Source organism: Phasianus colchicus, chromosome 15, assembly GCF_987193195.1.
Source record: "Phasianus colchicus chromosome 15, bPhaCol1.hap1.1, whole genome shotgun sequence".
NCBI classification, from domain to species: domain Eukaryota; kingdom Metazoa; phylum Chordata; class Aves; order Galliformes; family Phasianidae; genus Phasianus; species Phasianus colchicus.
Window position 1 is genome coordinate 18034310 of NC_143450.1, and position 70877 is coordinate 18105186.

Sequence of the window (70877 nt, forward strand, 5' to 3'; positions counted from 1 at the left end):
GGTAATGCTCCTCCTTGGAAACAGTAACAGCTCTGCACCAGGGCCTGCTCAAAGAACAGAACTAGAGAGCACAGACTAAAGCATTTCACTAAGTAAATGCAACAATTTTATTTAGGATGATAACTTGTAATGTAGCAAAGCAGAAAATTATCTGGGCTCTTGAATTCAATTCCAGAAGAAAATTTAAGTCTTTTTCTCTCATGTGCACGAGTTTTAAAATTCATTACCATAGCCAGCTATAGTAGAACAGCTCAGTGCATTGGTAATTGGTTCTTAATGGTTCTACACCCATTCAGTGCATCCCACAACTCCCAGTAACAGGATAGAACAGCTCCGGCCAGTAAAAGAGGATCTTGTCAGTAACTTCTAGCAGCACTAGGAAGGCATTTTTAGGAAAACACAAAGAATTGAGTGAAGAGCAAAGAATAATGCATGCTAAAGCACACAAAGTGAGACCCTTGTCTCACTAAGATGAAGGCTCACTATGTAAGCAATGGCAGTTTTCCACCAAGCTTGCCTTTGAAGTAAGACCCATTTGCACACTGATTCAGCTCTAGGACCAACAAACAGAGCTGTGCACAGAGCTGGCAGATGAACGTGAGACAAACGCCTGCCAGAAACTCCATGAAATGAAATCCCCTGGATCAAATTGCCAACAAAATAGTAATATTTCATTGGAGAGTCTTCATTTCTCGGGGGGGGGGGGGGGGGGGGGGGGTGACAACCACATCCCATCCCTGTGAAGAGTTCAGCGTCTGACCCCTTCCTTGCTTATTTTGGGAATTAACAAGAGCTGACATGCAGACCAAGCACCTTTGCTTTCCCACTTCTCATACCTGTAATCTACTTTGTGATAACAGTTGTTTGCAAAGTCTCATGTTTCTAACGTACAATCAAATATTTCCGGCTGAAGCAAATACCAAATCCACTGACTGAACATACTTTTAAATATGATTTTGCTGCTATATGAAAGTTTATTTTAGTAACTGAAGTTCATTCAAAAATAAAGGTTGGAAGAAGCAAACACCATTTTCAAAATCTAAGGAAAATTTAATCAATGCGCCTTAAATTACTTTTACAGTAACAACAATACTGACAAGCATTTTCAAAATGGTGTTTCTCTTGGTAGTACTTCAAGAGATTACTCTGTCTACCAATTTGTGCACCATTAGGAAAAAACCTCTAGTTGAAGTCTTCAGAAATTCAAGTTAACACATAGCTACTTAGACATCCAGATGGATTCATATTTCAAGTGTGACAGAATTACAGAAACTTCTAATTTTTAAAGCTGTATTCTAATTCATGATTTCAGTTTCTGACATCCTGAAATACTATCACATCAAATGAACACATAACTGAGACTAAAGAACTTAAGAGTGTATTTGTTAAAATACAGTAAATAATTGCATACATTCCGTGCACCTGGCAAGAGGGGAGAGAAACAGGTTCTTCATTACTGCAGATTTAGTCAAAAAGAATGCCAATCCCACACTCTGTGGCTCTGTTAACTTCTGCTAAGAAAAATCTTACAGTGTGTAACCCTTCTCCCTCCCCTCTCCTTCACCCTCCCCTCAAAAACCAAATTAGCCCCTCCCATCTCACATTAACAACCAAAAGTTACTTTTCTGAAGATTCAAAAATGGGAAAAAAAATTACATTAACTTGATAAGCATGAATACTTATTAAAGCTATAGACACCTCAGGTCAATTGAGAACAGTATTCAAAGTTCTAAAAAAGTGAACACAAGACATTTGTTTCCATTTTCCAGATGGTTTAAAACTGGTCTAAGTTTGTGATATCCCCCCCATACAGGTGTTTGCAACTGCTTCTGGTCCAATGAAATATCCCAAGTTGATGTCTTCAGTTTGGCCCACTGGAGTCGAACGATTTCGACAGTCTATTCAGAACACAGAAATGAGAGCAAAGACCCCATACAATAAAGCACAGGGGTATGCTACTAGAAGTTGCTGTCCTTCCATTGCTAAGGCAGAAATAAAGATTTTGGAAGCAGAAAAGCTGCACCAGCCAATGATCCCGGCTGTGAGGATAATTCCCATCACTCCCCTGTAAAGATAAAAATAAAATCAGAACTCATTTATGACTTGTGCATATACTTACAGGAACTGCAGTTGGATCCAACACCTCTTAAAAGCTAATATCCTTCAAATTCACATCTCTCTCTTGCTTTAAGAGAAGTCACACTAATTTCCTTTTGTTTGAAAAATTCAATTTTGCATCTTAACTTACAATTAGCTTTTAGACTTGGTAGGTACTAAGATTTATCAGATGCAAAGCAGATTGAAAACAATACTGTTATTTGACTCTATGCATTTAAAAGCTGTTGACTGACTTAAAAGCTGTATTCCCATCTTTCTTTTTTTCCCCACCTGAAGAGTGTCAATACTTCTAATTTTATACTTACAAATTCCTATCATATCCAAATTACAGGCACCTTCATCACTGAACACTGAGATTTCTTTTAAAAGCTGCCTTTATCTCACAGGAGAGGGCTCTACAATCAAGTTACAGTTTATGTACTTACTGCAATGAAAATACAATGGCAAAAGTGGAGAGCAGGATCATAGGAAGAAGACAGTATCCAAGGACACTGGCGACACAGCCAAAGGAGACACCCGTCATGCTCATCAGGTTCAGGAGACAGAACATCCCTAAGCATCCAATTGCACTTATTCCATACACGTAGCCAAACTGAATTTTACCAGCCTGAAAGTCAAGCAGAGCAGTGCATGTTAATTACCAAGACAGGTAATGCCCTTCACAAGAGGGGGAAAAAAAAAAGGAAGAACGAACATTTACAGAACATCCTTATTTTCATCCCTCCAATCCCAACAGCCACATTCAAATTCAACGCGCAGTATCTTCCCACAACCCAAATTCCAGTGCACCTATGCACCCCAGGCATCCAAGAAGCATGTTTATTCTAAGATTATGTACTTCAATAAACAGACTTTAATCAAACTGCTAGTCTGATCTGGGCTGCAAAAGCCTATGAGCTTTCAGCAACCAACTTGTTAGTATGTCTCTAAAGATTTCTTGCAGTAACAACATTAGCAGAAGTAACATTTGAAGATTTGAAAAGTTTGGAACTCCTTTATAAAGCCATTAAATTATTTATCTGGGATTTGCAATAGACTCTACAGCACTGCAGTACAAAGTAAATCATAAATAAGCAGTGACCTCATCACTCTCTGAGTGATCAACTTCTTGTGGGGGGGAAAGCACAGGGAGAGATGACAGCCTCCAGCCCCTGCACAGACATGTGGGATCACCCCAAAGCTGTGCCAAATCAGGCTCAGATGTCAGGAGACAATTTCTTTCTGTGAGGGTGGTAAAACACTGGACAGGCTTCTCAGAAGAGCAAATGCTGCCTGATGCTGGTCAGTTTTCAGCAGGGGTTTGAACAACGCCCTCAGAAGTGTGCTTTAACTGCAGCTCCCTTCCAACTGAACTCTTCTACAAAAGTCCCCTAAGAGGCAGAAGCTGAGCTGCAAAGTACTGCGTATGAAGTGCAGAATTAAGTTGTGTAGATTTTTTTTTTTAAAAAAAGAGTCAAAATCAGAACTCTGCTTAACTTTCAAGATTGTTTTTTTGTAACACACATGTGCATCCTATGTCTCTATTTGTTTTTCCAACCATATGATCTTATTATCAAAAGGCCACAATTCCAGCCCTGCAGAAAGGCAGGGCCATGAGGAGTGCAGTGCTCCCCTGGTGCACAGCTCCTGTGCCTGCCTGCCTCCCATAGCACGGTGTCTATAGCTCAGCTCCCCCCTCCCTCAAGTGCTACAAAACCTGCTTTAATCCTTTCTTTTTCCCAGCCTACATTTGCTTTCTCTCACTACATTCCAACATTCTTACTCAGTATTTTTACTTAAAATTCAGATAAAAATAAGAAAAATAACACTGTCAGGGCTCAAAACACCACATAGGAAAAAGTGATAATTTCTCAATAAGAGCACATTCAAAATTACCTATTATGAACACATTCATTAATTCTGCTGTCCCAGTTGCCATAAATGAAGTTAGGTGTAAAAGTGGGCTTATGCTGCCCTTGGTGCCAAAGCACTGCACTGCAGCAAAGTGCATTTTCAGAAAAAAATGCAATGCCCAAAGACATTTAGAGAAGAGAACTGATGAAAAATACTGAGGCTTCCTAAGACAAGGAATTCTGCCTGCTGCTACTCTGTCATTTAATAGTAGACACTTTTGAGTCATTAAACCACAATCTAATTTCAGTGAAGCTCAATTAAAAAGAAGGCTTCATCAGATGCTAACCTATTAAGAAGTATAAGCTATTTGGAAGCAGATTCACTTTAGAAGTGTTTTAAGATTGGCTATTTATACCAGCAGACAAACCAAACGTATCAATTGTAACAGCACTGGTGAAATCCCACCACATGAGCCTCCTCACACCTGGAGGAACAGAGTAGAAACAAATGAACAAAGCATCAAAGACAGGGAAACAAAACAGAGAGGCCTCAAGCATTTAACATGAGTGCTAGAAAAAAAATAAAAAATAAAAATTCAAATATTGAATGAGCACATTTTCCTGAGACCTGATCAGAACCAGGTGCTTCAACAAGGCAACACCTGGTTGTGAAACTAAAACAGCTCAATCTCCCAAAAGCTACGTGTAGAATCTGAGAACATGGGTCACGCATCTGTTCTGTGACAAAAGGACCCATATTCCTCAAAACAAAGCATAAAGAGAAATATGCATTCCAGTTAAATCAGTATCATGCAGAAAGCAAGCTCTAAAACCTTCATTTGAACCCTGCAGGAGAAAAAGAATAATTACCTTATTAACTCCAACGAGCATTGTACTAAGCACCAGTTCCTCTTCCACTCAGCTAGAAACTCTCACCCAGGACGCATTTTTTGTGTCCACCAGGCTAAGGAGTCACTTCCAACAAGGCCACACGTAATTTGGCCTTATGCCCCACTGTCTCCAGGCATGAAAGCATAAATAGTAACACGAGACAATTAGGATCTTACCAGTAACAACGTGGCTCCAAAAGCTAAACAGAAGACCATTGGTCCAGCCAAGTCAGTCTCATTCATGATGCTGCCATCTGCTACTTTTAATGGGTGCAGAACTGTTAGCGTCTTCTGCCAGATGTGGTCAAAATTGATCCCCAATTCTACAAGTCACATGAAAAGAATTATGCATTACATTTCCTCCCCTTCTCCCCTTGCCCCATTTACTTTGCTGTCACTTTTCCCTGCCACTCCAAAATCATCCCCAGGAATTATCCTACAGGAACACCTCTCTTTAAGCTGCTGAGAACGCTGCTTCTACAGATTCCAGGTCTCAAATGCTCTGCAGTGACAAGCTGGCTTCTAAAGAGCCAGATAAGAGCACAAAAGCAGGGTTCTGTGTCAGACCAAAGTTCAGTTAGCCCAGTATATGCTGGGCTTGTACGTGGCCTAAAGCACATACATACAAAAAATATCAGAACAAAATATGCAGATTGCTCCAACAGTCCCCAAGTTTCCAGTGACCAGTGGCTCAAAGATTTCTAATTCAAAGTAGCTTCTCTATACTTAGCTCCCTTTCAGTGGGCTTCTCTTTCACAAACCAGCTATCCTATCAGTGAATCCACTCAAAAACAGTCATCTCTTTTAACACTGATGTCTCATGACACATATTTTACAGCTCCATGCAGCTGGAAATGATTTTGAGTCTCCATCCGCACGATTTCATCACAGTTGCACATGCAAACCTAGTTATGAATGCAGTGATCATCTGCCCACCTCAGGCCCTGAGAAGCATCTACATAAACAAAAGCACTTCATGAATAGTATACGCAAGGCCAGACGAGTGGAAGAAAAACACAACTCCAAATCAGCAACTGAAAGAGCTTCTTCAGTTATTTGGTAATTAGCAGTGATGCATCCATCTAGGCACTCACTACACATCCATTCTGGCATTTGGCAGTCTGTATTCTGGACAGGAATTTCTGCAATGTTCAGCACTCGCCTTCAGCACTGAAAGATTTCAGTTCTAACCACAGAATCAACTGAAACTAACAGCATCAATTTGTTTCCATACAAAACAGACAATTTTAAGTATTTTTTAATTTACAATAGAAAGAAAATAACATTTTATTGTGTTGTACAAAATCCATTTAATTTATCCTGGCTTCCACAGAACAGCTAGTATAAATAAAGCATAATGCTACAACTCGGTCTAGAAATTCACATAAGAATATGCTTTCTGTATACTGAAATACAGTTAGATACGAAAAGATAGTGAGCATATCAACTCAACTGCTCACTTTCAGAAACAGCACCTACACCCTACTACTCAAATCACTCAAACTGGGGACCAGGTGGAAGGAGTTCTGCATTTTGGCCATAAAGCACAAGTTATACCTTCTAATAGAGGAGGCTCATCCTCAAAATTACTTCCATAGAACGACTGTGCTGAAGTTGGAGTATACGTCTGTGTTGGCTGGTAAATCTGCCCTGTGTAAGGCTGCTGCTGCATCATCTCAGGAGGGACAAATCCACTTTGTTGAGAGTACTCGTAGCCTCCATACTGCCTATAAAGAATTACATCAGATCATGGATAGATAAAGCATTTGATATGAAACACCTCCACGCAAAAGTCAAAGCTCATACACAATAAGCAAACAGTCCTGCCCATTTTTTGTTTTAGTTACCTTCCACAATCCCTCCTCAGACCTGCTGGGCATTTAGCTGCTTTCTTCCACTGAAGCCCTCATAAACAATACTGATCAGTAAAGAAGACATGCAGCCAGCAGCTAAACAAGTAACTACTGCTGCATGTGCTCGCATTGCTTTTTGCTCTCAAGTCATAGGCCTGCACAATCAAGAATTACTACTGCAGCACATAAGAGTAGGAAAACTGTCAGAAACTAATTAATGTGTACCTTAATCACTACTGACATCTCATTCGATGCCATCATCAGCTCACACTGTCACTTCCACCCCCCTCTAAAGTTAAAGGAATTAAAGACAAAAAGTCAGATGAAATTAAAAGCCCTGCTTCCTTCCACTGCGGCATCACGAGTGTCAGCATCACAACACAGAGGAAGGAGCTACTAAATGGAAGTTAAGCACTTCATACCTACAGGATGTGATACGGGAGAAAAGCAACTTTTCAGTTTCTGTTTCACATCTTCTCAGGCATTCACTACCAAGTCAGTTTATGCTGCCTTTGGAATGCTCTCCTTGTAGATCTCAGGCACATAAAACTATATATTGCTGCGCGTTTTTTTAATTAAAGAACAGCCTCATTAGAGCCACGTCCCATCCCTAAACGAACTGCCGAGGTGCTGCAGCCACGGACTGCGTGACACAGACTTCAACGCGCATCCGCAACGCGTGTTGAGCCGCAGAAAAGAAGGAAGGCATCACGTACGAACGGATGAGCACAAAGAAGGCCCCGCTACCTGCCGTAGGGCCTCCCGCCGCCGTACTCGTAGGCCTGGGCCTGCTCGTCGATGCTGTAGCTGGTCTGGAAGAACTCCGTGTTGAAGCTGTCGAACCCGGACATCGCCGCCAGCTGCGGGGCGCTCAGCCCGCGGATCCCCACACGGGCGGCGGCGGCCCTCGGGGCGCTCCCGCAGCCTCAGGAGCCGCTCCAGGCGCCGCTCCCCGCTGCGCTCGGACGGAGCCGCTTATCCCCGCCGCGCTGCCCGGCGCCCGCCCCGCCGCGCTTCCCGCAGCCTCAGCGCGGCCCGCGCCCGCCCGGCCCTGCGACGTGTCAACGCGCCGCGCGAGCACTTCCGGGGCAGTGACCTCGCGCATGCGCACAGGAGAGGCGGCGGGGCGCCCCCCGCTGAGCACGCGCCTCTCGCGGCACCGCCCTCTGCCTGCGTGGCGCCCGCGAAGTATCGCGTTGCCTTGGGAACGAGGCGCGGGGCGGCGGGAAGATGGCGGCTGGCCACTGGTGTCGTGGAGCTCCTTCTGCTGGGTTCGGTCGGCTCCTCGAAGCTTCGCTTCTATTTCCTACCGCTTTGTCTAAAACCTGAAGGGAAGCAAATGCTCGGCTCACGAACGCGCGTGACCCCCGGCTGTGTCCGCTCCGAGCTCCTGCGCTGCTCTGCATCGCCGCTCCTGCTGCCCGTGGCTGTGGGGCAGAGCGGAGCTGATGCGAGGTGAGCTGCGGGCTCCACGCACCAAATCACTGCCACATCTCGTGTTCTCCCCTGGTGCAGCCACCAGTGAAATGTAAACTCTTCAATTTTGGTTACAAACCCTTTATCTGCGTTAACCTGTGAGAAGCTCACGGAAGCCCAGCGGGCGGTTTGTGCTGTGCTCCCGTGGGGCAGACACAGGGGTGAGCAGCACCCCAAAAAACCCCAATCTGTGCTTCAGCAAACGCAGAGCTGGACGGGGTGATGGAGGGCAGGATGGCAATGCTGCAGGCAGTGCAATGCTGCAGGCAGTGTAATGCTGCATGCAGTGCTGCACGCAATGCTGCAGGACAGTGCTGTGCGGCAGTGCTGCAGGGTGATGCTGCACGGCGATGCTGCAAGGCAATGCGATGCTGCGTAGCAATGCTGCAGGGCAGTGCTGCACAACAATGGTGCATGGCAGTGCTGCACAACAATGCTGCATGGCCCTGCTGTGTGTGTGGCTGGAGCTCAGTCTGCAGAGCTGTGCGAGCAGTGAGGAGAGGTGGTGAGAACCACTTTAATGGGTGATTGCCCAAGAACAAGGAAGCACCAGGCTGGGGCTTGGGCTCACCCTGTGGAGAGATGCAGCAGGGCTCATGTGCCATGCGCCTCAGCCCTTGTCCATTGAAGGCGGTGGTTTTTGTTTGGTTTTTTGGTTCTGCGTTTTGTTTTGTTTTGTTTTTTTTCCTCCAAGGCCAGAGCTTAATTACATGAGGTGGTTTTGTCTCCAGGTTCAGTATCTTTCCCTGGGATCTTCCTTCATCTCCCAGTTGGAATAGAACGTGCTGCTCACTGCATGAATGGGAAAGTGTGTGAAACAGACTTTGTTGGTGATGATGCTACTGAGAGAAAAGTAAGTAATTGCTGGCATTCAATCAAATAAATTGAATATTCTGCTGAGGCCAAATGAAACATATACTAGAGCCGTGGAGCTTCTTGTCTTTAGTAAAGACCAGCTGTCAATCTTTACCTTTGAATAAGCTGCAGGAGTTAGGGTTACTGTGGAATTAAGAGAAAAAAATGACTGAGACAGCCCAGGATGGAGATGAAATTGCCATGGACTGGGAGAGAGCTGAGGAAAAGGTCTGCAGGTGCTGTTACGTGACAAATGGAAGAAGAGGGACAGGGGGACTAAAGAAGAGACTAATATGAAGGAGCTCCCTTCCTTCACAGCCCAGTCTTTGCTGGTCACTCTGTTTATCCATCTAGTTCCATCATTTTGCTCCTTTTTTTCATGCTTGTCCAGGAGAAAAGGTTATATGCTGGCTGTTAATTAGAGTTTGTTTTTATTAACTACCTAAGGTACTGATGCAGAGTGCAGGAAAAAATAAAGATGTTGACCCAGATGGGCTTTGCTGTAGACAGAATAAGGGAGAAGCCCAACTGAGGTAGTTTAGATGAAACTTCTGAATGAAATGAGTCATAATTGCCACATTATTGTTGTTGCTGAATAGGTACACAGCAGTGAGGTTTAGAAATGTGTTAGTTGTGCATACATCAACAGTTGCAATCTCGTTGCTTGCCACTTGGGCACACATACTTCTGCGAATGTGAGTCCCTGCTTTGAAGTACATTTTTTCTTTTCTTTCCTTTATTTTTTTATTGCAATCATTTTATTTCTTTCTTTCTTTTAATTCATGGTGGCTTTGGACACAATTGCAGTTATTTTGTTACAAACTCTTGGATATAATCTTCTTCTAGTGAGATTACTGTATTTAAATTACAGTTCTGTTATAAGCTTCCGCAAAAATGTAACTTGTGGCGCAGTGTATGCAGTATCTCCTGAGAACAGCCTCACAGAAAACGTGCATGTTTGTAGAACTGAATGAAATAATGATGGGGGAATTATAGTCACAGATAATGCACAGATCAGTGACTGTGGTATAAGCTGCTTCCCACAGATTTATACTTTAGGTAAATTAGTGTTTGAAGTCTGAGAAGATCCAAGCTTTCATGGAAGACCTGTAGAGTGTGCAGGCTACATCTGATGTTGATGGCTTAGTGCCACTTCGCTGAACTGTGTGACTTTGTTGCAGTTCACTAGACAGTGAAATGAGACCCAAATCCCAAGCAGTGGGCTGTTTAATTGTGATTTGCTGGTGAAATGCTCTTTGGCTAGAAATCTATTTGGATTTGCTTAGATTATTAGAATTTACTCTCAGCTTAGGTTTGAGCTTTCATTAATTATCTCTCTCTGTTTGCACTGAGCTTCTCAACATATTTTTAGGGTATTAGTTGTCAGCTTCAGCTTTGCAGGACAAATTCATGCTCATCTGTATCAGAGTGTAGTCTGGTACAGGCCTGAGGGTCCAAGAGAAGGCAAGACATTGCACTTACTCAACCATTTCCTATTCACATGACTTAGAAAGTGCATCATGGTCGGCAGTGCTAATGGGAACAGGTTGAAGTTTGTCATCATCTTTTCCACCAACATATTCTTTTTGGAGCTGTGCAGATGAGAGAACCCTTCATTTTCTGGTAAAGCAAAATAGAAATGATTTCGTGAGGGACTGCATGAAAGGGAAGCTTCAAGACAGTTAAGGAGATGCATCAGTTTCATGCCTCACAGTTCACAAGTTTTTGCCTATAAGACACTCAGAGATGATCCACTGATGATGAAGTTTAACCAGCAGGTTTAAAATGCTCCACCTTTGAAAATAGCACTTTGTACAATGAGTTTACTTTGGATTTGGTGCCTTTTAAAAGCTACAAACTGTTTTCTTTACCGAAGCTGTGCCCACATTCTGTCTTACATGATAGGGGAAAAAAATATGTTGTCTCATGTTTTCTGTTTGAATTCTCTGCCTTGCTTACACTTGCTTAAGCTTGCCCGTGCTTACACACTGAGCAACCATGAAAGCTGTTCTTCCTCTGCCTTTTTTTGATGAAAATGCATTATGCACTTGAGTAATAAATAAAAGATCAAGGGCAAAGCTGTATAATGTTTTATCATGTTCTTTGTAATAAACCCTACTTTATGGCACTCATTCTTTTGCTAGCAGACCTCTTTCTGGGGAGATTCTATCATTTAGTGTTTCTTTCTGCTTATTCTGCAAAGTGAGAGATCTGTTATGACTTCACACACACTGCTGGATTTCAGCAGATGAGATCTGCACTGTACGTAATTCACATTGCTGGTTGGTGGATAACGTTATTTTATCTCACTATTATTCTTTTTCTTGCCTGGCTCAGTTCTAGGGAACTCAAGGTGCCTGAGGGATGTGAAGACTGCTCTACTCTAGAAGTACTAGAAATCTTTCATGAAAGCATCTAAGTTAAAGGTCTCTGCTTCAGCACTGTTCCTACCAGAACATGGTTAATGTCTGTAGCTATGGATTGAGATTGGATTGAAAGTGCTGCCAGCTGCCTGCAGGATCTGGTGGTGGTTTTCTCTGGAACCAGTGTCCCTTTACAGTGCTCTGACAGTAAGCCTAAAGCACCTGCTAAGGACATACATTTCTGCTTCCCTTTGTCACACCACTCTCCTCAGCAATTGTGCTCTTTTCTGTGGTTTATCTGAGCCTTGCCCTGGTGGAGTGTTGCTTTGTCTTGGTATTTAGACAGGAGGCTGCTGAGGAGCACTGGCAGTTACAAAATATGTGGCTGAAGGCTCCTTGGGTGGCACCGTGAAGTGATTTCCAAATCAGAGCATCGCTCCGGAACTTCAATATTTCTTTCTTCTCAGAATAACTCCTTCAATTTCCACTAGAAATTATTGCTGTGTCCCTGAGTGCCTCAAAGTTCATTGTGGTGCAGCTAAATGCTGATAAACAGCTCCTACATTTCTCATTATGTGTGGGTGGCTTGATTGGTATTTACAGCTTGTGCTTTTGCACTGTGAGATGGAAGGTGAGATGTGTACGTACCATTGCTACTAGAGACCAAATTGAGTGCTACCCTTCCTAACATTCATTGCTGCTTCTTTAAAGATGCCGACCCTATTTTAGCACCCACAGAATTTGATGGAGTCAGTAGTCCCATGATTAGTGAAAGCTGGAGTGCTAACATAGCACTTTGTCATACGGAAGGGCCTCAAACCTGTGAATGATGTCATATCACTGCTGCGCTGGGTTTCAGCATAGCTCTGCTGTGACCTTTGGAACATACGCTTTAAGCTTGGGCTAAATTTTTCCCCAGCTAAATCGAAGGTTACATAGGCATCTCTAAAAGTGGGACAAGCTTCATCCTCTTCCTTCTGATAGATGCCACTTTTCTTTTCCATCACAGAACTATAACTGCACTTGAGATGAGCTGCTTTAGTTTCGCAGCTGAATAGGTAAGGTCCTTAGTGTGGTGCTGACACATATTTTACATTTAGGTCACTGGTGTGTTTGGCCCAGATTTTCAAGTTTCACTTGTCTCAGACAGCATTTCGATGGATTTGGCCACTGCTTTCTATTTAGCAAGGAAGCATCACGTGATGCTTCTACAATTGAAATCACTGCATCAAAGGAAATTGTATTACAGTAAAATGATTGGAACATCCTGTGTAAAGAAATAAAGGTAGGAGTTGAATTCCTTTCATTTATTATTTGAAAAGTGCAGATGCTTTTCTGAAGCTGTTGTGATTAAAATTCTAAGGTTTTTGTTCTTTTCAAAGGACAATTCTGATTATAATTTTTCAAAAAGACTTGGAGTTTAAATACGTCTGTATTCACTAATCACACAGTATTGATGTCAGAATACTTCACAGCACCTCGTCAGGAATCACAGCTCTCTATTAGACTCATCCCCATGCTGCTGCCTGCACATCGAGCCTGCCTTGTTTCCACTGCCCAAAGGACTTCTGCCCAGGGGATCCTATCAGCCTCCCTTGGGGACTCAGATCTTAATCATGCCATGTGATCTCAAATGACTTCAGTTTGTTTGGACAGGATCGATTTTTTACTGGGCACAGTGAATTGATTCTCCAAGCCTTGCCAATAGGACAGCACTGGCTTTATGAAAATTGATTTAGATATTATTAAATCATATTAACTAACATTAATAACTAAAGTATTTGAAAAAGCTGATAGAATACTCATTACTGTCAACCAAGGCAGCACTAATGAGTTTAAATCCTAAAGGAAGCCTATCATTTCATCTATCTGGTCATGGAGATGTTAAAGCCTGTACACTTTGACTCTCCCAGACTTAAACATATGATGAAGGCATCTAAGTTAACATGTCCTCACACCAACCTTTTTAAATCCTCATTCTAAACTTTATGGCAGCACTGACAAGTTCTTCTTCAGCTGGTGTGTGGGAACAGCAAGTAAAGATGCACAGAACTTTGTCTTTTTCTGAGATACAATGTACAGCCCCTGCAGCAGTCCCATATTCTGCTGGTTTGCAAATTAAAAGTCAGGTCCAGCAGTAAGAAACAGAACCTTGGCTCACGAGCCTCACAGCTGCTTCTGAATTAATGAATTGATTAAGGTCAAAAAGCAAGGGTTTGATATACTATTTAACTATCAGGCTTGAAATTGAGAAACTGTAAGTACACAGATCAGTGCTTTCCTCCCTCAGGCTATAGAACTGTACTGTTAAGTCAGAGTCCTCCTTCCTCCCTCCCTTCCTTCGTTCCTCCTGAAGTATCTGCAACTTCAGTGCAGCCAGTAGAAACTGACAGCTCAGTAACTTCCATGCACAAAGGTTTCATTCTAAAACTTCCCCGCTGGGTTTTCTTTGAACGCAGGGCTCTTTATCATATGTTCATCATTCTGAGTATCCCCATTTCATGCCAAAATACACTGAACTTTTCTGATATCACTATGTAATTATCTGTGAAATCATCGGTGACTGCACGTTATGGTGCCGATTTTGTGAGCCAGTTGAGCAGCCCGGTCACTTCCTTTCATCTTATGCTGCATACCGTGTTTATTTAACCCGAGACAGTAGTTCACGCTGAGGAGAGCCCAGGGTGCCCGATTTGCGGCCTCAGCCCACTCTCGGCAGCAGCAGCCCGCTGCTCCGAAAGCCCATTTTCCCGGCGTTCTTCAGCTCGCCTTTCCCGCAGCTTTTGCCCTGGTAAGAGCGGCTGGGAAGAGCCGGGAGCAGGGCCAGGGCTGGACGCGAGGTGGCGGTGCCAGCACGGCCACGGCCGCGAGGAGAGCGGGGCGCGGCGGGAGCCCCTGCCCCCGTCCTGCCCCCGTCCTGCCCCCGTCCTGCCCCCTCCCCATCACAGTCCGGCACACGAAGCGAGTCCTGCAGCGCTCCTGCCAAACCGCCCCACCTCCTCCCTGCCGTCCCCGCGGTAATTGCACGGCGCCTCGTTGCTGGCTTCTGCCCTTTCTGGGTCACTGCTGGGGAGATGAGGAGTGCGAGCAGCGCGATAAAACCGCGCTCCTGCCGGAGAGCCTCGGGCGAGCGTGCCGGGAGCGCCCACCCACCGGCTGCTCCCACCCTGCCCGCCTGCGTCGCCGGGTGAAATCACCGCCTCGCCTGCGCGGAGCCGCGGACGGCACGTGTCGGCGGCGGGCAGGGGCCGGGAGCTGCCGCCTGGAGAGGAGCGGAGCGGGAGGAACTTTACCTGAACTCGGGCTCGGAGGGCTGCGGCGGCGGCGCCCCGGGGGCGGCCAACTCGCTCGGCGGAGCGCGGCCCGGCGCTGTCCGCGGTGCTGGCGCCGCCCGGGCTTCTGGCGCCGTCTCCGGTCCCGGCTCCTTTAGGATGATGCAATCGGCATCGCCCTCCGCGCTCCCGTCCCCGCGCCGCTGAGCGGAGCGGATCCGAGCAGAGCGGCGCGGTGGGGCGCGGGAGCGGCGGGCGGACGTGGGGAGCCGCGTTCCGCGCTGCCCGGGCGGCTGCGGGAGTCGCTGGAGCGTCTCAGCCCTTAGCGCGGGCTGCGGGGTTTCTGCAAGTCATCTGAGGCAGCGTCCCCCGCAGCGCGTTCCCCGCTCTCAAGGAACCCGATCGGATTTATTTGGGATTTTCGTGCTTTTTTTCCCCTTCTGCCCCTCTGTGCTGTGTGTATTGTTTTCTCATCACCTGCCACGGTTAACTTTTTTCGCGACTCGGTTTAACTCTCGAGATCTACATGAATGTTGTTAAGAGCACTTTTCTTGCCTTTGCTGTCCCTTGCTGGGATCGGATATGATACTATCTGGACTCTATGTGCCTGTATGTGTGTTCTGAGTGTCTTGAAATTTTGCTTTCCTTTACAAGAGCTATGCATTATTTGTAACCAAGGTAAGAGCTGGTGTTCTCACTGTCTCATCTGCATGTTTAAATTAGATGTTTGTTTGAAGATAAACTATGTGTATTCTTTAAACTGCAGGATCGCACCAAGTCGTTCCATTGATTAGCATTTCTGAAAAAGAAGGGGGAGAACTTGGAAAAATTAGACATATTTAGCAGGAAGGCTAACAGCTTCCTAGAATGAGTTGTTTTTCTCTATTGCAATTGCTGGCATGCTTCAGAGGTTAATTTGAATCTTATTTTGTTTTCCCTTTTAGAAGACCAGTGAATTACCGTAGGCTGGGCTTGACCTTGATTTTGATGGCTTTGTTGGAAGATCTAATGATATGATTGTGTTTCATGAAGGGATTTCTCTCCAGCCCCAATGGCTTAGGATATAAGACACTTCTATCACGCTATTACTTATGGACAATTCAAATATTTTTTTAGGCATACCTTTTGGGTTTTTTTTTTTTTCTTTCCTCGCTTCCCCTTCCCTCCCATTTCTCCTTAATACTGGGAGCCTTATTCTAGACTTTGATGTGACTGACCATCCTCCTGCTCCGTGCTGCTGTTTTCTTTTTTAAAGCACAATGGCACTAAGTGGCAACTGCAGGACTTACCTCCCTGCCCGGGAGCAGGGCTCTGGGCTGCAATCCTTCCCGGAGGTTGTGGAGCTAAATGTGGGTGGCCAGGTTTACTTCACTCGCCACTCCACCTTGGTTGGCACCCCTCACTCCTTGCTGTGGAAAATGTTCACCCCAAAAAGAGACACAGCCAATGATCTGGCCAAGGACTCCAAGGGAAGATTCTTCATTGACAGAGATGGTTTCCTTTTTCGCTATATTCTGGACTATCTCAGGGACAAGCAAGTTGTTCTGCCTGACCACTTCCCTGAAAAGGGAAGGCTCAAGAGGGAGGCTGAGTACTTCCAGCTCCCAGACTTGGTCAAACTCCTGACTCCTGATGACAGCAAGCAAAGCCCCGATGATTATTGCCACAGTGACTACGAAGAGGTCTCCCAAGGCAGTGACACGAGAATATGCCCCCCTGCATCTCTCCTACCATCAGATCGAAAGTGGGGATTCATTACCATTGGATACCGGGGGTCATGCACTATTGGCAGGGAGAGCCAAGCAGATGCCAAATTCAGGAGGGTCCCAAGGATTTTGGTTTGCGGAAGGATCGCTTTGGTCAAAGAGGTCTTTGGAGAAAGTTTGAATGAAAGCAGAGATCCAGACAGAGCTCCAGAAAGGTACACCTCCAGGTTTTATCTCAAGTTCAAGCATCTGGAGAGGGCTTTTGACATGTTATCTGAGTGTGGATTCCACATGGTGGCCTGCAACTCCTCTGTGACGGCGTCCTTTGTCAATCAGTACACTGATGACAAGGTCTGGTCCAGCTACACTGAATACGTCTTCTACCGTAAGTACGAGGCATTTCTGAGGGAAACGTAACTGCCTGTTTGAAACCTGTCTCTTCTGCTGACTGTGCAGTTTGCAAAGCACGAGAAGTGCAGATTTCTTTGTATCTGCTGCAGATTGGAGCTTTATTTTGATGTGAGGTGATATGCTTCAGTTTAAGCTTTCAAACTATAAGGCCAGGCTGAACTCTGTGGCTTGGTCTTGGCTAGGTGGCAGCACAGACTGCCAAAAGCACCCCATCCCTGTGCCTGAAGGATGCTGCTGTCTCTGGCTGTGTAAATCAGCCATCTGACAGCCTTGCACACTTCCTGAGAGCAAGCAGGATGCAATGTAAGCCATGCAAACGCGCTGCAGATTTATTTACAGAAAGCCTTCAAATTGGATTGAATTTACAAAGGTAATAGCTGCTTGATAATAGTCAAGCATAGCCAGCAAACCATCTGTCAACGCTCCTGACACACTTACATGCAGGGAAGGGAAAACAAAATCCTGTCCCCCTGGCTGCTTTTCAACAGGGAGCCTTCTCAGATCCAACTGATGTTCTCTGAAATGAGGGCTTGGAGCAGAGAGAGGCGAGCTGCTCTGCCCTGTTATGCAACATGCCTATGAAAAACAGTCCTCATAATGAGAAGTATCTGCCCTGCTTACTGCAATCACATCGGATCACATACTGTTGTGGTAATTTTAGCTGATCGTTCTAGCAGGCTCATTAACTTTCTAAGTTGATATTCAGGTAGAGGCACTGTTACCAATGGAAACATGAGGATGATTTTGATTCTATATTCCTATATCAGAAAATCATTCCTCAGCTGCTATGCATAAATGTGCAAGAAGTTCATGAGGATGTTCTTCTCCATTTTCATCTCAAGAGGGTGAAGAATGGAACATTTCACTGGTCATTTGTACAAATGGGCTTTAGCTAGCTGCTGCTTTGGGCAAAAGCATTTAAAGAGGGACAAAAATTACTTAGCCTGCAGACCTACTGCGCTGTGTGCAACACTTACATTTGGCAGGCTTGGTAATGTGGAGAGCTGACAAAAGTTTTAGATGAAAGATGATGTATCAGGAATTGAATTGCTTGTGTGTAATACTGGATTCAGTGCCATCTCCTCGTGTCTCAGCTCAACAGGCAGCCCTAATCTGCTTATGTAATGATGCTTAAGTTAGCATCCTGAGAAGCCATATGTATTTTTGACATGCATAGATTTACTTAAAATTAGTTTTCTAGATGGATTTCTCATCAGAAGGTCCAAAGGTCTTGGATCTGCTTATATGCTAACAGGGATGGATGACTGTGGTCCTTTTCAACCCAGGCCATTGTATGTTTGAAGATCGGTGCCTTGTGCAAGATAGAGAAGAATAATTCATGTAGATATATGAATTAGAATTAATTTTTTAAATATAAAATCAGAAAAGTTTTTAATAGGCCCAGTGTTTTGCTAATTGAAAAGAGGATGAAAGTAGGTTTGACACCAGTTAGGAAACATGGACTAATAACTTCCATATTACTCATATTGTTGCCTTCAAGGGTTGCTCATTGCTTCCACATCATTATGGTTAAGGTACCAAGATAAAAAGAACATCACAAATTTTGGACAGTAAAACTTCAACAAGCTTCACAAAATCTTCTCTCACTAAGGCAGAGAACTCCAAATCCAATAAAGGTGCTGTTAGAATGGGAAAGTTTAACATGCTGGAAGGGCGATGTGGGAAAGTAACAGCAAAGAGGCCCGTGCAGATAGGATGATACTTCAAAGAAAAGTAGAGGTTCTCACATGTCTCTGGAGATCTAGGCTTGCAGGAGAGACTCCACCAAACAGGGATCTCCAGAAAGAGATCCTTCCCCAGTGGCAGCCCTTAAATGGGGTCCAGGAGAGGTGCAGCCAGGCTGCAGTCCTTCCAATCACAGCTGAATTGCCTTCACCTGTGTTCCCAGGGCTGACCGGGTCCTTTCCCCAGGTGCTCCATCACTGGTCCAGGCTGGGACTCAACAGTTCCCATACAAGTTCCTGGAAAGGTTTATCCAGTTCAATAAGTTTTGTATTTGGCTCATGCCAATTTTGTGGATTTTTGATACTGACGCTTTTTCAAAGATGGGTTTTTCGAAGGATCCTTCCCTAGGCAAAGCAAGGACTGTGATTCTTTTGCATCTTGACCCAGATGTCTCTGTTACTCTTCATGGTGGTTGCTGCTCGCTCTGACAGAGCTGCTGCTGGGCTGCAGGGCTCACCAGCAGTGTGCGTGGGGCTGGGCTGCAGCAGAAGGGCAGCACAGTGCCTCCAGCATTCACCTGTGGCAGCAGAAGTCCCTTTCCAAATCTTCCAGAGCCATATCTTTTTAAACTTTGAGGTCCAATAAAATTGACATCTGGCTTTTTAGTGGAACATTACAACTTCTCTGCAGCTGTTTAGTCATAATTATTTAATTAGAAGCTGCCAACTGTGTCTGTATAAGGATGAATTCATCAAGCTGTTGTGATCAGGTTAATGGTCCTAAGCATGGGAGGTGCCTAATACAACTGGATAGACAGGTACAAAGGTGGTTTCTGCAGAGCAGCTTATGTGAAATGTGCAATTGAGGGAGTCCAGAGCTGGGGAAGGATGACTGTTTCCATAGGAGAAAGAATAGAAAGGGGCAACAGTGTTCTGATGCACCAAATACATTGTGTGCTCCAAATACTCCTCAGGAAGCAAATTTCTATGGTTGGCTTGAAGATAAAGACCATTCTTCATGTACAAATCTTTCTGAAAGCAAAGCAGATGGACCAGTGAGGATGTAAATCGTGCAGCTATTCACGTGGGCACAGTGTGTGCTATTAACCAAATTGGACAATTAATATTGTACGACATTTTCTCCACTTGTTCAAGTTCAGACACTCCTACAGCTAATGGGAGATTCATGTTCTCCATGGAGGAGATTTGCCCGAAATGCAGGGCATGCAGGGAGCATCCAGAACTGCAAACCTGCAGCTGTTTTGCTGAGTGGGTGGTGAGATGGGCTGCAAAGCCTGCACACAGGATGACAGTGCAATCCTGGGAGTGCAGCTGGGCATCACTCCAGTTTCAAATAGGCCGAGGCAAAGGAGGAATTGGAGACAGGCAGTGCGGGTCCATTAGGCCCATCATTAAGCAGTTCTTTGAAATGTGGTAGCTTTGCAGTGGGTAGGCAGGAGCCACAGCCTGTGCATCTGCTCGCAGGTGGAGTTCTGTGCACGCATTTTCTTTCCCTCCAGATTCTTTTATGTCAGGGAATTTTTAAAAAATTAACAGCTAAGGTTGGGTTTCTCAGCTGAACATTGTTATGTTTTTCTCTACTGTTATTTCAGTGATCTTGAAGTAAAGCCCCATCTCCAAACATTCCTTTTTGATGAGGATTATTGCCTGTGCTGGGATTTACATTTTAAAATGTTTTCAACCTTTACAATGGAATGAATCAAAATTGCTCACTGGCACGAGTGGTGAATGCTGGGGAGTGGTGGTGTTAAAGCATATGGGCTGGCTCAGCCAGGTCCTATCCCTGACAGCGGCAGAGGCAGGCTCTTTCTCACCTCCTCCCATAACCTACACAGCAGCCCTTTTTGCTTGGATCCCAGCACAAAGCATTGCCAGGACTGCTGGTGACAGTCCTGCACAGCACACTGTGAGTGCCAGAGTGCAAAACAACAGGTTGGGAGTGGAGGAGGCTTTGGCTTCAGGCAGCAGGTCAGCATCACAGCTGGATGCAGTGCATCGTGGCAGTGGAATGGGAGGGAGAAACTGCAGCACAGCCCCACCGTGTTTTGCTGTTTGCCCCCAGAATCCTGATGTCACATCCCTTCCTTCTCTCTGCGTTTCTCCCCATTACGGCAGGCTCTCAGAGCAGCTCATGATACAGAGGGGAGACTTTGATGCCAGCATGTCACGCCAGCCCCTGCCCCTGCTCCCAGCGGCTGCGGGGTGCACCATGAGGAGCCGGTTGCCCTCTGCTCAGCTGGAGCAATGAAGGAAGCGAGAGGAGAGCTGCGAGGCAAAAGGGAGCAAATATAGAAGTACAGATGGAGAAAAGAGATAGAAAATTCACACTCAATCTGGAGGGGAAAGAACTAGGGAAAAGATGGAGGTACTGACAGCTATACCAGGGCGTGGGGAGGGAGGATTTGTTAGGAGCGTCAAGCCGTCAGTTTATCACAAATGTTTCTCTGCAACAAGCAGGTGGAGACGGGTTGAGAAAACCTCCTTCAAGTTCACTACAGAAAAAAATGCAGAGATTTAGACAGATGGCTGTCCCTACCCTTCCTGAGGCCATTTTCCAAGTCTGAGCAAGTGTGAAAAAAAACGAACAACTGGCCTGGTTTCTTACGCCTTGCCTCGTGCTGGCCACTTCTCATCTTTCAGAGCAGCTCAAGCACCTGCAAATGATGCAAGGGAACTGTGAGGTATTCCTGGCAGTGGAGCTCTGAAAGGAAAAAATGACTTGACAAGGCTCTTGCTCCTGAAGGTCGTGCACTGCCTCCAGCACAGGGTGCATTTTGCCCTTCTCACCTTTCTCTTTCAAGAAGATGCTGGTGGTGCATGGTTGTCATTTGCATTCTAGGAGGCTGAGATATTTCTGAAGTAGGTTTTGGATTTTGCTGGGGTGGGGTGGGGCTGGGCAGGAGGAAAGGTGAATGCCAGAACGTCCGCAGCCCGCCCTGTAGTACATGTGAACAGAGCTGAGAGATCGCTGATGTACGTGTGGCTGACTCATAAATGAACTGCGTGGTAGAAACTTGACTAACAAGACTGAATCCTCTTGTACAGGGACACCCACAGCTCTGCTGTCAAATGGTTAGATGTGGAACATGAGTATCGCCTATTTTCCTACATCTTTAAACTGATACCATTTTATGTTCTAGTAATTTGTTCTGTTTTTAAACTGGTAAAGAAGAAAATGACCCAAAAGATAACAGAATAGAATCTAATCCAATGAATTATGCACTCTTCCTTTCCTCTGGACAAGAGTTGTTGGTTTCCAGGTAATTATTGACATCATCAGTGAATCTGGTCCACCTTGCTGGGCAAACTCCCTGAATTCTCACATGGACGCTCGTCTGCACATGGCGGGGGTGCAGAGCAGTGTGCTGCGCTTGTTAGAGTGTTTGTGGGTGTACAAGAACCTTGCTGTCAGCTTTTTTGGTCACATTTGAGTGTTGGTTGATGCTTTCCCACTTTGTCATGGACTGCATAGGTTGTCAGTCTGATTAGAATTATTCCATAGATGAAAAATGCTATTGGAAACCAATAACAGCAAATCTGATTCTTAGATTAGTCTGAGAATCTTCAGCTCAGTGGATAACTGAAGCACAGTGAAAAACTGAAGCTCAGTAAAAAAGATTGGTTGGGTATAGAGCTCTGAGTTCATTCTAGTGATGTACAGTAGTGATGTTCAGGAAGCAGCAAGGATGGCTTTGGGTACTGCTCTGTGTCCCTCCCCAGTGCTCATGGCATGGCTGGCTGTTTCCCATCCCTTTGGTATGATTTTCATTGATGTTTGTTATAGATGTTTGGCATGGATATATAGATCTGTTTCCTTGCTGCTCCAAGGAACATCTCAGTGGTGCACATCTTCCTCCGCTGCAATCCCTGCTTGGCAGCCTGGCAGATTTCCTGCCCAGAACACTGCTCCATCTGTCCCACAGTCCCGCAGGCCTCTGCACACAGTGGACTGCTGAGGTCATGCGAGGAAACCAGTGCCATGGCTGAGGCTTTGGCCTGGTTAAGTTGCTTGATGTTTGTGGTTTTCCTGTCTTTTCAAACTATCTGGAGGGCTGTGCAGGCTCAGTGCTGTACAAGTAGGGGAGAAAATGAGGATATTTGCAGCGGGTTGGATGGTCCCAGCAACCTGCCCTGCTGCAGCGGGCAGGGGCACCTGGAGGCTGAGCCCTGTAAGGTCTGTCCTGTGCTGCTCCGCAGGCAGAGAAGGGCTGCAGCACACAGAGAGGGAACCCAGTGGAGCGGCCATGAGGACAGCTGGCCCTGCGCTGTGCCCTGCAGCTGGGCAGCTCGAGCTGGGTGCTAAGAGTGGTATACAATCCCACTGAACCATTCCTCTAGGTGGCTGATCAGAGGGTTTTACTGTAATAAATGGAGGTGTGTGTCTGTATGTTCCGCCTGATGCTGCTGGTCTGGGGCCGTAGGGGCAGGGAGCACTGCCCACCGTGGCTCGGGGGACAGCATGGCAAATGGGTGCCTGGAGCTGCAGAGCTGGAGGGGAAAACGTCACAGCTGAGAGTGCAGGGTTCTCCCAGCAGCCACTCTGCAGCCTTACTGTGCCTGATGGGTTCAAATCTTAAAACTTGCTGTTACTTAGGGAAAACAAAATCAGAAAGAGCAAGCAGTGTAAATATGAAAACATAACACAGATATTGCCATTCAGTGAATATCAGCAACATATTGTATATACAGACAAACACTTCCTTGCAGCAGGTTGGTTTTTTGGTTTTCTTTTCAAGTCATCCTGGATTTGTTTAAATTTGTAACCACAACATTTTCTCAGTTTCTTCTCCTTTTTTTTTTCAGCTTTTCAAGTTCAAGGCTTACATACAGTAAATATAGAGACAAGAAGCAAAATCTAAATTACATCTTTGAAAAGAGTAAGAGTAATCTCTTATGAATCTTACTCAAAATGATATTTTTTTTTAAAGGAAGAAAATAGACCTAGAGGAGTTAGACTTGGTGGAACTGCTTCAGTTGCTTCTGGGGTGTAATGGTGACTGAGTCGGTTGAGTGATTTTGCCCAGCTGTTTTCAGAAGGCATGCTCAAGCTAATATCGGAATAAAATACAACACTTGTGCCATTATCATACAAGCTGATGTTAAACCAATTGCTTCAATTCACACGTTTCAGACGTGCTGCGTTAGGGTGAGTCTTCAGGAGTAATGGATGCCGAGCTTTAACCTGGTGGTGTAATCGAGCTGATTATTTGGTGAGGTGAGGAGTGCTGAACACCTGCAATGCTTTGCAAGTCCATACTGATTCAAATCTGATGACTCAAATGTTGTATCCGAGATTGGTACAAAAGATACCATCTCATTTTACCGGTCCAGTGTAGGAGACTGGATTTATTTCAGAGCTAATAGCCCTCACTGAGGCCTTTGCAAGAACTTTGAACTTCTCTTTTGGAGTCAGAGGCCCTTGGTTTTATCTCTGCTGGTAGGAGCTGGATGGATAAAGTCGGGGATAACGACAGCACAGTACCACGTAGGCTGTTTTCTAAATTAGTTTCTTGTATTAGTTTTCTAATGATACGTCTTTTGAAGTGAGAAGCCTGGGGCTGTGATGATACTTCTTACATTTCAATAGCTGGTTATGAATGTTGTTGAAATACCCATAAATACAAATTGTTTGATTGGAACATGTTCCTGTTGACCACTTTGTATTGACTGCCTGTCGTGTAAAATACCCTTCTGCCCTTACATGAGTGCTGGTGTGAGCACTGTGCAGCTCTAAGAACTGCATGGGCTTTGGAAGCTGGTTCGTAAATTACTGCTGCTAAGAAATTGTTAGCACTTCTTCTGAGTCTACTAACAAAGTGATCAGCAATTTGTAGGAGCTCATTGATTAGCTGCTAAGGCAGCTAAAATATTCCCTTACCCAAAATAGAGTGGAGAAATCGGTGTCTGTCTTGCTTTGTAAATCCACCTGGAAACATGGTGAGCACCAACTGCTGCCGTGCTCGGTCACTGGGGGTGGCTCAGTCTGGCATCTTGCTGGCCTGGGGAGAACTGGGACAAATCCAACAGCCCCAGATGTTTAATTTCATGATCACATGATAATGAGTTGGAGCTTTGGGTTGTGTTTGTAGAATGGGATCACTCGGGAGGAGAGCAGCAGGGCAGGCACAGTGCCTGGCGGAGCACAGCCAGCTGTGGGTGCAGGGCGGCAGTGCTCTGCTCTGTGCAACCTTTGGCCAGGGCTGGGAGCCTGGCTTGGAGAAAAGTTCCTTCTCTTTTCGGAGGAGTCTTATTTTAAGAACTTCAGATTGCATTTCTATCAAAATGAATCAGAATATATTTTTGCACCAGAATTAAATCAGGCTGAAATAGAACCCAGAGGAACGTGCTGATTTTGACTGAATATTGCACTTTAAATATTCTGAAGGCCAAAAACTCAGAGCAAAACTTTACCGAGCAAAAACATGCCATCAGAGAGCCTGAAAATGTGTTTATTTGTGCTCCTACAAAGAGAATTTTACTGATCTTTTCTCGGCTCAGGGTTTGCACCATTGGTGTGGGGAAGTTCAGCATTTTGTTCCATATAGGAGCAGAAGGATTGCAGAGGCTGAGCACAAGCCTGGAAGGCGAAGGCAGCTTTTACAAATGCACTCTTAGCATACTCACGTGAAAATGTGGAAACGGGTCATCAGCTAAACTAAATGTAACACCTGGGTGGATAACTGGTGCTTTTGTATGAAGTTGGACAGTTCTAGCCCTGTGGAGACTCACAGATCTGCAGCAGGCTGTTCGTGGGGAGCGTCAGGCCCCGCTCTCACCTTCCTCCATCAGGCTTTGCACAGTGCTGCTCTGGCTGCTGTGCCCATATAGATTCCCTGCAATACACTGAGCTGTGCTCATGTTTGCTATCGGCAAACAGACCCAGGATCAAACTGAGCCTGGATGCAAACAGGAGCCATGGCTCCCACAGCACCCGTGTCTGCTGGCAGAGCTGGATGTTGTTCTTTCATTCATTTCTCTTCCAAACTGCACCCCGTGCTGCTGAGCTATTTCTTGGTTTGGGCTGGGGATGAGATGAGCTGAACTGATGCAGCGCTACAGATCTGCATCCTACAAAGAGATGAGGTTGTTGAAACCCAATCCAAGCTGACAGTTCAAACCCCCTGTGGGGCCTGAAACCAAATTCTGGATCTAAACATCATCTCCTTTGGGAAAAACTGCTGCATGAAAACATGGCAGTTCAAAAACAGAAAGATAACAAGAAAAGGAAATAAAAAGTCATCGGCTTTGCGGAGCGGCTGCTCCACTGTGTGCCACTCCGAGCTGCACTGGGCTGGGGGCACTTTGTGCCGCACGGGGCAGGGCGCAGGGCTGGAGGTGTCTGCAGAGAGAACTTTTGCTGAGGGCTTCAGCACAAACTGCACCTGCCTGAAGCGTGCCTGAACCCAGCGACAGATTGCTGTGTGTGTGCAGGCGGGAGCCTCCCCCAGGTGTGTGGGACGCTGCCTCCTCACCGCCGCCCGCTGATGGGCACGTGGGAAACCAGTCATTTTCTGGATGAAAGCTAAAAGCTACATGGCAGACAGTAAATAAATAATTGCAGGGAGCTATCGCACATAGATTTCTTTGAGGCACAGAACTTAATTAAATTTCATGCTCATGCTCACGTAGTTCCATTGATCAGGAAACAAACATGTGCTATGTCTTGGAGATTTACTCGCCCGGCAGTGTTCTGCCATCCTCCCCTCTCCTGTGCCAGTTTCATTCATTCTACATTCCAATGCCGAAGGAATGCGTTTCTGTTTTTCTTTCTTGAAGAAATTGATCCTAAGACATAAAGAACATGATATGTGCTTTGTAACTATACAGGATTGCTAAGCAAAAATCCCCCCAAAACAGAAGAAGGCTTGATGGGTACTACATTCATTTCCATTTTGCAATGGATTTTTTTCCCACTAGAACCAATAAAATTCATGTGAAAGCTTTCAACAGCCTCTCTAGTACTAATTAGTTAAAAGATGGCGTAGATCTCGCTGGGCTCATTTATCAAGGTAGGGTTTTTTTTAGACACTTCACAAAACTTATTTTGCCACCAAATTCAAACTCAACCTGAATTCCCAGTGCTGACCATTGGCCCTGCAATGGGATCTCAGCACTTGCTCCTTGCCCCAGCACAGTGCTTGAGGTGCTGCCTTCCCAGCAGCCCCACCGCACGCTGCAGTGAGCAGCCCTGGCGCAGCTCCGGCTGGCCAGAGCCATGCATGGTGGTGATGGACCTCTCCTTGGGGAGGGCTTTGTTGGAGTAGCAAGCTTTGGAGGATGACAGTGTGCTTCTGGCACTGAGAATGTGGGCATGCATCACAAAGAGCATGGCAACTGGGTGAAGGAGGGTCTTCTTCCCTCTGCTCTACCCTGGGAAGGGCACATCTGGAGCACATAGCACAGCGTGGGGCTCCCCAGCTGCAGGCAGATAGGGACTGCTGGAGAGAGCCCAGAGGAGGGTGCAGATGTGGGGGGCCTGGAGAACGTCCTGATGTGGACAGGTTGAGAGCCCCAGGTCTGCTCCCTTCCAGAAGATGTCCCTTCCAACCTCCAAGGTTCTGGGATTCTGTGACTCTTGGACATGCTGTGAGAATCCAGGGAATGTGTTCTCCATGCCCACCAGACCCAGACATCCCACCTGCACCTGCTGAAGGCCCTCCCACCAGCTCTGCACATTCCCCTTTGCTGGGCTACTGAGTTCTGCTCCCAGGGGCTGCTTTTAGCTCCCTGCCTCATGTAGGCATGGCAGGGAGCTGTGGGTGAGTGAGGAGACTGCCATCCTCGCTCACATAACTGTGATTTGGCATATTGGTACAGTATTAAAATTCCAGTTGAACAGATGGTGTCAGGATTTTAACTTATGCTTATGAGATGCAGATGGTCCACGTAGTGAACTTGTACACCAGCTATTTTTATTTTGAACAGGTTAAGAACAAATTACTTCTTGACTGTTATTATTGCTCTCCTCATCACTTCTTCTTTTGCTGTGTGTGCATGCACACGTGACCATGTTCTCAAAATCTCTTTTCCTCGTAAATTGAAAGCACCCTGCACTGCCCACAGCCCCTCTCTGTGTAGCTGCCTCCCCCCAGCTGCCCCTCACGTCCCCTCAGACACACACGGAGCAGAGCTGCAGGAAAGGGCAGCTCAGCACTCCACTGTACCGCACCGCACCGTGTTCCCAGCAGTGTTCTGCAGAACCACCCACGTGCGTTTCCCACACTGCTCTCTGGCTCATGTCTGATGCTCAGAGAAGGACTCATGCATGTGCCAGCCTTTGTCCTGCCAGGGCCCGTGGTTCACTGTGGCTGCTCAGTGGAATCTGTTTGGTGCTGCTGTTGACTGTCCCTGCCCCACAATCCACTCACACGTGCCATTGTGCTTCCATCTGGCTCCACTAACACAGGATGGTAATAAGAAGCAGGGAAGAGACTCTGCTGCTCTGGGTCTTCTTGTTCCCCCGATATCTTCAGGTGATGTGGGCTCCAGAGCCACCTGACATCCTTTTTTCCCCATCTCCTTATCTTCTTTCCTTCTGGAGATCATCAGTATAGTGCTCCCATCCCTGGACTGAGAAGGCATTATTACCCAGCTCACTGCTAACCTGGGAGTGCATGAGCTCTGCCTGTGGTCAAGTGATGGGACAAGCAAAAATAAATCTTCATCTATTGCCTGTCCTTGATGCATTTCACATTTACATCCTGGCAATAACGGCTGAGAGGTTTCCACGAAAGATGATGAAAACATATGGCAGGAGGGCAAAGCCGACAGCTGCAGGTGGAAGCATGATCAGGTTCATTTATTCTTCCCTCATACCTGCTGTCATTACTCAGTGCATTGCATGCAAACAGCAAGCATCGCAGCGCCTGTCAGACCTGCAGCCTTCAGATGCTGCTCCCACCCCAAAAGGCTGCGGCTGGAGCAGGCAGTGATGCTCAGGGGGTGGTGAGGGCCTCCCCAGGACCCATCCCGTCCCACCCCATAGGGCAGCCATGATGCACTTGGGCTCTCAGGATCTCCTGGAGTGCAGAAATTGTAGCCTCCAACCTATTACTGATAATTAGTATTTTTCAAAGTTATCCTGGCCGGGATAATGCTGAGCAGCCCAGTGGTGCCAGGGTTGTTTTAACACCTGAAGAAGTGGCTGCCTGGCCCCGCTGGGTCAGAGAAGGCCACACGGAACTGCTCCTATTCTGCAGCTTTGTGAGACTCACGTCCTGGTGGGGGTGGGATGAATAATGAATATTTCATGAAAAGCCATTGCAAGACTGTATGTGAAGCAGCTGACATCACTGCACATGCACTGATGCTTCTTCACTGCACCAGTATGTTTTCCTGTGCTGTTTTTACCAGAATGGGGAGAACCAGTTGGACCACCACACATCCCCCAGCTGCCTGCCCTCCCCCCAGGTGCAGAAATATTATAGCTGTGTTGCTGCTTCTGAGGGAGGGGATGAAAGAGCTCTGTGCTGACGATGCCTTGCACCCACCGCCCCCCTGCACGTCTGGCCCAGCACAGAGCAGGTTCAGGCTCCCCTGTGCTCCCAGAGCTTCTCCTGCAGGGCAGAGCTGTATGGAGCAGCCTGGGAGAGCCAGCGACTGCAAAGCTGTGGCTTTGAATAGATTTGAAAGAAGCAAAATATGTGAAATATTAGCTGGAATGCATTTACTCAGCTGTGATGACAACTTCAGTTACATGCTGTAATTTTTGTTCGCAGCTTTACAGAGCCATGGCTATAGAACAGATTAAGTGTTGTTTAAAAAAATGATCAGAGGTTTTGTTTGCAATCATGCTGTAACTCTTCCCTAAATACGGGAAGCGTTCTAAATTGGTTTGTATTGATAATGGCATTGTAATGCCTTTTCTTGCTTGTACAGATCGTCGCTGTTATAATGTGCTTATTCCCAAGAGACAAAGTAACTGAGGAGAACAGATTAAGTTAAACCTTAAAGAATGTTTTCCTTGGGAAAAATCACATTTCTTTTAAAACTGCTTTGCCTAAGGTTACTGGTATCTGATGGTTTGCATTTCCCATTATGCATGTCAACTGTGCTCATTGCCAGAGCACGGCGATCAGCCTCTTGGCCATGAATCCTGCAGCTCTACGTTCACAGACACGTGACTTCAACCAGGATGGTGCAGGCAGGACAGGTGCATGCAGGGCAATGCAGGCAGGGCTGGTGCCTGAATCTTGCTCCCTTCCCCTCCATTCCCTCCTACCTCTTTCCCTCCCCTGATGGGTTCTGTGGATGCAGCTGTGCTACCCCCAGGGCTGTGAGGAGGCAGCCTGCAGGCTACAGACCTTTACAGACACCGCATTTCTAATCCAAAGCATTTTCCTTTACTCCTATTTGAAAATGCAAACTTGGAGACACTTGTGTACTCGTCAAAGAGCTCCTCCATAGTTCTGCCCGTCACCACAGCTCCATCACATCCTGTGCTGTGTGCAGTGACATGGCCACTTTGAAAAACCCACCTAGACATAGCTTGCCAGGAGCTGTTTGGCTGTACATGGTTCACAGCCACGCTGAGCAGCTCTGTGCACATCCACCTGCATACGGCTCACACAGAACCACTCCCCTCCATGGGACAGGGACATACCCACGTGTCCACAGGCAGTCACTTGTTCTTAAAAACACCCCCAATCCTCCAAACCCCCACGGCTGTGTCTCCAGACAGGTGGATGAGGATACACGTCAGCTGTCATGAAGCACTCAGACAAACGATGAGTTGGCAATGCCCATGCATAGGCAGTACTCTGTTTATGTTCTGTGCAATAAAGAATATGACAAATTCCTACAGAATCAAAGCTTTCTATGATCAAAAACTGCCTTAATTGCTCATTTTTATTGATGCTCTGATCTCTGGTGAACAAATAGTTGGCTGGAAAACAGAAGCCTGCTGCATTTAGAGTCACTGACAGCTTTCTTCCCTGGAAACAATGGGTGACCCCACAGAAAGCAAATAAATATTCTTACTTACCTACAGATTATGTGTTAGATCATTTAAACTCCAAAATATTTGGTTGCTTTTCACAAATTGTGCTGCCTCCTTATATTTATCCCCACCTTGCTGATGTAAGGCTTTTTAACTTCTGATTGCACTGTAAAGTATCTGCAGGTATGCAATGCTGCGGGCTGCAAGCTGGGAAAGCATGCTTGTTTGTAAGTGGTTACCAATGGGTGTGTGCACAGATCAGGAGCACTCCGCTTTTTAGCGCAACTCAAGTAGTGAGAACATTGCAGTGATGCTGGTCCTGAGCAATTCTGTTCACCCCTGAGCCCAAAGGAAGCAAAAGCAGCAGCAACAGAATGGGGTGGTGGCTGCAGTGAGCAGCCGGTGTGTGTGTGCATGTGTGTGTATGTGTGTGTTTGTGTGTGTGCGCACCCACATCCCCTGGGGAGGGTCACAGCTGTACAAGTCTGTGTGAAGTGATGCAAACTGATGGCAGTGCTGTCAGGCAGCACTGTGCCTTCTAAAAATAGCATCCTGCTTTCCTGAAGTCATTTATTTTTGATAAATGCCTCAGCCTTGCATTTGTTTGGCAGCAGTACGGTGTTCCTGCGTCCCGTGGGCATTGTTTCAGCTGCAGGTATCTCACAAGGGCTGCTTTGAATAGTGCAGCGGTCCTTAAGGTCCTCCACCTATTAGTCATATGAGTTCACTTTCAGCTATTTATTGAACACAGCTGCAGCTGCTGTGGTGGCTCAGTTTCTGTTTGTAGCTATGGTTTATGAGGTCTGAGCCACCTTTTGGAGTGGGGTTGGCGTTGGGGATGAATTGGAGCTGTGGTTGAACTCTGTGTTTCGTCAGTACTTTGAGTGTATGTGTGTTTTGGGGGGGTGATCTGCTTTCTGTGTTCTTATAACCTAGAAACACACTTAAGAAGAGCTAATTTGTACTATGTGATGGGCTTCAAGTTCTCCCACCTGTTGCTAGTTATGAGCCTGATTTCTCCTATTGAATGCAGCAGCTATTACCATAGCAGCAATAGAAACTTAACTTTTTGCTGACATAATCTGTAGCCACATACAAGGTGTTCATAAAAAAAATCCAAGTCAAAAAAGCTACTGCCAGTATAAGGAAAAACTTGTTTCCACCTCAGGGGCTCTCTCCTACATAAGAACACGTAGGAGATCAACCTGATAGGCAGAAGTGCAGAGTCTTCCCCTGATTTCTGAAGCCATGCTGCTTGCAGTGATCAATGTGATGAAATGGCCGTGAAGTCTTGTGCTGCTCCCCAGCCCCCAGGCAGCCGTGGGTCCCTTTGGGGCTGCCTCAGGGAAGGTTTTTGGGAGGTCCCACAGAGGTGCTGGGGCTTCCTGAGGGTCAGACTGTGCATGAGGAGCGGGGCTGTAATAACTGAACAGATCAGTGTGATGGGAAAAGGTGTTACACCAGAGCTGTAATGATGGAAGGATCAGCATGATAGAAAGGCACTATAAGGGAGGATTGCTTACCCGTATCAGAAGACTCCTGGCTCACAGAGAAAAGTTCCACCAAAGAGGGATCTCCAACCAGAGACCCTTCCTCAGTGGCAGTCAGCCCTTAAATGAGGTCTAAGAGAGGTGCAGCCAGGCTCCACCTTCTGGTCCCACAGGTAAATTGCCTTCACCTCACAGGGCTGATTGGGTCCTTTCCCAGGTGCTCAATCAGTGGTTCAGGCCATGGCTCAACAGTTCCTGTGCAGGGGCTGTGCAGGGCTGCAGGCAGGGAGGTGCAATGGAGGTGCAATGGAGTGCTTTGGGCTCTGCAGCCCCCCAGGTAGCAGCCCACCTCTCCCCTGGGAGCACACTGTTCAGTGAGGAGTTCTCAAGCAGAGCACAGCAAATCTGGGCTATCTCCAAAAATGGTTTGGTTTGACTTTTACTTCATGAACTGGCAGCTCTCGTGCCCCTCAAATAGAAGCACTGCTCAGATAACACAATTCACATGAAAAGATTTCTTGAAATTCTTTAAGTGCACATTAAAATGCAAATCGCTCTTGTTATTAAAGATTTCTGGAAGTTCTCTGACAACACATTTAAATGCAAATCACTGAAACGTAGACTCAATATTAAAATCCAAACAAGTGTGTGATCCATGGGCTGAAATTAAAAGGGGCCTCCACAGTGCATCTCTGCAAAGCCAGGACCACCCCGGCAGCATGCAGAGGAGCTTTAGATGGAGCAGTTCAGTGTTCTTGGAGTGGGAAGGGTCTGGGTGAATCCCTGATGCTGTGCAGCCCCCTGTCCCTGCGAGGGCCCATCTGGTGTGGACGTCTGGTGTGGGTTTGTAGCAGTGCATGGTAGAGCCTGAATGGAATCTCTGATTGGGACCCTGTGGGCACTGGGGCCTCTGTGTGCCCACCTGGGGCCCTGAGGTCATCAACAAACCCTGTGGGAGCAGGGGCACAGCACCTGACCCTGCCCATGTGTCCAGACTGGGGGATACCCCTGAGGTACAGCCAGGAAGGCAGCAGAACAAATGAATACCCTGAATGAGTAATGGGCTGCATCCAGATTTCTGAGTTTTCCCCCAAATTATGCAGTGTAAGGTTAAAACTCTGTCCTCAGCCAAACGGATGGTAATGATTTGATGGGATTTTAATGGGAGCGCTCTGAGACCAGCTCTGAAAGCTGCTGGTGCTATGGGATGAGCTCAGCTGCACGCATCCGAGCTGGTTTGACTTTAAAGCGTGATGATCCATTAGGAACAACAGGCTTTAAATGTCTTTAAAACTGAATGAGGTCTTTTTTCTCTTGCTCTGCTGCACTCATTAAGTTCCTGCAGGAAGATGTGAGAGGACAAAAGGTGCTTTTCCATCACCTCCACCACCCCGGGTTTATCACTGCTCCCCAGGGCTGTGCTGGGGGGGTGCAGCAGGGCAGGGTGCTGGTGCCAGGCACGGGCCTCAGGACAGAGGTGGGGTGGTGCACAAAGACGTGGAATCGGCACTGGTTGTTCAGTAGATGAGAAGATCTACTGCAGCTCACTCCCACCTTACGCTGCCATGTCCGCTAGGTTAAGGGCTGATGTGTAGCACACTTGGAAACATCTCCCTGCACTTTCTCCCCCCAGATGGGGATCCTCCTCTCTCATGCTGAATACCCCACAAACAAGGGTTCACGTATTTAGGGGAAAAGCTCTGCTTTTCTCTGATTTTTTTTTCTCTGTAATTTCATGTGCTAATCAGGGCTTTTAAACTCAGCTTTATCAGTCAAATGCTTCTTGATGATGATGAGCAGAGCTGAGCTGTGTAGCTGCTGAATGGATCATCAGTGAATTTTCATTTTAAGGAGAAAAGTGTTTTTTCGTCTCCAAACTACAATTATTAAAAGCCAGAATAGCGACGTTGGGACAGAGAGTCTTACCAGGAAAATTGAATCCATCCATAGAAGATGTACCTGGTCGCTCTTCCCTCCTCCATCCAGTGTTTGTGTTGCATGGAAATAAATGTCACGCCCCAGTGATTGTGAGTGATGCACAAGGGCCGTGCTGCCACCAGTGTCCTTCAGTGGCTGAAAAAGAAGGGAAGCATTGCAGCTCCTGTATTCTTGTGCTGCTCATCTCTGCCTTCCCTGAAATCCTCCTGTGTTGGGGAAAACTGGAAATCAGGTCGTAAACTGTAAGTGGCTGAAAAGGAGTTGTATGTGCCAGTGGGTGCCTCTGGGAAAGGGGAAACTGTGTCCAAAGGGTGCTCCCTGGTTCCTCCTGCAGCTGGGTGCTGGACGAGGGCTGCTGCTGCTGCGCTGCATCCCAGGCCTCTGTATGACACCAATGACACACAGTGCAGAAGTGCATGGCTGTAGTTTTACCCTCTTAGCCAGAGAGGAAGAACAGCTTCTGCAGCTGGCTGAAATCCCCAACGTGTGCTCTTCATTATGAGCTTACAGAGCCTGGAAAATCGGGGAATTGGCATTCCCTCAGCATAAAGTGTGTGAGCTGCAGCACACAGTGCAGATCATGTTGGAAAATGACATTATTTTTGAGCCATTTATCCATGGGTTTCATTGCTAAGTTGGTGCTTTCTCATTCAGAAGAAAGAGATGTAGCAGTGCCTGTCCTGCTGGGTGTCACAAACACATGCTCTACACCAAGTCCATTGCTTAAGCTTGCTCTCTCCCTGCTGAGATCCATGTGTTCTGTTCCTGGGCTGAAAATGCCTTTTGTTGGTATTGGGAATTTTCCCCCACCCCTCCATCCTGGGGCAGAAGAGGCATTGCCCATAGCAAGCATCAGCCCTGCTCAGACTGCCCTGGGAACACTGCCCTGACCACAGTGTGATGGTCCCACAGCAGCAGTCAGTACTTAACGAGGGCTCCATGGAGCTGCTTTCTGGGCTCTGGGGAAAATTTCTAAGGAAACAGTTTGTAGGAAATGTGTTGGAAAATTAACACTGTGTTCATCAACCCATTGTTAATAATTCCTCACCCTAACAATTGGAATTTCCATGACTCTTTGTTTCCAGGCTTGGCACAGGTGAGCACAGGCAGCAGCAATGCATTACCCCATCACTGATGGCAGTGCTGCCTCCTGGGCTGCAGCTTCCCCACGAGTGGGAAGAGCAGAGAGGAGTGCCAGCACATGGGTGAGCAACTGCTCAGCACTGAGCCAAAAACATTCCAGCTTAAGATTCCCTTTATTCCTTTTTTAAAAAGGAACCGAATCATAAATCTTTTTTTTAATTCTCACTTTCCTTTCCTTCTCCTTCCCCTCTCCTTGGCCATGCAGTGCAGCATGTGATCTCCTCCTTTGTTTTCCAGTGTCTTTTTTCATTCTGTGTCCGTTTCTTTGCTGCGTGAAGAACATCCTCTTCTTTGGATGCTGGCTTCTGAATGCTAAAGATGCAAAAGCTTCACTTTCCTTTTACTTGCACTGGATACATAGGAAGGACCTCCTCCCCCTCCACCACACGCACAATTTTTAATGAGTCCCAGGTGAATTGCTTAAAGCCTGCCATTCTCTTTGTTGCTTCCTATGAATAACAACAGGCAGGATGAGCAGGTAGCTTGGCTGGTGTCACCCAGGGCAGAGCTGCTGCAGGCTAGCAAGGTGTTCCCAGGGCTCACTCAGGCTGCTGGGGCTACTTCCCATTCAGCTCCCTGTTTGCAGGTGTCAGGACCAGAGGGTGCCCCAGCCCACGGTGTGCCCCATAGCTGGAGGGGTGAGTTTGCAGTTCTGGGGGTGAGAACTTTGCTTACATGTAGCTGCTCATACAGTCATGATGTTGGCCATAGCAAAGTGCATGATAGTGCAGCAAGAGAAGGTGGAGATGCTCCAAGTCCCTCTGGCCGCAAAGGGAGGAGACTCCCTGACGGAGCAGGGCAGTCTTTGCTGGAAGGGAAAGTTCTGGAGCTGAAAGCTGTGCTGTGAGTCATTGGCACAGATAATGCATTAAAGACGTGTTGGTGGATGAAGTTCTGCAGGGACAAATGAAAGGCAAAGACAAAGCAGGTCATTCTCTGAGAGCTGCACAGAGCATTAACAAAGGTGGTGAAGAGGGTTCTCCCAAATGCCTCTTGTAAACGTGTGGGTCTCAGGGTGGCTGCAGCTGGCACTCCATAACGCACCGCCTCCTACCCATGGGTGTCACCTGAAGCTCTGTGTGGGAACACACAAACTCTCATGCTCCCCATCCAGGTCACTGGGCACCCTGCAAACATGCAGGTGGGCAGCTCCACATGCTTGGTGGCTGTGTGGATCCCTCGCTGTCCCACATTGCCCCCCAGCACCGGGCACAGCGCATTCCTGCCGGGCTCAGTGCGGTGGAGGTGACCGTGTCCCCTGGTAGCAGACAGGGAGCTGCCTTCCATTTACTGCTGCTCTGATTTGCATTTATAGCCCTAGCAAGTGTTCAGGACAAATGGATCTAAAAAAGCAATCGATTCCAGTAAGCTGTTATTCTAGAAAGGCCACGGGCATCGCAGTAGACCTTCAGCTTAAAAAGCTTTTGTGGACTTCAGCAGACTTGTGATAAGGTCTCAAATTTCATCCTTGTTTTCTGCACTCATGCTGTTCAGCCCTTCAGCTCTGTCCTTCGCTTGTGTTATCCAATGCCTTCAACCCCTGACCACAAACAAGGACGGGGAATGGGCTGCCAGGTCGGCACTGATGGTGCTTGAGCAGAATAGCATTGGTGCCCGACCTGGTGGGGGGCAACCAGCACACGGCAGTGGATGAGCTGGGGGTCTGTAAGGCCCCTTCCAACCCAAAGCTTTCTATAGTTCTTTGATTCTTTAATGTAATTATAATGTATTTTCATTCACTGGCCCTGTTTTACTTGTTAACGTGTGCTAATTACTCTAGTTCTGCATGTTGATAATTGCTCCATATTATGATAATAAAGGTCACAAACGATACACAGCACCACATCTTAAGAGCATTATTAACTTGCTCTGTAGCCCACCGAAGAGTTTAAACTCAGTTTAAAGCTCCCATCGCCTGCATGGAGATAATGTTATAGCTGTGATAAATGTAATAAAATCCTCATCTCCATCCCCCTTCAGATTTCATAGTCAGTGCCTAATTATTCTTTCCCACAACTAAACTCATTCTGATCTTGCTAACTGAAACAAAAAGCCAGTTTATTACACTGTTTGGAACAGCCCAGCAGTGGCCCCGTGCAGCAGGGCTGCTGCAGCCCAGCAAAGCAGTCACTGCTCAGAGCTGCTCTGCTGGTGAGCCGAGAGGTGAAGGCTTCATGTTGCACCAGTGCAGGTTCAGGTTGGATGTTGGGAACAATTCCTTGTCCAAAGAGCAGTCAGCACTGGCACAGCTGCCCAGAGAGTGGGGAGGCACCATCCTGGAGGTGCTCCAGAGCTGTGGGGATGTGGTCAGTGGGCATGGTGGGGTGGGCTGGGGATCTGAAGGGTCTTCTCCAGCCTTCGTGGTTCTGTAATTCCATGATTCTGCTGGGATTTGGCAGCCTGGGGAAGCCTGGGTGTTTGGGGAGCTGCTCTGGGCTCACCCTGAGCTGGCAATGTGCTCGTACCCTTTTTATTTTAAACGAAGAGCAGCATCTCAGCTTCTGAAGGATGCAAGCTGATATAACGTTCTCTCATCTCAATTGCCCAAGTTTGCAAAGACTAAAACAAAAAGTTATCAAAATGTATGTGTAATTACTGAATGTGTAGCACCAAGGGAGCATGCTTGGCAGTGTGTTCTCTAACAAACAGGAAACAAAAAAAAAAAGCAGCTCTCAATAACTGTGATAACTGTGATTTAATTAACCTGGATGTGTCTAGTTAAGCAGACCTTCAATGTTCTACTCAGAGCATACTCAATCTTAGTATGTTTTTGTCAAAAGTTTCTTGTTATATCTATACATGCTACCTTGGGATTTTTATGAATTTCCATTATCCACCTGTAATTAAATCGTGAGGAGGTGTAGCTTTCATCTCTATAAAATACCTAATTTGAAGGGCACGTGAGGGCTGTGTGTGCTCCCAGTGAGCGCCTTCTGATGGGGCGCACCTGGTTTGGCACAGGTGGTGGAGCACTTGTGTCTATGGCACAGTTTGTAGTTCAGGCTGGTAAAGTAGACATGAAACCTGGTTTGGTAGATCTCACAGGGCCTTAAAATGTGGGAGGTTTCATTAGGTGTAATTAACAGCAGGTGCTGGTCTCCAGCAGGCTCCTTCCTTGCAGCCCTGTGCGGTGCAGTGCCTGCAGCGATGCTCCTTCATCCTGAAATCAGTCAGAGACCAAAGTAGGACACTTTGCCTTTTTGACATTGATTTTGTTAAGGCCATATCAAGTCTAGTTTCTATTACAGAAGGTGAAAAATTCAGAGAACAGTTTTAGCTTATTGGTTTAAAAATAAATGAATAAGGCAGCATCTGATGTAAGCAAAAATCTCCACAGCTAATGCAGAAAGGTCTTCTGCTATTTAAACAAGAAATGCATTTTTGTTTAAATAAAGGAGAGAACAGACTATTTATTACTGTTCAGAAATCTGGATGGCATTAGCAGCTGTGTAAATTAGTTTAACTTAATTGACTTCAGCAGAAATAAACTGGCTCATCTCTGCCGAGAGCTTGGTTACATGGGACTTAATTGATTTTTGAACTGATATTTTTATTAGTAGTGATGTTTAGGGTTCATACAGCGCCCGTCAACACAACAGCCTTTCGAGGCAAATGCACTTACTGTATTTGTATAAATCGAGGTAGGCAGATAAAAGGCAGCCCACAGAGAAGTGAGGAGTCTCCTTTTCCGGAGAGATTCAAACCCACCTGAATGCTTTCCTGTGCAACCTGCTGCAGGGAGCTGCTGGAGGGGGCTTCTCCTTCAGCCCGAGGGCCCTGCAGTGGGTCTTTGCCTCTGGGCAGTGAGTGCTGATCCCCCAGCAGGGCTGCTGAGCTTCCCTGGGTGTCATCTCACCCTCATTGGGTCCTGCTGTAGTCAGTATGAGTCAGTGCTGGGAAGAGGGAGGAAAGAAGAAAAAAAACAAAGGAACATTTATCACATCGGTGCTCATTGACTGTATTTAGTCTTAAACTGTAAATTCAATGGCACGCATAGAATGCTGTCTCTGGCAGCAGAACGGTGTTCTTTGAGTAATTGCATCATGTACTTCAGTGCTTCTTTGATAAGATGTAATTTGTGGGAGGTGGTAGGGACTTGGTAATCCCAGCACCTCAGAGTGGCTGGGGAGGACGGTTCTGATGGAGAGCCATGGGCTGACTCTGGGGGAGAAAGCCAGGGGAAGTGCTATGTGCAGCTTAATTGTGGGGACCCTTGCAGTTAACACTTGGTGTACTAAAACAGCCTGAAGCATAGGAGCACATGATTAGCTTTACCCTTAGAAAAGTGTGTACTGAAGAGCCTGCAGCCGGAGGCAGGGGTTTCTGTGCAGGGATGGAGGAGGAGCAGGGGGTGCTCAGTGCCCCTGCAGATGTGGCCGTAGCTGCAGTCCCACAGCCATGGGTGTTGTTATGCCCAGAGCCTGGGACAGATGTGGGGATGGATCAGGACAGCCCCACATGCTGCCAACCATGATGTAGTTCTGGAGTTGTGAGCAGTGGAGGTGGTGCAGGATAGAGGGTAACTCATTACCAAAATGACCTCGGGACCACAGCAGCACACTGCAACAGGGTGTGTTACTTTTCCTCCCAGTCTGTCCTTTGCAGGCAGGCAGCCCAAGATCTCTTCAGCTTTGGCTTTTCCCTTACGTTTAGGATCTTGGTAGTGCCATGCAGGAGTGACAAAGCCACGCACACGCAGGTAGATGTGGGATGTTGTTCTCCCTTTTATCATTACTGTATTAAATGCTGCTACTTTAGAAACAAACATGTGCAATAATTTGGTTGAGAGCCAAGAACAGCATCTGCATTTGCATTCTGTGAATTAGAAAGCAATCTGTTGCTGGAGAGAAGCTTCTTGTTTGCTGAAGCTCAGCGTGCTCCTGAGGTATTTCATGAAGTAGTGCCTGAAGCTTTGCTTCCCCTATGCCTCAGAGAACAGTGGTCATTCAGGCTCTCTGACAGAAGCAGCCCATAGCTGCTGGTGCTGCATGCCCTATCTCACTTTGCAGAAACATCTGTGTCCTGAGATGCACTGGGGAAAACCAAGCCTTGAATGAAGCATTTACTGGTACAGTGTAGCAATTGGACAGATCAATACAATGAGAAAGGCATTATAACAAAGGTGTGATGACAAAAGGACTAGCACAATAGAGAGGTTCTATAAAGGAGGAAGATTGCTTACCCGTATCAGAAGATTCCAGGCTCACAGAGGAAAGTTCCACCAAAGAGGGATTTCCAACCAGAGACCCTTCCTCAGTGGCAGTCAGCCCTTAAATGAGGTCTAAGAGAGGTGCAGCCAGGCTCCACCTTCTGGTCCCACAGGTAAATTGGCTTCACCTCACAGGGCTGATTGGGTCCTTTCCCAGGTGCTCAATCAGTGGTTCAGACTGGGACTCAGCAGTTCCCATACAGTACAGCAACAGAAAATGAAGTTGTTCTGAATGTGAGGTGCTTGCAGTGAAATCTTTAAGTACATGTGCAGTGATCTGCAGGAGAAATCACACTGTGACATCTGCATGCACCTCCAGGCATGGGGACAGCAGGCAGTGGGCAAGGCTGGGGCACCCGCAGCTCTGGGCAGCAGTGCCAGGGCCTCACCGGCCTCTGAATGAAAGATTTCTTCCTGACATCTGGCCTACACCTCTGCTGTTAGTTTAAAACTGTTTCCCTTTGTCCTATTGCTATCTGCTTGTGTAAAACGTCGCTCTCCTGTTCATCAGTTCAGGCACCAAAGGCCATGCTGAGGTCTCCTTGGAGCTCCTCTTTTCCACACAGAACACCCCCAGCCTCCTCAGCCTTCCTCCCCAGCAGAGGTGCTGCAGCCTCTGAGTACCTCATGCCCTCCCCTGCACCCACTCTGACGGCTCTGTGTCGGGGGGCCCAGACCTGGATGCAATGCATGTTCTTTGTAAAATGCAAACAGGTGTCTGAACCTGTAAATGGTGCTGTCATAGTGGGTTCTGTGGTCTGTGCTGGATAGCACTTTCCCCAGAAAACTGCAAACAGTCAGTATTTTTAACTTGCAGGAATTCAAAATGAGATTTTTCTCCATTTCAGATGAAACTTTGAAAGAGCATTGTGGAACAAACCCTGGGGGCTCTGCATCTGACCACACACTCAGCCCAGCAGCAGCGAGTGCAGTGCCTTTGGGTCCTGGCCTGGCTCTAGGCACTTGGGGTCCCACCCCTGTGCTGGGCTTCCTGTACCATGAGCAGGTCCTGGTTTCAGTGCTTTTTTTCGTCGGCATCCCTGGAGGTTTTGTTTACTTCGGTGCTTTCCTTGCTAACTGTGCCAGTGCGTTTAGCTGAATCCTTGTCACGTTGCTCGAGCTAAAATTGAGATGCAAATGCATAGCAGCTCTTCCCATAATTTTTTTTTTTAGATGTAGAGAGCAGGCATCGGGGAAGATAAATCGCTGTAGTTCCCTTCAAGCACATGCTGCTGAGAAACAAACACTAAAACATCAAAATAACACTTTTTTTCCCTCTTCACTCTTTTTAAAGCAAGAATATAATTACAGTGCACAGATCTCACAAGAGCACAGATCAAAGCAATTAAGTAATGGCTCTCGGCGCTGTGCACAGTGGAAGCACCCAGCACTGCCGGGGCCGAGCCATGGCTGCACCAGCACTGCAGGGCTCTGCACCACAGGGAGCTGTGGGCACTGCCTGCTGCCACCGGCATCTGCTGCGGCCTTGTGGCCACAGGAGGGCTGGGAAGGGTGGATCTCTGCCTGCATGGCCTCAATCAGGTGTTTTACTGAGGAAAACTACCGTTCCTGGATGGCAGTCTTTGGGATTGGTGCTTTGTCCCAAGCTGCAGCAGGAAAGCTCTCACTCTGTAGTGTGGATGCAATTTGGTTGCAAAAAAAAGCAGCTTTAAAACCAAAGTTGTTTTTTTTTAATGAACAAGAATATGAATTAAAATATGTAACTGTAGAGTTCCTTAGAAAGTAGTGATAGGGTGCACGACTGTCACTCTGATTCCGCTTAATCGAGAAAAGAGCCAATAAAACAACACAGTAATCATAGAGCTGAAGGCTGGAGGACATATGACTCTCAAGGACCCAAATGTTGTTGGATGCCATTCCATCTTACACAAAGCAGCTGTTTGTGTCTTTTAAAACATGTCTGAAATAGGAAAACCACGAATCCTTCCTAAATCTGAGCAATGTGGAAAGGACGCAATTTGTGTGTCATGATTGCATTGAGGCTTAGGAGGGGATTTGAGCTCCTATCTGGGCACCTGCAAAGCTTGAATTCCTGCCATCACTGCTGGTTGGCTGAAATAAAACACGCCTGCCGGGGAGCTTGGCTGTGCACAACTTCACCTTAGCTATTTTCAGCTATCCTCTGTCTGGTTTAATCACAAATCTCTTCAATGGTGCTGGAAATTGTTCTTCAGCAGTGTGCCCGTAACACCACTCTTATCGTAAAGAACTTTTTCGTCACATCCAATCTAAATCTCCCATTATAGTTTGAAACCATTTTCCTTTGTCCCATCACTCAGACCCTCCTAAAGAGTCTGTCGCCTTCCTTCCTCCAGCCTCAGGGAGAGCAGAACCTCCTTCTCATGCTGCTAACGTGAGGTGGCTTTGCTCTAATCAGCACTAGCTGGCTGAGCACTGTTTCCTATTGCCCCCCTGGTACCTGCATGTGGGGGCATCGCCCGGGGGCTGCAGGCTCAGCCCATGCAGGGCTCTGTGCCCACCCGCTGAATGCCAGCCCCCACAGCAATCCGCAGCACCAGGTGACTGGGGAGCAGTGCTATGTGCTGTTACCATAATTTCAGGTGCCAAATATTACACTGTTCATTTGAACTCAAGGCTTTCCTTAATTCTATGTAGGGCTTTGAAGTTAAATAGCAGTTTCATCAGTTGCATGATAAATTGCTTAGCAGAATTTCCCAGGGGACCTAAAATCAAGTTTGTATTTTCCTACCAGAACACCGGCCTCATTGCTGTGACGGGGGGGAGCTCAGGGACCTCTTATACTTCCCCATATTCCAGCTTCCCATGCCAGCACTCCCAGAGCTGCTGCGGGCTGTTGCTGCTGGTCAGCCCTGATTTTAATGTCAGAGTGACGCAGTGCTGGCACAGGCTGGGAACGCTTCCCAGGAGCTTTGCCCCGAGGAGAGCCCTCTGCTCTGAGCCACAGTCGGACCTCCAGCTCTCTCCTGAGCAGCCTTTGGGATGGTTTTAGCAGCACATTCAACCTGGGAGAAAGCTCTTGCTCCAAGTGAACATCCCAGTGCTGCCAGCAGGCTCATAATGAAGAAATAAAATGGAACAAGCAAAATGCTGCTGTGAGCCTCGCGGTGCCGTGGGGTGCGGGGAGGCGGTTCTGCTGGGTTCCTTGTGCAGGGAACAGCTCTGGGTGTGGGGCTGCCAGGTGAGTGCAGTGCTTGTGCGGGATGGGGATGAGCAACAGCTGGCACAGAGGTGGGGGAGTGGGGCCCCAAAGAGGTGGGTGCACTCCCAGTGCTGGCTTTGACTCTTACAGTAAACACCCCGAAATAAGGATATTGGAAAACACGTTAGACCAATAACCGTATCATAAATATGGATTTGCACTACAGTGGATGAATATATCTGCTGAAGTATTTCTTTAAACAAATAAATTCACGGCCTAAATTATTCAGTGATTAATATTTGAGCAGTGGCAATGTACGCAGAGTTACCTTAATGTGTTTGTAGGCCAAAAGCAACTCCGTAACACATCGTTTGTGCACTATTTTTTACTGCTGTTAAATATTAAGGAGCTGTCGGTCATGTGCATGGGGGCTCCATCAATCACTTTGACTCTGTAAAGGGGCCTTGAAGCAGAAGTAAATTACTTTGGTGCTTATTTTATGGCTCTCGGATGCAGTGAGGGAGCTGTGAGAAGGCAGAGCGTTTGTGAGCTCCTGGCTGGCAGCGCTCCGTCCCTTTTTGCTGCCTTGCCGTGCCTGCCTTACTGGTGGGTGGCACTGCCACGAGCCAGCACTGTGCCCTCACAGCTCAGCCAGCCGCGTCCTGGGATGCAGGGGTTGGAACAAGGTGGTCTTTGAGATCCTTTCCAACCCAAGCCGTTCTGTGACACTTTAACTCTCTAAGCAGAGCCTGGAGGCACAGCCCTGCTCTGACCTGCTCTGGGCAGCACAGTGCTGCTGCAGACTCCCGGCTGGGCTGTCCCTGCAGCGCTGCCATCCGATGCTGTGTTTTTTCCCAACTCAGCCTGCCTTGGGATGGGCTCTGCTGGCTTCCAGGCAGCGGAGAAGTGCGGTGACTTCTGAAGAAGCAGTGTGTGCACGCCGTGCCACAGCTGAGCCGCTGTGCTCCTCAGAGGTCCCTTCAGTCAGTAGCAATGCTCACATTATTCTCACAAGGATAGGATCAGGCCGTGACAGAGCTGAGAGCTCCATTTCCAACATTTCCTCTAGGTCAAAGGACACTTAGTCCCATTTTTCGGTGTTTGATGCTTTCCACATTATGGCTTGTAGAAAATCCTTCTGGTGTTATTATTTTGAATACATTTGTAATGCTCTGAGATTTCTTGTGAGAACATTTTTCATCTGCAGAGATGCTGGGTTTATAATCGCTGAGATTTTCTACTTTCTTATGAAGAAGTTATATGGGATTTAATAATGCAGATAGCAGCAGGCTCTCCTTAAATGACACTAAAACCCTATAGAGTTCAATAGGAAGCACTAAACAATCCCTAAAGAGCTTTTTCATCCTCCACTAGAAACATATTGAAGAAAATTTCTAATAATCTATTTGATTCTGCAAGAAAAGAACAAAAATAACCCTATTTTCTCCTACAAATGCAGAGTAGAAGCTGTATATGGAAACAGCGTTTTGCTGTGCCACGGGGTACAGTGACCTGCTCAGCACTGTGCTGGCCCCATGGAGTGCCCTTGTTGGAGTGCTGGGTGTGGGTGCCTGCATCAGCCTGGTGCTTCTGCTGGCAATGCTGTGAGCAAAGTGCTGGGCTGTTCCAAGCCGTGTCTGGAGGGTGTCCTACTGCATGCATTCATTTAATGCAAAAGTGCTTTGCTCTAGATGCTAAAGTGGATAAACCACGCCATTCATTTCCCAAAGTTCAATTCTCCACTTATAGGACAGTAAATAAACCAAGCTAACCCACAGCAAGATTAAACTGCGAGATACAGGGTTTAAGGCAAAACCCACTGTGGCTGGAAACGCTTCTCTCATATAAACCACATTTATCTCTACAGAGCAGAAGGCTGTTTTATGAGGTTCAGACAGGAAAAAAAAATATAAAAGCTTCCAGAGAGAGTGTCTTGAATAGCTCATAAAAAACCAAGTGTGTGCCCCTCTGGACAGGGCTCTCCCATCCTGCAGAAGTGCAGTATCAGCTCCGGGTGCTGAGGGCTTCACTCCCCACTTTGCTCAGTGCAGTTGTCTCAGAGAGCTGCTTCTCAGAGCTGTGTTCCAGATAATTAATGAGCAGCAGCCCTGAAGGGCCACCTCCATCTGCCCTGATTGCCACGTAGCCATCATGTTAGCGAGGGCTGAGCAGTGGGACTGTGGAGCAGTGGGGCCAGCTTGGGGTGGCAGCAGCCAGTTATCAGTGGCTGCTGTGCCAGAGCCATGCAGTGCCAGTCTGAGAAAGCCATTTTTGAAAAATGGAGCTTGGTTCAGTGCTGTTGGAAATGCAGCACAACAGCGAAGAACGTGAGTTACGTATTGGCACCTGCTGTGCTATGCCACGCAGAGCTCTCTGTGATGCTGAGCACTCCTCGGGTGGGGAGCACCCTGCAGACCCTGCTGGCAGCTCTGCACTCAGCTGTCCTCTTGCTGCGCTGGTTCCTGGTGACCAGAAAAGCTATTTGGGGACACATCCTTGTGGCACAGCACTGGCGCACGCACGGCCGTGTAAATAGCACTGTGGACTTTGTTTTGTCTTCACATTCAGTGCCCAAAGGCAGCCTATAAGGAAAAGAGAGGGCGATGCTGTACGCACAGGTAGTGATAGGACAAGGGGAGATGGCTTTGAACTGAAAGAAGGGAGATTTAGGTCAGATGTTAGGAGGAAATTCTTTATTCAGAAGGCGGTCAGGCCCTGGCACTGCTGCCCAGAGTTGGAGGTGCCCGAGGCCATGGATGGGGAGCAGTGCAGCCTGAGCTGGGGGGCAGCCAGCCTGTGGCAGAGGTGGGGCTGGGAGGGCTGTAAGGTTCCTTTCAACCCGACTGTTTCACAGCTCTATGATATGATCCTATGATTCCATGGTTCATAGCACACCACTGAGCACAGCCATTGCTCAGAGCCATGCCATTCCTGCTGTGTCCATCCGGCACCTGGTGGCTGCTGGGCCCTGTTTGAGTGCTGCCACTGCCAACACATCATCCAAGTATGGGTTTATTTTGGTATTTTTTCTGTCTGCAAAAGCAAAGAGAAATTCCTAATTTCTCTTTAGAATCTGTGATGTGTCTTTGGACAACCCTTTCCCATACTGTAATAAAAAAAAATGGGCTCCCCTTCCCCTCCTGCCTTTAGCACCGTGCCACTGTTACTGCTCGGGTGTCCTTGGAGATGGTGGCTCCAGCTGCCCAAAGAGATGTTGGTGCCACGTGGAAACCCAAAGAGGAGGCAGATGTATTTGTTCAGTAACATCAGAGCTGTCACTTCGGAAAGCTTTGCAAGCAGAAATCCAACAAGAGACTGAGGTGCCCCATCTCTGAAGGTTTGGAATCTGCAGCTGCACATTTGGCAGAGGGCTGCCAGGAGGCAGACTGCTGGGGCTGCTCTGCTTATGTGTCCCGAGAGTTCTCCGCACCGATGGCACCTGCAGGAGGCGAAGGGATCCACACAGATTATTCCACATTATGTTCAAAGTAATGATGAGTCTTAAAATAGCTCTCAATTAGCAATTGATTGCAATTAATTGGAACAACATAGATTGACATGACGCCTTCATATCTCTAGAGCATTTATCTGTTATGAGTCCTAATTTTTAAAAATTCAGAAACTGTGGCTCCCATATTATCATAACCATCTGTTGGCAATTTGCACTGTAAGTCTTCCGGAAGCAGGCTGCCCGTGTGCTTTGTCTTTGCTAATTAAACAGTTTTTAGAAGGGGCTCAAGTTCAAATGTAAACGGTGAAGGGCAGAACAGAGGAAAACACTGGAGTGAGTTTCCACCTGTATGTGTGCAAATGCATGTATTTATATGTGTGCATCTCTTGGTGTTTTGCAGCAGCTCAGTGCAGGCAGTGCCCGCAGTGGGGCCGTGGTGTGGCAGTGCCTGCAGGGGGGCTGTAGGGCTGGCAGTGCCGCAGTGGGGCCGTGGTGCTTTGTGGCACTGAGCTGGCTCTGAATGTTTGCATTATGCACTGAGGGAGTCTGGAGCAATGCTCATGTGGGTAATTCTAAAATTAGGACACTGAGAGGGATGTTCTTTCTGATTGGTTAGCCTAGATGGTTTTACCTCTGTTTTAATTAATGGAGGATTTTAACTCCTTTCTCAGTAGATAGCAGGAGCACGTTGGTGCTGAATGTCTGAGGATTCAATCCACGATCCACCTGCACTGCATCACTGGGCTCTGACCTGGGGTCTGCATCCTGCTGGATGCTCCACCTCCATACCCTGGGACAGGGCAGCCCCTGCTCCTTTATTCCAACTTTGCTTTCCAGAACTCGAGTAGAAATTTTAAGAAACAGGATTGTATTAAGATAAAATATTAGAACCGTAGTAATAAAGATACAGAACAGTCTTACACTGGTGGAGGCAGGGCTGGATGTAAGGGAAGATGTTGTAATGGCAGCTGCTGATGCCTGGTGCACCCAACTTAAACAAGCTGGAGGTGTTTGAGAGAGGGCAGGAAGAGTAAATGCTATTGGTGGAAGAAAACTTCTGCACCATTTTTTCATTTCACTGTAGGTCTCTTGGAAGAAGATAAATGCCACAGTCCTAATGGCCAAATATTGTTTCCACTTGCAGTATTTGGAAAGGAAAGGGACTGCATTTCAAGCACAGAGTGTTAAAGGGAACAGGAGGTTCAGGTTGGATATTAGGGACAATGTTTTCTCCAAAAGAGCGATCAGCAGTGGTACGGCTGTCCAGGGAGTGGGAGGTCACCATCCTGAGGTGCTCCATAACGTGGGGATGTGGCACTGGGGGACGTGGTTGGAGGGCATGGTGAGGTGGGCTGGGCTGCGGGTCTGAGGAGTCTGTTCCAACCTGAATGTACTGTGGTTCTATGACCATGGCAGCACTGATCAGTGGCAGCATGCTGGGAGGCTGATGTGTGTGCGCAGGCTGGGGCTGTGTCATCCTGCACATGGTTAGAACCCACACAGGGACCTCAGCAAATGTTGCTGCTTTTACACCACATCAGAAAATGTATATGGTAAAATCACATTACAACTTCAAAAGCATTAAAATGGATTGGGAAGGAGCCAGGCATCTGTGGAGAGCAGCTCAAAGCCAGTGGTGAGTTTGGCAGTGAGCAGGATGTGGAGGAGAGAAGACAGCTGAGACAGTGCCGGCCAGAGTGCAGATGAGCGCATTCAGAGCAGTGCTGTCACTGCTGGGGCCTCCCCTGCTCTGGTTGTCTGAAGAGTCCTTGGTCCAGAATGCACATAAATCTGCTGCACATCCATCCTGCTGCCAGTGCTGGTACCAGAGCCAATGACTGCATAGCATTTGTCGTTGTTCCTGAGCTTTACCTTGGTAATTTTGTTTGGACAGAGGTATTTTCCGCTGATCTGGCTAGATTACCAACTCAGAACGTATTTATTAAAACACCAATTAGACCTCAGTCTCTCATCAATCACAACACCTTTAATTCATGCATGGATGCAAAATCCATTTGAAGCATTGTGCGTGTGTGGACGAGTGATTTACATCAAATTGTCACTGGGCCACCATCGCCTGTCTGCAGGTCTGGGCCATCCAGGCTTTATTTACCTGCCAGATAATGTGTGGTAGTTCTTGGTGCCTCAGCCCTGTGGCTGGGAGGGGCAGGAGTGGGATGTGGGGCGCTGTGCTGAAGTTCTATTTAGTGGTTTAGTGTCATGGTGGGGGTAGGCTGGAGGCTGGCCTTGGTGATCTTAGTAATCTGTGGCAGCTTCATTCCGAAATATCACAACATTATGAGTTGTATAGATCTGAAACTAAAAAGAGAATTGACTGTACGTAGTGTGGTATTAAAACTAATATTATAAGATAGATGTCAAAACGAAGGGAGGTGGTGAAGAGCTGAGCGCTTTCCCAGTGCAAATGTCATCAAAGTCACCATCTGCTTTTGGAATACCGCAGCTCCACGAGGCAGTGCCAGCGGCAAGGAATTACCCAGGGACAGTCCATCCTGTCAGCCCTGCTCACCAGGAACCCGTGGGCTCACAGCTGGCTCAGGGGCTCCTGCTCTTGCTGGGACCACATGGAGATGTGAACCTGGCACTGTCTGTGTGTTCACACCACACTGCTGTGGGGTCCTTGGGGACTGGTGGCACTCACATCTGAGTAATTGATGTTTTGGTGAGCTGGCACAAATCGTACTTCTCAGAGCCCATACAGGTGGGCAGGAGATGCCCCATGTGCTGCAGCCACACTGCAGCGTGGTGTTGGACACATGGCAGCATTCCTGTGAAGCTCCGCTCCCAGAGCAGCGTGGCTGTGCTGGGGGACAGGAGCAGGAGGAGCAGCATGGGGCCATGTTCCCTGTGCTCAGGTTGCAGAATTCCAGCTCTGTATCTGCCTTGGGCTGTGCAGTGCTGGAGTTGGTGCCTGTGCACCATTTCTAACAACAACAAAAATCAACAAGAAACCCACACATTTTCATTGTTTTCAGTCCAAAGGCCCCGTGCACATCTCGGACCATGAGTGTTCCCTGTCCATGGGGTTGCTGCATGCAGCAGCTCAGGTTTCCCATTCCCAGCTCACAGTGCATTTGCTCTAAGAGGGAGAGGAGAAGCATGCAACAGGCACTTGTGTGTCACTTACACATCAGAGGCTTTGCTGCTGCTTCAGAACCTTCTAATAATAATTATACTTAAGGCAGTAGGAGAGAAATGTTCTAAGATCAGGGAGAGAGGCTGCAGAGCCAGGCTGGGATTAATGAGCCCCTTTTATCCCAGCATCACTGAGCAGGCAGGCGGTAATTACCGAAGTGCGCGGTCACACCGGTGCAGTGTGCACATCTCTGCCAGGATGGGGGCTGCTGGGGGGCCAGCACTGCCCTGCACTGCCCTGTGCATGGGGCATCTGGCATGTGCCTCTGCTCGGAGGGCTGGGGGTGCCAGGGCTGCCCCGTGTGAGATGAGATGTGGGCACAGGGGCTGCATGGTGGAAGGTTTCGTGCCTTTGTCACAGCCAAGCAAATGATGAGAAATTTCAGTTTGGCCATTATTGACTTTCATCAGACAAGACAAAGAGCAGGTCCCGAAGCAAGCCTTGAATTCAGTTCAGGTGCAGAGACACAGACTGGGAGACTCCTCCACTGTTGAGCAATGAGCAGACAGGAGGAGGCTTTCAGCTGTTTGTTTCTTTCCCCATTTATACCCATGATGTGCATTGTGCTTGTGGCTGCAAAAGGAATGGCCTGAGGGCAGAGTGCCTCAGAGCTGCGCTTTGCTTCCCAGACCTCCAATTTGATGATTCTGGGATTCTATTTAGGGATGTGTTTCAGAGGGTATGATAGGGATGTGTTGGGGTTGGGCTTGGTGATCTTGGAGATTTTTTTCCAATCTTTATGATTCTGTGATTCTGTGATTCTGTGATGCCCAGTTGAGGCCTTTGGAGAGGGCTCAGTTTATCCCTCCTGCTGCAGGATGGATGCCATTGATGCAGCATCCTATTCAGCGTTATGGCTTTGATTTGTTACTTTCAGAAATAACAAGTAGTTCCATTGGATCCAATGAAAGCAAGAAGCTGCAGTGAGCACAGGCTGCAGTGACAGTGAGCACTGCCCTGGGCAGGCAGTGGCTTTCCCTGCATGCTTTGTCCCATGAGACCACCGCACTGTGCTGGTGCTCTGTGCCGCTGGACACACGCGTGGCTCCAGGCAGTGCACGCAAGGAGTGCAGGGAGCAGGACTGTGCACAGGGCCTCGGTCACCGCAACCATCAGCCGCAAACAGTTCGGTTTTTCTGGAGCTGCTTAACCACTTCCATGCACCATCAGCACATCCGTTCCTGCTGAGCATCCCAAATGTGCCCAAGGCGTGGGGCATAGCCATCAGTGGCTATGGGAACCGTGGCACTGATGGCCCTGAGGGCTCTGCTCCAGGGGAACCGTGGGCTCAGGGAGCTGCTGCAGGCTCTAACCACGCTCTCTCCCTCCAGGTGAGCCGTCCCGCTGGGCCTCATCCCACTGCGACTGCTGCTGCAAGAACGGCAAAGGCGAGAAGGAGGGTGAGAGCGGCACGTCCTGCAACGAGCTGTCGACGTCCAGCTGTGACAGCCAGTCGGAGGGCAGCTCCCCGCAGGAGACCGTCATCTGCGGCCCCGTCACGCGGCAGCCCAACATCCAGACACTGGACCGCCCGGCCAAGAAGGGCCCCGTGCTGCTGCTGCAGCACTCCGAGAGCCGGCGCAAGAGCGACCTGCTGCGGACGCTCACCTCGGGCTCCCGTGAATCCACCGCCGGCAAGAAGAAGGCAGTGAAGGAGAAGCTCTCCATCGAAGAGGAGCTGGAGAAGTGCATCCAGGATTTCCTCAAGATCAAAATTCCAGACAGGTTTCCAGAAAGAAAGCATCCCTGGCAGTCAGAACTGCTGCGGAAGTACCACCTATAGGTGGGATGATACCCATTGTTGTCACAGTGGGATACGGAGTGATGCGGAAACAATTCCCGATAGTAATTATGTGTTAGGTCACAAAAAACCAATCCATCTCTATAGTACTGCCTAATTTGCCTATCTCACCTTAACATTTATAGTCGTAGGGTAACGATATTTTTCCAGTTGTGGAAGCACAATGACAAATGTTTTTCTTTGTCAACTCTGAGTCTTACACAAGCAGAGTACCTTAAGGGCACGCAGGGCTGGCAGCGCGCGCTGCTTTGCTCTCTGGGGGTGTGCAGCTCCGTACCTGGGGGCAGCAGGGCTGTGGGAGCACTGTGCCAGGACAGCATTGCCTTCAGCACCTGGGTGTGGGTGTGCGCACATATATATGTGTGTATATACATCTCCGTGTATATATATGTATATATATATCAGAATACATTGCTGGCAGATTGGCTCCCTCCTGATCACTGCACTTTCTCAGGAAAGAGCACTGTTAGCAGCTGTGGATGGTCGGCTCTTTGCAGTCTCTGAGGGCTGCAGCAGAACCCCTTGCTCTGTCTCTCTCTCCTTTCCTTTTTCTGAGGCACCATGAATGCATTTCCCAGCAGACAGGGACAGGGCTCTCTGTTGCTGTGTTCCATGTGTTTCTGGTGCTCTCTCTCCATTGTCCCTCGCCCCTGCTGTACCCTCAGGCTGTGTGGGGGCCACGCGCTCAGCCCACACTGGTGGTGGGGCAGGCACAGCGGGCTCCCATCTGGTGTGGAAGCAAATGCTGGATGATCGGCCTGATGAGACTTGCTTAATGCTCTGACTGGAAGGGAATGGGTCTCTGGGTCAGCAGCTGTGTGCATTCCAGAGAACAGGAAATGAGCTGCATGAAGTGCCCCTGGGGCTGCTGTGGGTGCAGAGTGGCACCGCTGTAGGGGGAGGAATGAGCACTGAGGTGCTCAGAGAAATTATTCATTGTCAGACAGCACAAAAAGAGTGAAACACACAGATATGGGGCTGGCTGTAATGGACAGCTTGTCTCAGACTTATTTAGCATCATCTAGGCTCCAGAGATCCTGAATTTGAGTCTGCCATGGGAAATGATGTCAGTGTGCACAGGTTATCTCTGCTGATCCTAAGGCAGTTTCAGTGAGGGGCTCCTCTGTGCTTGCAGGGCTCTGTTGTTCCCAAATCAGGGAGCTTTTGTTTTGCCAGGAGGATCATAAGGGCTGCTGAACAGAGCATCATACCCAAGGTGCGGCCGCAGGAGGGTATTGGTGAGGGTGCACGTGGACCTATGTGGACCAAATAATTTTTTTCCCCTATACTTTTCCCCTCTATTTTTCTCCTATATGCACCACAAAGATGCTTTACAGCGCTCTGGTGGGCAGTCTGTGGGGTTTTAGTTCCAGCCTGGGAGTCGGTTTGTTCCTTTCTTTGCAAAGCTGTGTGCAGAGGGCAGTGCTGGGCTGCCCGGTGCCGGCAGTCACTGTGGTAGCTGGGACCCCCTGCCCCCCCAAGTGCCCCCAGGCCCAGGAGGGAGCCCCTCCCTGCCCCACAGCGCTGCTGCATGCGGTGTTCTGAGTCCCTGACGAGTCAGCCCCATGTGTGCCATGGTACGAACTACTTGTCCAGTCCTATGGATAGATTATGCCCCCGCAGGGTTTTGTAGATTAATAGTAAAAGAACAACAATGACAACAACAACAACAAAAAAGCACTTTTAAATTATTTATATTATAAAAAGACATTCTTTATTTTTCTTGGCATCGATATCACTTAGCTACAAATCAGTTTGTAAGAATGCTATTGCAGATTTTAATCTATAGCAATGACCGAGCACGGGATGCGGCTCTGGGGGCCGTGGGGGGGGGGGGGGGCTGCGGGCGGTGCCTCCCAGCCCCACTCACCCACAGCCCGGACCTCCCATGGCACGCAGTGACTTCGCTGCGGCGGAGTCCATCTATTGCACATCGACGTAGGTTAAGTGGCACCCACCGAATTACCTCTTCTACTCTCCGGCGTGGTTCACTTGTATATAAGTGTAATGTCAACTTGTTTACAGGTTACTTTGTGCTTAATCGTGGAAGAAAAAACTAAAGTTATAATGACAAATGTAAAGGAACCGAATTGACTGGAAGGTGTTTAACAATGAATGTGCTTAATGCAGTATAGACATCATCGGTTGTGGTCTCACACGAATGCATGTATCTCCGTGTCGTCAGTCCCCACCAGTGAGGTTATTGGCAATATTCTGCGGTCTGTGAATAGCAAATACGCATACACTGCTGTGACTCTGACAATTATAACTCAGTTACTGTTTCTACTGTGGTATGTAAAAAAAAAAAACAACAGCAACAACAAAGTAGCTTTTAGCCTGCTGTATTTCCCTGGGACAGATAACAACGAGAGAGCATGGAAATGGGGGGGAAATAGCAGTGCCCAAGCATGGCCTGGGGGCTGACGGGGGCTGCGTCCCTCTGGGGAGGTGCTGGGGGTCAGGGAGGGGTTGGTGGTGTGGCAGAGAGCTGAGCTCTGCCTTAGGAGCCCAATAAGCACAGTGCGATGGTGCAGGATTGGGGCTGCATGGGTGGGATGCAGTGTGGGAGTGCAGCTCTCGGCGCTTTGTGTCGGAGCTGAGACCTGCAGCTGCTCAGTGCCACTATGTGCACACGTACTGTGAGAGTACAGGCAGGGCTAAGTGAGTTGGTGCCCATACCTACCACATACACACATAGAAATGTGCAATGGGTGCCTCCATGCCTCCTCGCCCGCTGTGATTCCACATTGCTCCATGCGTACCAGGTCCCTGCAGAACAGGGATCACTCTCCCCTGACGTTTTTTGTTTTGCCCCGTTTGTACACACGAGAAGCTGAAGGCAGCACAGAGCAAACGTGAGCTGCAGCCCTCCTCCCTCCACCTTAAGAGATGGGAGCACCGCCACAGCTGCAGCTCATCTGGAACAGCTGGTACTGCATTGGGTTCACCTGATGGAGCATTCCAAAGAACACCAGATGCAGCTCTCCTGTATTCTTCAAGGCACCCTGTGAGGGAAGGCTCTGTCACGTTCACAGATTGGGGCAGCTGCTGGAGCTGGGAGCAGCCCTCTGCTGTACCCTCCTGCAGGGTCCTCCGGGTGGCAGCTGCTGGATGTGGGTTTCTGTTCATCCCCTCCCTGCACAGTTTCTCGGGGTCACTGCTCTGCACCAGCATGACTGCAATGGGGTTGGCAATGCTGGGGCAGAAGAGCTTGAAGAGCAGCAGCTGAGCACCTGTGTGGCTGCATGTTCCGGGAGAAGGGTTTTTAAATTATTGTTGGTCTTTGGTACTTGCCTGTTCCTCAGCAGAGCCCATTCTGATGGCACCTCCTGCACCTGCACCTCCCACACTGCTGCATTTCCTACATACCTGCACTGCTGCACTTCCTATACTCCTGCACTGTTGCACCTCCTGCACTGCTGCACTCCTACACTGCACCTGCACCTCCTGCACTGCCTGCACTGCTGCTTGGAGCAGCACTGAGGAGCACCGTGTGCTCATCTTCGAGGAGGTCTGTCCAGAACCCGGTGCTGCTGTGAAGTTCATTGGCTGTGCCACAGGGTCTGGGGCTGCAGGGCTGTGTGCATGAGCATCCAGCAGCAGCCACTCGGTGCTGCAGAACAAAGCCAATTAGCAGGGCTCCAGCTCCCTGATAATAATTCTTGGGAGAAGAGGAACTGTTCTGGAATACATTATTGTCTTCATTTCTTTTCATGTGCAAAGAAATAAAAAGCTTGTCCTTCACTGGCAGCCGGGGTGAGGACAATCCAGTGGTAATGAGGGAAGCCCTACTCAGAGGCAGTCCTGCCCTCTCCCTCCCAGCACACAGAAGGGTTTGGGGCTTCTGATCGCCTCCCACCTACCCTGATGCCCCCATGTGCCAAGGGGCAGCAGCACAGAGCCCCACAGTGCTGGGGCTGCACTGCCCGGGGGTGCAGGGCAGGAGCCTCACACGGGGTGGATGTGAAGGAGCAGAGGCTGTTCATATTGCAGTACCTGTATGATAATTACTGCAGACTTAATTACCTCCCATACACACTGCACAAAGTGCATGGGAGGTAGGAGTGTGTCCTTTGATACCAGCTGGTGTCAGAAAATAATTTTAATCTGCCTTACAACTATATAATTAAAAGCACTTATATATAGATGTATGTGCACACACACACGTGTATCTCTTTCCTATGCTGATGGACCCACGGCTGTTCTGCCCGGTGGTGGCACTGACCCCCATGGCCGCAGCAGTGGGGCTGAGTTACTGCTGTGCCCCAACACAGAGCGCTGAGCACAGCAGTGCCCAGGGGAGGAGGAGGAGGAAGAAGAGGCTGAAGCTCCTCTGAGGGGGTGGAGAGATCTGTAAATACAGCAGGTTAAAGGCTGACAGTGTGACTGCAGTCTGTATTTCAAGCAGATGTTTCCCATGTTTTGTAGTACCGTTTATTGGTAAATAAAAACCAACCAAAGACAAAGAGGCGTTGGGTGCTGTGTGTGACCCAGCCCAGGCCTGGACAGAGGGAGAGAATCCCCGTGGTGTGCAGTGGGTGCCCTCCAAAGGAGGGGAGGGAGAGCCTGGCTGCAATCCTGAGTCCTCCCCCAGCCCCTGGGGAAAGCTGTGCTGGCAGCAGCCATGGGGTGGGAGGCAGAGGCAGCTCAGCTGCCGGGTGGTGGGAAGCAGACGGCGGTGGGTTCGTAGCACACTGAGATAGATCCACAAAGGGACAGCACTGTGCATAAAGCAGCCACAGCCCAAAGAGAAGCTTGGGAGTAATGGTTCCACTGGAGACGTGGTGGGAAGGGGCTGGCTGTTGTTGATGATCTTAGAGCCTTTTTCAATTGTAACGATTCTGTGACTCTTAACACTGAAGTCCTTCAGATGCAACCCAAGCATACGAAGCACCCCTTCCAATGCCAGCAGCTCTATGATTCCATGCGACCCCCTCTGGCACTGCTTGCAGCTCAGCACCCACCAGTGCAGCTGGGATGGGCATCTCCCGGCCCAGCACTCAGGGTCAGGCAGCTCCAGGCACCGCAGGAACGGGGCGATCACCGCTGAGCTCTGCACAGCACTGAGGCTCACTGGGCCAGAAAGCTTAAATATTCAGGAAGGAGTGCAGCTCAGTGAGCAAGTGGGGCATTGCTTCTGGTCTCTGCTTCTGCCTCAGGAACTGCCTGTGTGTTCTCTGTTTATTAATGAGTGAATAGACTCGTAAGCAGCGTTATTTCCCCTCCATCAGCAGCAGGCAAACTCTCTGCACCCAGCACCACGTCAGGCTGCAGCTCCCAAGCTCTGCTGTGTGAGCTCTGCCAATCACAGCCCCAATGCCCCCTCAGTCTGGCAAGGAAGCAGCTCTGCTTTCCCCCCCACCCAGCAGGTGAGCACCGAGGCGTCGCGCAGGGAGCCCAACCAGCGCTCTGTGCTCAGAGCTCCGCAGACGCCTGCAGGCAGCACGGGGAGCTGCAGCTGTACCACGCTGGGGCCAAATAACGAGCAGCACTGCGTGCCCCACCGCCAACGCACCCACAGTGGTGCTTAATCATAACAAAATAAAGGTTTTGCTTTGATTTCTTCCATCAGGATAGCCATCCCCCTCTGAGCTTCACCCACCAGCTGGTATCCAGTCTTTCAGAGGTTCCTGTGCTTTTCAAGTTAATGGAGTGCTTTGTTATGGCAGGACCTGGGTGCTGAACCCAGCTGCAATCAGTGAATTGATTTGCTCCTTCAGGTGGCTCCTATTACATTTCCTCACATCTCCCGGTATGTGGTGTAGTTCTGGGTTCTTTTTTGGGGATCAGGGCAGCTGAGTGGGAAGGTTCTGCTGCTCCATCCTCACTGCTGTCTGGGAGCTGCTCCTGCACTTGTCTGGGATGCCAGCATTCAGCTCTCTCTAAGTACTGTAGTGCTGTGTTTCTCTCTCTGAGGGGATGAGTTGGGTGGGCTCTTCTCTGCTGCCCTCCCTCCTCCAAGCAGAGCCCATTGTCAGCCTGCAGCTGCATTTCAGTGTTATAACTGGTAATCTCCTCCAAGTTAAACCTTCAAAGGCATCCCAAGCCATGTGTTTAAATGATAGCAGAAAAAATTCCCCTAACTCCTTAAAGTTAATGATCTTCATTTTCATTTCCACATATTTCTCTCCATATAATAGCCAGGTGCTAAATCTTCATGAGATTTTTATAGTTTCACTGAAGGAATATTTGCATAATTATTAGTGCATAATCTACTTTAATAGTCCCCTGATTTTACTATTAGAGCCAAGCGTGCGGTGTCAGCTCAGGTTCCTGGGCACACAGCTGCCTGCCGTGCAGTGCTGTGCTGCTGGAGCAGTGCGTGCCAGCCCTGCTGCGCTGCCGTGTGGGGCCATGGCTGGACCATGGCGAGGGGAAGGGAAGCGAGTGCCACGGGGCTGGATGTGGTACAGACACAGCCAGGGCAATGGCTGCCCCAGGTGGGTGTCTGAGCCTTTGGAGGGGGGGAGATGCATGTGGTGGAAACCACGACCTTCCCTTGGAAGGAAGGAGCCACTGGCTGTGTCCAATCATCATAGACGTACAGTCCTTTGATCAAGAGCTGCTTACGCTAAGGCAGAGCAGCTTGGCCATTGATATTATCTGATTAATTAAGGACAACCATTTTCTTTGGCAAGCTGGAAAAAGGATCTGCCTGGCTCGTCCTTAGGTGACCATGTGTGGACAAATGCAGGAGGGGTACTCCTCAAAAAACCACGGAGGTCTCCTAAGACCCTGCAAGCACAGACAGCCAGGAAGCAGCCGAATGGGGAGGGAGCATCGTGCTGCCCAACCCTGTGAGTTTGTCATGGTAGGTGTTCCTTCTGTGTTACACAGGTGGAATACATGGAAATTTGAAGTATGAACATAGAGGAGAGACCTGCATCAATGTGGTTGATGTGGGGAAACTTCCAGAGGCACCCAGGCCCAAACTCAGCGATATCTGCTGTGTGTGGGCACTGCTCGGTGTGCAGTGGGTGCTGCGCTCAGCAGCTCTGCGGGCAGCACGGAGCAGTGCGTGGTGCAGGAGGTGCTGTGGCAGCCACAAATAGACTGCAGCTCCTTCCTGCCCCTTTTGGAAGCTTCCCCACTGAGACTGACGTGAGAGCACAGAGAAAGCATCTCCTAAAATAAGCACAGTGAGGTGGGGGTGCTGTGATGACAGCAATTGTATAGGGAGGAAACAGAACTTCTAAGACAAGACACCAACCTTCTGATATCTTCCAGCCAGAGCACTCTCTCTCATAAAATGTCATTTCCAGATATTTTTCAGACCATTCTCATAGAGTCTGGTAAATGTTCCTTTCCTTAGGGCTTGTCAAGGACAGAGGTGGTTGATACTGTGCTCAGAAATGAACAGAAATGTTCAGCACAGCAGCTCCCCGTAGGAGTGATGGTGTAGGGCTAATCTAGACCGAACGTTAGCTTTTAATATTTAAAATTCCAACAGCAGCAATCCAGGTGTAAATCATACCTTCTCACAAAAACCAGAGCCAAGACTTTCTGACTCATAAAAGCTGGAAAATAGATAATAAAAACATCTCAAAAAATATAGGTGACGGTACGGTGAGGATACAGCCTTGGGGCAAATTATTTGTCTGCACCATTTCTGACAACGTCTATATCCACTTGTTGGTATCTTTAGTCAATCGCATTTAATGGATGCTCCCTGAGCTGGGCTGCTCAGGGTTCCCCACATCCCTGTAGGGGGACCTCAGCCACTGACCCCTGCAATAACCCCGGGAGGTGTGCCTCCAAGCGGGGATGGGGAGGTCTGGATTCATCATCTGATGGCGTGCTGCTCTGAGCTGTAACGCCTCTCAGTTATTTCAGAAGATGCTGTGTGACACCTACATGTGGATGCTCTGTGGCTGTGCTGTGCCCCAGCTCTCCCATGGGCTCGGCAGGAGCTGTACCAGCCATGAGCACCTCTTTGCTGCTGACATCATCACCGTGCTGCTCTGTGACCCCGCGCAGAGCACCAGGTCTGCTCTTGCACGACAGCTGACAAACAGCATTCCCTGCTATCCTCCCGGCTTGATGCAGGCAACAACAGCAGAAGTCAGGGCTTTTTTTAAAAGGACCTGTCAGAATAACATGATAAAATGTTGCTGTCATCTCCCAAAATTGTGCCTACTGTAATCTTGAAGTTTTTTCAACAGTTTTGATGGTACCTTATTTCCATAATAGCAGATAAACAACCATGTAGCACAGGGCTATAATTTCATTGATTGTTCCTGGCAACCTTGTATGCTGTGACAGCTCCTGCAGCTCGAGTGATTTGTCACTTGGATCTCAAGATGATGCAGCCCTCCGTCTCACATGGGCCCATGCTTTGCGCACGATCCACTGACATTTCCCTTCCCCAGCACGAAGGTGTGAGGATCCCACTGACGTGCTGCCTTGTTCCCCTGCTGCCTCATTTCCCTGCTGCCCCAGCAGTGCCCGCTGCCCGCACCCACCTGCACCCGGAGTCCTCCTGGGCACTGCAGGGATGTGTGGGTGCAAAGCGGGAGCACTGCCTCTGCCTGAGAGACAAACGATCCTGTCCTCCTTTGTGAGCACTGCAGCTGTAAGAAACTGGGAAATAACTTCCGGATAAATAGATTTATTGGTGCAATTTGGCCTTACATGGCTGGAATGCTGTGTTTGTAAAATATTTATCGTTTTCCTCTACGGTGATGGAATGAGAACCAGTTGCACAATGTGTGGGTCCTCATTAGTGCAATTCCACATGCACGTCTGTGTTCTGCCTCCTCTTGTCCCTTCATTAAGCTTTCCCTTGTGATAAATTGACCTGGATCGTTAGTTAATGATTGTCTCTTTAGTATGGAGTCAGATTCCTCGAGTTAGCAGTGCCGTTTGTGCATCTCAGACTGTGCACAAACCTGTATGTGTTTGTGCTCCATATTTAAGCCATTCCGCTATTCATCCCAAAGCCCATCAGAACAGATAATAAAGCATTTCGTGAACAGATGTGCCACTTACTCATCTAGCTCTATAATGATAACGAAGGAAATTTAATCTGGAGTGTCTCTGGAAGCTGATCTGAAAGACAGATTGGTATGAATAATAAAGGCACTACGCAAGGATGTGAGAAGAGCCATGAGAAGGCGGTGAATGACCGCTGCACAGCGCTGCCTCCCATGGAGTCCGATCACAGAGGAAAGGCAGCGCCTCTCGGGGCCGGGCTGCAGCAGGAGCTGCTGCCTCTGCAGATGGGAATGCTCTGAATTGCTTTCCCTTTAAAGAATAAAAGATAATTTCTCCTACAGCTGGAAGCAACATCTGACATTGCAGAATGCTGAAAGCATATTGGAGAGGGATGGGAGAGCTCAGGCACTCAAGGTGAGCGAGATAACGCGCAGAGCATTTAGCCAAAGCATGTAACAAGGCAGAGAGGAGCGGAAATCTGTGAGAATAGCGTGCTCTGAAGGGCCATTCACCCCTCATCAACTGCACATGCATTTATCTGCATCCTCGTATCTGCTGCTATTGATTCCTGTCAGTAGGAAAAGAATCAGGAGAGCCACTTGCTGCGGGTGAATATTTGCAGTGACTGCAATGGAGCTGCACAGCACGTAGGTCAAAAAGATCATTTAAAATCCCCAAAGTGTCTTTGAAGGGAAAAAGAAATCATTTTTAACATTGGTGAGATGTCATGGGCTGGCAACAGTCAGCTGCGTGTTCCCCAAGCAGGAGAGGCGCAGACAGCAGCGCAAGCTTCTGCCAGTACTGAAAGGGAGAAAGCAGTGGGGCGTTGCGCAGGATGGGGACGGGGCGCTGCTGGGGGTGTCCCACATGGGAGCAGCCCCCAGCCCTGCATCAGCCCAGCTCCCTGCTCAGGAGCAGTGTGAGCACCCGCTGCTGTGTGACACTGCAGCTCCAGGCTGCCCGGCACTGGGCTGGGTCACGACTTCACCTTCCTGTGACGAAGCACAGATTTTAACGCTTGGATCGCTTTACTCTTCAGCAAAAGGCACACTGCTGCCCAAGGACTGGTTTTCACATGGGCAGCCCACAGACATTCATCAGTGAGAGTGACCTGGAGGGGTCAAGTTCATCCTGTGCAACGGGAGTCCCCAGCAGGACACCACAGAACTACATCTTTTGGTGATGTGGGTGAGAGTTCAGTAACAAATGAGCAGGAAATGGGATGGCCACAGCCACCAGAGAGGGGCAGAGGAAGGATTACATCTCTTGCTCATTTTGGAAAGGAATGTGAGACTGTGTGTGCCCTCTGCCTGAGAGGGAACCTGGAATGGGGTAACGTGGATATGGAGAGGTCGTAGAGGAGCGCCCCAAGAGGTGGCGCTGATTGTTCCACTCCCAGAACCTGAGGAGGTGATGGTGATCCCAGGCAGTGTTTTAAGGTCCCTCTGCCCCAGTGCAGGCCTTGCAGTGCTGTGCTCGCAGCTGGCAGCAGCACTAAGCAGCAGGGCCAGCGTGCACACTGATGGATCACGTGCAGTCTTAAATATTATAGGAGGGCGTATTTCATCCAGACAGGGAACTTTAAGCAGGACACAACAGACATTTTTCTTACAATATTAACAATTTACCACCTAAACTTTATCTTCGCCTTGGATAATAACCACGAGACGCTGGGTAAGGGAACAATTGATTTAAGATCTCAATCAAAAGGAAGCATTCCTCTTATCTGTATAGCCAAGCAATGAAGCAACAGTCATCCGGGGTTATGGTCCATTTGTCAGTCCATTAGAAGCACAGGCTCTATGGATCTATATATGGAATGAGAGACATTTGCGGAAATGACTCTTGCAAATATCTTTAGCAGTTAAGAGCTGGCGATCTATGCCTCTCACTCGATTTCCTCAGCATGTACTGAAACAGCACAGGAAAAAAGATCCTTTTCCTACTTCCTCATGCCCATATTCACCCACTTCCACGTGTCTTTGTCTAACACTTTCACTTCGGCTGTGACCCAGCACCGGGCAGCACGACGGTCGGTCCTGGTGTCCCCACTCAGGGATGCAGGGCAGCGCTCCTCAGCGCTGTGCTTGAGCCCACGACAGCTCAGCAGAGGTTTCAGTGTGTTTCACTGTGTTCTGAAATGTTTGGCACTGGGGGTTTATTGGTGACCCCCTCCTAAGCATGCGTGGCAGCCAGGGTCTGCTCACAGATGGAGGAGTGTTTTGCACGGCTTCATTCAATCCCATCCACTGCTGAAGACAGGGGAAGGTTTTGTCACAAGTTTACAGATGAGAAAAACACATCAGGTGTGTGCTGTGGGCCCACCCGTGTGTGAGTGCAGTTTGAGATGCACAAACCAAGAACTGCTGCTTCCAAACCAACTTGGTAGTGATTGCCCCCCGCATTCTGCTGTCTCTTGTAGGGAATGTACCAACGTGAGGCAGGAATATCAAATCCAAACAGCTCTGACTGTTACATCGTGGTTTGTTTGGAGACAAAATGAAGTCCCCAAGCCCTTTTTCCTTCCCAAACTCGCTCTGCTGGCTGCAGCATGCTGTGCTCTTCTGGCAGGGCCCCGTGCAGTGGCTGGGGATGCTGGTGCAAGCTGTGTTTATTTTTAACGTGGCTGTTCTGCAGAGATAATTGTGTCAAGCTGAATGCACAGCGCAGGGGTTACATTTCTATTCAGTTACCATGGTTGCTAATACTTAAAAAATTGCCCAAGAAAGGTCTGGAATTGTTCTCCCCATGCTGGGAAGTGTCCCCTTCCTCCTCCCCGCAGGGCGCAGCGCCACGCTCTGTGCCTGCAGGCACTGCCCGGCTCCCAGCAGCCATCCCCGCACCTCTGCACTGTTTGATGCAGGGAGGAATCTCTTGCTGCTGCTGCTGCCAGCCTGCAGCCATGGGCAGTGAGAGCCTGGCCCCAATGAGAGCCTGGAAGAGCAGAGTGAGTGGGGACAGAACTGCTATTACCGGCAGCAGCCTTTGTGCCCAGGCAGCCCTTCATTTCAGATCCACCTCCAGCACAGCCCCATACAGACCCCGCTGACACCCCGTGTGTTACAAGAGAAACCAGGAGGTGGATTTGAAATTATTTTTATATTAAAAACAAACAAAAAAGCCCACTATTTTAAATTATTTTGCCTAGATGTCTGTGTCCTACCACCCCTCTGAGCCCTCTGCAATTTGAGAAAAAGAAATGGCAGTATTAAATTAAAGCTATATGTTGCCCTCCCCCTTAAAAAAAATTCTTTTGAAGAAAAGGTACAAAAAGGTTTCTGCTTTCCCAGGTTTCCCATAAATTAAGTGCTGCAGACCACAGCTGGGGCCTGCAGGTGCCATCACAGTGCTGGGTCTGCCTGTGGGAGCTGCCCTGTGCTGGGGACGTTGCTGCACTTCCTTCTGCTTTCTGAGTCTGCCAAGAGGAAAAAAAGCAATTAAACACCTGGCTTGTTGGCCTTGAAGTGAGGGAGCTGTGGAATTGAGGCTCACCTGACTCCGCTGTTCCCTATGAAATGAGCACATGGTTTATTGCTACCTATCCATAAAGTTATTCATCATTCATTGCAGAATTTGGTACGAATTCATGTGAAAAGCCATTACACGCAACACTGTTCACCTCCCATTACACTCCTGTTCCTGCACTTCAGTGTGCACTGCTGCTGGCTGTGCTCAACCACTGTTGTCCCCACTGAGCACCAGGGAGGTGCAACGAGCTCCTGGCGGGGGTTTGGGCAGAGCTCTTTGGGGAACACTGCTCCCTAGGCAGCTCCGGGGCTCCGGACATGGGAGGTGCACAAAGTGGGCTGAGTCATACGGAACCCTTCCAGTAGTGCCTGGAACGTGTGCTCCAAGCATGGGAGACTCAGCTCATGGCAGTGCTCTGCGTGCAGCACGTGGCACGGGCAGACCCAGCAGTGCTCCGGTGAGAGCTTATACACATGAATCCAGTGCTTGTTCCACTTTTCAGAACTGCAGGAGCAGCTGCAGCAGTGCATGTGGGGACACAGCCAGGGAGCACCTCCCAGCACACCTCCTGTGTTTGCGTTCATACTCATACTTCTATGGGACTGCAGGGGCTGCGCACAATTGGCACAATGGGGTGAGAGCAAAGGAAACCTCATCTGGGGCTGAAGGTAAAGCAGGGGAGTGCTCAGGGAGGAGCCCAGGGGCACGCAGGGCTGAAGCACATGTGCCTGTATCTGCGGTACCTGCAGCCACTTGAATTATTCAGCATTGTTCAGCACGTTGCCGTGCAGAAAGTGCCTTCCTACACAGAAGAAAATTCACAGATACTGAAAATTATGCAGTGTCAATACAGGATTTAGTGCTCCTACTGCAGCCCAGGAGATGCTGCTCTGTTCCCATCAGAACGCCTGTGCTCGGCAGCCATTTGGGGTACAGCTCCTAATGGATGCTGATCTGCACCAGAAGAATGGCCCAGTGGGACACTCAGCTGCACCCACCTGACGCTCACCACCATCCCCCCCACTGCTGGGTTCCAGTGTGCAGAGCTCCCCCAGCCAGGACAGGAAGGGCACCCAGGTGCTGTGACAGATCAAGAGCGAGAACCTGGGAGGAGAGAGCAGAGAGCAGCCACACAGCATTCCCCATCAAATCAGCTCAGAGAGCTTCCACAGCTGTTCCTCGAGGCACAGGGAGCTGCTGCAGCACGGAGTTCGGTGCCTCGTTTGGGTGCCACAGCGCTGTGTTACACCAACTCAGTGCCCACGTCCCCTCGGTGCTGCCCTCCTGCTGTACCAAACAGACCTCAGCTCTGCCCTGAAGCCATGCTGGATTTCTGATACATTTCTGTGAACAAAAGAGGAACCGCTTTTTCTTTTTTTTTTTTCCTTCCATCAGCAATTTTCTACAGTAAATAAGAAAAGGAAATGGAAAACCTTGCAGCAAGCCCCTGAGTGCAGAGGCTTTTACATGGGCTCAGGCGTGAGGCAGGTTGAGCACAAATGGATGCACTGAGCCAGTGTGGGAGATAAGAGCTCAGCGCTGCCGTAAGGAGGAGGAATTAATGGAGTGAAGGGATGGGAACGACAGGAGCCTGAGCCTGAGCCGCAACGAACAGCAGAATCGGGATGTGACAGCTTTCAGAATATTCTCCAGATCTATGCATGGCCATGGAAGACACTTCTTCTGTGTCAACACAAAGATCTCATCCTAATATGGCTGCAAGATATGGCAGACAATTAGTTGGACCTTTTCCCTTTCCTGTTCCTAAGTGGCACACATAAAGGAGCAGGTCCTGCTGCTGTCAGACCCACAGGAGCAGGGATCAGCTCCTGAAAAGCAGCTCCATGCAGAAGGGAGCGGAGTGATGAGCAGCAAATATGATGAATGCAAAATGTCCTGCAGTGACCCCGAATCACCTCCCAGCCCCAGGTTAACACTGACAAAATATACTCATGAAAGTGTCCCCAGATATATCTTGCTATATATCTTGCTGGCAGCAAGAGGCACTCCCGAATGTGTTGATGCTTTTTCATGCTGTGTTGCTGCTTCAGAATGGTTCATCTTCACATAACAGTCCCTTTACCCTAAAAATGCACGAGATGCATGGCAGTGCTTTCTCCACCAGATTCATTATCGGGCAGTGAAGTGGCCCTACATGAGATCCTATCCAGTGCTTGGAAAGCTGGAGTGCACTGAAATAGTTGTTGAATTGAGCACAGCGCCTTGTATGTCCCCCATGGCTGTTGCTTTCCTGAGACAGTCAGCAGAGGATCAGCACCTCGGAGTCCAACGTGCTGGGATCTGAGCTGCAGAGCTGTGGACGCTCTTGTGCGGGGTGCAGAACCCTCCAAGCACACGTGGCCGTGTCCCACAGAGCTCACTGCTCCGGAGCCACCGCGGGATCAGGGCTCCATCTTCCAGCATGGGAATGCTCACCTGAGTAAGAAAGCAAAGCTGATTGGAACAGTTCTTTTCATTTGTAAGAAAAGAAAAGGTTAAAAGGGGCAAAGAGAAACCAACCTCCTCGAACCTCCAAGGGATCATTTCTAGCAGAGCAATTGCACGAGAGCTGTTCTGTGCTGATTTATGCAGCTCACTTCAGTTCTGCCAGGCTGCAGCAGGGCGGGCAGGAGGAGATGTGCAGGTTGATGATCCCAAGCCCTGCAGCACAGGGTGCTCCACAGCCAGGCTGCCCAACCCAGCAGCCCTGCTCTGAAGGGATGCGCTGCCTCCCACCTGAGTCACGCAGGTACCCCGCTGCTGTGTCATTTCCCACTAAGTGCATAACTTCTGCTGAAGGTACTTTCCATTTACCCATGTCTGAATGTTTGCTTCTTTGTTGTTGCATTATGTTTGTAATTAATTTTCATTTTGTACGTTGTAAAGAAATCTCTCATTCATCACACAAACACCACTCCTTGTTTCTTCTGCTTAATTCAAAGGCTGAGAATGCAGTTTTCAAGTAGAGACAAAAATGATGTTTTTGAAGATTGTGTTTGGTGCAGAATAATTCAAAGTAGATCACAGCTCTTCCACTGCAAGATCCTTGATCACGATTCCTTCTCTGCTACAGCAATGCTGAAATCCAGGTTTCTGGGTGAGTGCTGCAAACCCAGCAGGGAAATACCCAGAGTTACTGCTCCTCAGCACTTCCAGCTGTGGGAGGAGGGGAATGCGCGCAGGCAGAGCTCTGCAGGCTGGGGCAGAGCAATGGTGCCAAACCCAGCACCAGGCAGCGAGCAGCTCTGTCACTGCTGTGCCACCTATTGTGATGCTTGCTGTTCTGGAGTTAAATTGCTGTTTTGGATGTTGTTGGCCTCCACAGTTCAAGATAGGACTAATAACAGTCTGTAACAGTAACAGTCTGTACTGTTCTTTTATCAGTTTTTGATGAGAGTGAGGCATTGTATTTGGAGATTCCCTGTGCCAAGTTATCCTCCCAGCTCTGCAGCTCACACCGCAGGCAGGTCACATAGGATAGCAGAAAGAAGAGGAAGGAAACAACTTCTGCTGCTCTGGCTTTGCCCATCACCTCCAGGCACCACGTGGCCCTGTGTGCATGGCAGAGCACCAACCAGCATCTGATCACAGCTGTCAGCCTTCAGTACAAGCCCAAAGCGGAGCTCCCACATTCACAGCATGCAACTGGTGTGCAAACAGGCTGCGGCCCAAGGGAGGCAATGCCTGCACATCAGAGGCAGAGGAAACCATGAATGGATCAGTGCTGTGCTAAGAGAGCTCTCGCAGAACTCCTGCACTGCAGCAGGGCCAGGGGACGCACGTGGACATTGCCCCAGGGATCACATCCCCACATGCAGCCCCACACCCCACAGGGCTTTGGACGTCACACTGAAGCTGGTCAGCCAGATTTGGAGCTGTGCTGTGGCAGTGCCTGCTGGCAGTGATGAGCTGCTCACACGTGGGACGCTTTGGATAAATGGTTTCTGTTGTGAAGACACCTCACGTGTTAGAAGCTGTTGCTCGTTTGTGGCTTTAAAGCATTCCAAGGACAAACCCAACACTTCGTGTTGGAAATATCCAAGTAATTTTTGTCAGGACGGTATCTCTGATAAAAGCAGATTTTATTTGTGATTGTAATGACGGGCGTCCTGCAAGCAGGAGCACCAATGGATACAACACGACAGTCTTTATATCCTGTTTTTCCCCCCCTTGCCTCCCCTGTTTCCCCACTGGCTGGGTACTCCAGGTTCACAATCTTATCAGAAGGTTTGCATTTATTAATTACTTGTTAATTTGTTTGTTATCTGGTGTCAGTCCTGTCTTCCCCAACGTGTCTCAACACTCTTCTTGTTCATATTGATATGGTGATTTTCTTCCTTGTTAAACAAGGAGTACGGAGGGGAGGTGCCCAATCTTCCTCAGTACCTTCTTCAGGCACTCCCTGAGGCAAATAATGAATTGTCTTTTAATTTGCCCAGGATACTCTTGCAATGTGTGTGACATCTATTTTCAATGCTGGCTATGCATAAGTTGTTACTAGCTTATATATGTTTTTAATTATTTAACTTCTCCTCCTTTAATTCTCCATTACTCAGGTCCTGTCCATCCAGCACCAAAAGTACTTTTCCGACATCAAGGGGTTTCTGATTTGTAAAGATTTCTATTACATCTAGCTTGCCTTTAACTGAAGGCCCAGAAGTTTTTCAGATGGCTGGACAGACAGGAGCTTCAGTCTTTGTGCTTAGAATTTACTCCATCTACCTAATCTCTATGAATATATATTTATACATACATATTACATTACTTATATACTGAGTATGTGTTGTTGGGGAAGATTTATCTAGGGGATTAGCAATGAAAACTTATCAGAGAACCCCAATAAAGTAGAAAGACCCCTGAAAAGAACTGTTAGTTCCAATAAAGGACCCAAATGGTAGCAGAGACCATGAAATTAACAACATTCTTATTTTGTTCTGATGCAGAAACAACATTCAATTCCCACACTCCCAGTGCGCCAACACCTAAGTGAGATGATCTTGCTGCAAAATCAAACACGTAGTGCTGGATTTCAGTAAATTTGTTTGAATTTGAATTTTTCTGAGTGAGAAAAAAGGTGACATCTCAGAAACATCCCCCGTCTCTCCCACCCACACCCAGCGCTGCTTCCAGGAACCGTGCCACGTTTATTTTTAGCCGCCCGTTTTCACATGAGATTCGAGCCCAAAGCACTCGGGCTCGTGGGAACAAACCGCGCTCAGCGCTGAGCTGTGGGCACGGCAGCGGGCACTGCACCCACAGTGCATCCAGCAGGACGCTTTGCCCACAGCCCCCACAGCTCCCGGTGGGGCAGCAGTGGCAGCAGCTGGGGAACAACCAGGGCATGGGCACAGCAGCCCTGGGCAGCATGGGGCACGGTGAAGGAACGCCCCGTCCCCATTTTGTCCTGCCTGGGATCTCGTTCTTCACTTCCGTAGATGTAGCTGGAAAGTCAAGTTGTCTTTAAGCCCTCCCTTAAAGCCCTGTAAATGCTGCAGCCATACAGACCACACTCACTGGTGGCTTTGCACCCAACAAATGTGGCAGAGGATCAGTAATCACGGCGAGAACAGATTGCTGCAGAGTTACCACCACCAGCAGGGATGCGTTGTGCAGAGCAGAAGCAACTAACGCCCTGAGCACTGGTAGCAGCCCTGCGTGGTCTGAGCTGAACACAGGGACAGGAGCACGCTGACCACAGTGCGAGCAGCACAGACCTTTCTGAGGGTTCCCAAACTGCCAAAGGGCACAAAAAACCTGGTGGGCTGCAGATTTATCCCTTCCTTTGTTCTAAACGCAGTGAGGAACGACCCCAGAATGCCTCATGCTGCATCAACCACCTGCTCAGTTATCCAGATCACCAAACAGCAACGGGTGCTTCTTTCCATCCAGCATCAAGCAGGAACACAACACGCCATGCAGCACAGCACAGCACACCACACACTGAAGACCACTCAGATGCAGGATCCGTTGCTGACGTTTAGGGACACCCAAAATGCCTCAGTACCTGTGCCCAGGGCTTTGCTCCGCCTGCAGCTCCGTGTTGCTCTGGAGGCAGCAGGTGCTCCCCAGGCCACCTCTGGAGGTGTGGTTTTAGCTTAACCTCCATCATGAGGCTGCAGGAATTGTTGGTGTTGCATTTCATTAAATTCAGATTTTAAAAGTACAGAGGGATCCAAGCAAGCCTTGACATAAGGACTGTGCTTTCCCAGGAGTGCTGTAGGGACCCCTGCAGTGTTTCGTCCCCACATGTGGGTGGCAGTCCGGGCTCAGCTTGGCTGCACAGCATTGCTGCATGTGTGGCAATCCGAGCAACACCCCACAGGGTCTGGGACAGCTCTGCTGTGGGATCTACGTGAGAATGGGATTTATGGCACAGGAGTAAGAGCTATCTGAACATGGCCCATAAAATGGGAAGAATCATATTTTTCTCTTCAGCAAGTAACTTTTAACAGCTCTGTTGGGTGCTTATTTGCAGTCACAAGGCAAAAATTTTGTCTCTGCTGTTTACGACCCTTTTACTCATTTCTGCGACAGGAGGGTGGCTCAGAGCGGCGCCAGCGATGCTCTGTTACTGGGTGTGATGTGCTCCGGGGGCCCTTTGATATGCAGCCTTCTGCTGCACTAATGTTCCCATTAGTCTTGATTACCTCTGCAGGGGGTGGTAAAGGCTTCTATAACAGCGTGTCTAGGAAAATCCTTCTTGAGCCTCTGTTATATTCTTTGT

The 70877-nt window shown here is 48.4% G+C and overlaps 2 protein-coding genes across 3 annotated transcripts; one reads left to right on the top strand and one right to left on the bottom strand.

Moving 5' to 3' along the window:
* Nucleotides 1-1029: 1029 nt before the first annotated feature.
* Nucleotides 1030-7738, bottom strand: YIPF5 (Yip1 domain family member 5). Its single transcript, XM_031598501.2, has 5 exons — nt 7441-7738; nt 6398-6567; nt 5018-5163; nt 2544-2725; nt 1030-2065 (listed from the first exon to the last, which is right to left on the bottom strand). The coding sequence occupies exons 1-5, from the start codon at nt 7542-7544 to the stop codon at nt 1903-1905; spliced, it is 765 nt and encodes a 254-aa protein (XP_031454361.1). The 5' UTR covers nt 7545-7738; the 3' UTR covers nt 1030-1902.
* A 157-nt stretch (nt 7739-7895) lies between these two features.
* On the top strand, nt 7896-57265 carry KCTD16 (potassium channel tetramerization domain containing 16). 2 transcript variants are annotated; one of them, XM_090150605.1, is made up of 4 exons: nt 7896-8148; nt 8901-9022; nt 15604-16750; nt 51282-57265. In XM_090150605.1, the coding sequence occupies exons 3-4, from the start codon at nt 15919-15921 to the stop codon at nt 51731-51733; spliced, it is 1284 nt and encodes a 427-aa protein (XP_090006731.1). In that variant the 5' UTR covers nt 7896-8148; nt 8901-9022; nt 15604-15918; the 3' UTR covers nt 51734-57265. The 2 variants fall into 2 exon arrangements, with proteins under 2 accessions (XP_090006731.1, XP_090006732.1); XM_090150606.1 differs by lacking the exons at nt 7896-8148; nt 8901-9022 and adding an exon at nt 14309-14404.
* Nucleotides 57266-70877: the final 13612 nt, after the last annotated feature.

Coding starts and splice junctions, on each gene's coding strand:
- YIPF5 (XM_031598501.2), bottom strand. CDS start 7,544: ATGTCCGGGTTCGACAGCTTCAACACGGAGTTCTTCCAGACCAGCTAC. Junction 5,164..6,397: donor TGAGCCTCCTCTATTAGAAG/GTATAACTTGTG, acceptor TGTGACTTGTAG/AATTGGGGATCAATTTTGAC. Junction 2,066..2,543: donor GCCATTGTATTTTCATTGCA/GTAAGTACATAA, acceptor TTATCTTTACAG/GGGAGTGATGGGAATTATCC.
- KCTD16 (XM_090150605.1), top strand. CDS start 15,919: ATGGCACTAAGTGGCAACTGCAGGACTTACCTCCCTGCCCGGGAGCAG. Junction 16,751..51,281: donor CACTGAATACGTCTTCTACC/GTAAGTACGAGG, acceptor CTCTCCCTCCAG/GTGAGCCGTCCCGCTGGGCC.